Below are 72,089 nucleotides of genomic sequence, written 5' to 3'. Positions count from 1 at the left end.
TACTAGTCTCTTCATCTCCCCTGCATTAACCAAATAAATGTTTAGCTTTTTGAAATGGGATCTCACAATTTACTCCATCCCATTCTTGAGAAATAAGTATTTGTTCTCATGGCGATAAAATACTTCTTTCCTATCATACAAATAAGGACTACCCAAAATGATTCCTAATATGTCAAGTGGAACTAAATCTAACTCAACTTCATCAATGAACTTTTCAGTAATGGCGAACTTGAATAAGCACTTCCTTATAACTTGTAAATTTTCATTATTGACTCTCCAACCTAATGGATATGGCTTATGATGAGGTATAGTTTCAAGGTTAATCTTTTTGACCAAGTCTTCTAAAATTAAGTTTGATTGTGACCCACAATCAAATAATGCATCAATACTTGTATGTTTTGAAATTACCCTTACATGGAACAATTCTATTCTTGAGTCTTCATTTGGAGTGTTATTGTGACTATGTGAGGGACTAGTACTTGCAACACCTTCTTTTCCTTTTGTGACCATGGCTGAAATCTTGGTCTCATCACTAGAATCTGATCCAAGATCATGTTGTGTGGTAGCGGTCATCTTTTGTTTTTGCATATTGTTTTGTTTCTTAGGCCTTAGTTCGGGATGTAATTTCCAATAATGGGCTTCATCATGCCCAGCTTTGGAACAATGTTGGCATATGGTTTTCTCCCCTTATTTTTTCACACTTGCATTCTTCTTTCCCTTCCATTTTCCTCCCTTCTCTTTCTCCTTGCCCTTGAATGGCTTCTTCTTACTACCCTCTTCTTGAATGTTCTTTCCTCTTGCTTCAAGGTGCGTGGCTTGCACACATACCTCATCCAAATTGCTTGGATTGAACATAAGGATAGTATGTTTTAAATAGGAATGTAAACCCCCAATATATTTCAACAATGTATCTTTGGAATTCAAGTTTACTCGTAATAACAAAGCCCTCTTTTTAAACTCTCGAGTATAGTCTTGGACTGTTTTGCCCTTGAGCTGCCTAAAATTTTGCCAACTCATAATGGATTTTTGCATATAGGCTAATGGGTAAAACTGTCTTTTAATTGCAGAAACAAATTCATCCCAAGAAATGGATATCTTACCATGAATTCACATTTCCTCTTGAGTTTTTTCTTCCCACCAGACTAATGTTGCTCTTGCAAGCCTCAATGAAGCCAACTAGATCTTTATGTCATCTTCTTCAAGGTTCTGAATTCTGCAGTATACCTCCAATTGTTGAATCCAATTGTTTAACTTTTCTGCATTCACTTCACCATTTTACATTGGAAGTTCAAATTTAATGTCCAATTTGAGTAAGGGAGTTTTTCCTTTTGGGGTTTGGGAATGAGCATGAGCAGTGTTTGTGGTGGAAGTGGAAGATTTTTTGTTTCAAATGTTGAGGATGATGAATATGATGAGGAAGATGGTGAAGATGGTGGAGACGGAGTTGGCTTTCCTCCATTACCCTTTGAATCCTTCTTATCATCTTTTTTATCTCTTAAGCTTCCCTCTCCATGTGGAGACTTAGAACTCTCTCCATCCATTCTAGTGTTCCTCTCTTCATAGAGGACTCTAACCATGTCAGTCAAATCATAGAAATCTTTCTTAAATGCTTCCTCTTCTGAAAGACCTTCAGTCTCTCTTGCTCCAAACATGATGAATTTGGGTTCAAGCTCAGCTTCTGGCACTGCTTATACCTCCTCAATCTCAATTGAAGGTAAAACTTGAGGTGCTTCTAGTGCAACTGAAATTGGAACTTTGGGTGGATATGGTGGCCTTGTGGCTCTCCTTCTTTTGGGCATTACCTTAAGAGTTGCAACCAACAATTTCCCTTCTCCTCTCTGCAACTTTAATCTTGTAAGAATCACAATTTTGCAACCATTAAAGCTATACTTGCATAAAACTTAACAAATCAAGAAAATAAACATTTGCTTTGATACCAACATGATCTATTATTGAATGTTAGTTTTGTTGTGCTAATTTCAATTTCATATTTATAAACAAATGCTTTTCCATTGCTTCCTGTGCATAGGTTTCCTTAGGTTGTTTGTGAATGTAAACAGGTAAATTTTATCAAGTTTAATGTGACATTCATGAGCAAAATAGCATGAAAAACAAGTGTTGAACAACAACAATGAAAATTATAGCAAACCATCAACATGAACACTTAACACAATGTTTTGATGAAGGAGTTCACCCCTCCTGGGCTACATCTCCTTGGTCCAGCTTCCATGGCTTGGGCCTCTGTATTAGCTCAATATGGAAAAAAAAAAATGTTGTTTACAATGCTCTACTACTCTTGAAACCTACTTCAATGTGTTTAGAATGTCCAAATTAGCTAGGAACACCTTTTCTTGAGCTCCATTTGGTCGAATTTTGCTCCAGTTATGACCAAAATTGTTTTCTCCTATAAAACCTCCTCCAAAACTGGAGGAACATCAGGTAGCTCCGCTAAAATTGGTGGAACCTTAGAATTTATCAGATCTGCTAAAAATGTTGGCAACTTAATCTATAGTTAACTGGGGGGTTAATTAAATATAAGCTCGTTTAGTTGGAGGTTAATTATGGATTAGTGCACAAATACCATGCAGTTAGCTAACTATCGGCTTCCGGATGTGGGTACTGGTCACATAATGTGATAACCGTGAATGGTTATGTCTGTTGGCCATTTGAATACCCATAACCACCGGATATATGATATGTCACATATCATGGTGTATTAACTGTGAGGGTTATGTTGCCACTGGTTGGTATATGTTGTTCGCCGATTTGTATTAATCGTGACTTCTGAAGCATTCATATGGGAGGGATGGTTTGTATTAACCCATAACGGTTAAGAACCAATAGCGCGGCTCAATGGTAAGTCACGAAGTTTGCTTGGAGCAGGTCCTGGGTTCGAACCCCCGACCTGCCAAAAAATTTTGTCACACAGTCCGTCGAACTGACCTTTGGGGAGGGACACATGGCAACCTCCAGGCTTGCCACTTGTCCCCTCCTCATTGGTCTACCATTAACCAACTAAAACCTGCCACATCACCGCACTTATGAACCAATAAAAACATGCCACTTGGCGAAATGTGATTGAGCATTGACCACCGTTGACCTTGCATAGTCACCTGTCCCCTCAACAGTATGAACTGTTGACTGTGCAATTTTTTTTTTAATTTCTTCTGTTTGGCAAAGCAGAAAAAACTCAATATCTTCCTCATAAGAACTCATTTTTCAGTGAAACAAGTTGCATTTGGATCGTTTTTCCGAGACAAATGCGGTGGTTCAAGTTTCGAGCCATTATGGGAAATTTTATTTTTGAGCTAAATACTGAGCACTTGATCACCTAGAGATAGGTTGTGGAAAATGACTGCCACTTGGAGTTCTTGATCATTTTAGGAATGAATTTTTTCCTGCTCATTCTAACAAGTCTCCACCATCAAGAAAACACCTAGATTTGACAAAATTTATTTTCAATATAATATTTTTTGATAATTTTATTTCAATATAAAATTAATATATGTTAAATTCATAACTTATTAGTTAAAAAAAATTAAAAAATTCATATCAAAATATCCATATCTTACCTATAGATTATTGGATTGAACTAGATGTAAAATCAAACAAGAATCATATATACAAAATGTTAAAACAAGTGAAAACAAAAATTTGACTTAAAATTATTAGTTAATGAACCATTTCAAAACATACTAACATATTTCTCGCATTTCAAAATTTTATATACTATGGATATTTATTCAATAATGAATCAACTATTTAACAAATGTGTTATTTAACTCCTAGTGTTGGTGCTCATAAATCAACTATTTAACAAATGTGTTATTTAACTCTGTTATGAAACCAACTCAAGAAAAGATAGAAAAGATAGATCAATGCCTTAGAATTCAGCCTCTTCGAGGGGGAAACCTCCTTTACATTACATAAATGAACAATTCTTGGATGATACAAATGAAAAGACCTCCTTTCTATATATAGGTGTCTAAGGGGTCATAACATAATCAGAGCGCACATAACAATAATAATGTAAGGGCACAATAATAACAATAGTGGGCTTCTATGTGGCACAATAACAACAATATGGGCACTACATGGGTACATCAATATAATAAGTGGGTTGTACTAATAACAATAAGGGGTTACACTAGTAGTATAGGGGCCTAACATGCCCCTCTCCTTTAAAAAGTATTGCCCTCAACGCTTGAGTAGTTCTTGATGCTTCTGTATAAAATTCTTATCCTCCCATGTGGAATCTTCAGTGGGTAAGTTCTTCCACTTGATGAGATACTCTAAAATTGATCAATTTGTAGCTGTCGGGTTCTTGTTTCTATGACTGCTTCAAGTTCCAATATGATTTTTCCTTCCTCTTCAATCTCTGGCAATATTGTTTGAATTGGGATCTTTTGCAACTTTTGAATAAGTGGCCACACTTCTTCATCCTTCTTCCATTCATCCCTTGCTTTGTTTATCCAATCTAGTTGGATAATAGAAATAGCACAAAACGTTGCTTCCACAGCCTCATCCTTGAAGAGTCTTCCCATTCGGTAAGGTCGCCATTTTTTAAGTGCATGTAATATTTTCAGCATTTCCTTCTCATAATTAGCTTGCTTGAGATGTAGCAGTAAAAATACCCAATCACCTACATCAAAACATTTTTCACTATGATGTTGATCTACCTGTTGTTTCATTTGATTTTGCACTAAAGTGGCATTATCCTTTAAATGTTGGAGAACTTGTTGTTGATGCTCGATGTGATCTTTCTCTGCTTGAACCTTTTTCTTCTTGATATATCCTTCTATCTCTAGAGTTTGAGGAGTGGTAATTTCTTCCAATCCTTTACAAGATATGGTCAGATTCATTTCTTGATGCTCGATGTGATCTTTCACTTCTTGAACATTTTTCTTCTTGATATGTCCTTCTATCTTGATAGTTTGAGAAGTGGTAATTTCGACCAATGAATTACAAGATATGGTTGGATTCATTTCTTCTTTCTCGATGTGATCTTTCACTTCTTGCACCTTTTTCTTCTTGATATGTCTTTCTATCTTGAGAGTTTGAGGAGTGGTAATTCTTGCCAATGCTTTACAAGATATGGTCTAATTCATTTCTTCTTTCTCTGGGGTGGGGTCCTGGCGTATATCATCTTCTTTTGATGTTTCTTGATCCTTTTCTTCCTCCTCTTCATACTCTATGTAAAATAATTTCTTCTCAGCACACTTATGACCTTTAGTGCATTTGTTGTCACAATTGTAACAAAGCCCTTTTTCTCTTTTTTCTTCTAATTGTTGTGGTGTAACCCTTGTAGGTTGTGGAAGGCTAGGAGAAACAACACGTCCATCTTTAAAGTTGTGAGGGGTAGACTTCCTTGTTGCCATAATTTTACTTTCAAATATGTCACAAAGCCCTTTTACTCTTTCCAATTGTTGTGGTGTTGCTCTAAAGAAGGTGTTGCTCTTTGTATCCTCATAATGTGCTATCATTTCCTCTGTGAGAATTGACCACGTAACAAGTTGTTTACGAGAACAAAGCCCTTTATACCATAAAAATTGATCTGGTTCTAAATATGAAGATGCAATACATACCTTTTGTAACAGTGGTACACCATGTAGATCAAAATATTTCTCCATCTGAAGTATCCAATTTACCGGATCCTTACCATCAAACTTCCTCATCTTGCTTTTTCTTGATTTTAGGACCTCGATCTTGAAACGACTATAACTCTGTACTTGTGGATATTTAAGTTTTGAAATTGCTACCTGTAGTAGCCCTCTGTGTCCTCTTTCCAATGCCACCAGTCTGATCCAAATTGGATTCTCCAAAAAATAGTTATGCACAATCTCCCAAGATGACCTGATTATAGACCTTTCCAGAAGAGCGAACTTGTATGAAGTGTCGCGTGTCAATTTTTTGACCTTTGGCTCTGAAAAAGATATACAAGAAACTACATTTCGTCCTCGTTTTCTACCTTCTTACGAAATTTCAATCCAATACTCAGAGAGAAAGTTATGAATATTTTCCCCAGGTCACCTGTTTGGAATGTAATTCAGGAGTCTGCAAAAAGACCAACTTCCTTAGATCATATCTCCACAAATATAGCGCGAAAAGCTCAGAAATTTGGACCTGAGGTTCAGCGCGATTTCTTCTCAAATGGGTTTTTTTTTCAACTTCTGAAACATCGTAGAAAAAAAAGGTATAGTGAAAATTCCACGATGACCTGTTTGGAGCAGTGAAACCCTAGAATCCAAAGCTCTGATACCAAATGTTATGAAACTAGCTCAAGAAAAGATAGAAAAGATAGATCAATGCCTTAGAATTCAGCCTCTTCGAGGGGGCAACCTCCTTTACATTACATAAATGAAAAATTCTTGGATGATACAAATTAAAATACCTCCTTTCTATATATAGGTGTCTAAGGGGTCATAACATAATCAGAGCCGACATAACAATAATAATGTAAGGGCATAATAATAACATTAGTGGGCTTCTATGTGGAACAATAACAACAATATGGGCACTACATGGGTACATCAATATAATAAGTGGGTTGTACTAATAACAATAAGGGGTTACACTAGTAGTATAGGGGCCTAACAAACTCCTAGTGTTGGTGCTCATAAATGGGAGTACAACAAGTGATTAAGTTAGGTAATAGTTGAGGGAGGCGGGTATCTATGATAAACATACATGGCAATTGTATATAAAAATCGTTCATGTACATGTAGTAAGGTTTATTTTTTCACTATGTTTTGTCTTGATGATGTGTTTGATGGCCTCTCCCATCGTGAATCGTCATTATTCAAGCAAGTAACATAACATATCTCTCATGGCAAGGAAAACGGTGTGAGTATGGATAACTGGCATTATCCAAAGGATTTTGGTTAGGAAACTATTTGTATTTAGGCACAATTTCTCTTTTAGCACTCACTTTTCCTAGGTTTTATGTGCCTAGAGAATTTTAAATTCGTTGAAAACAAATATCTTGAACAAATATCTTCCTAGCTGGAGGAATATTTTTGGCATTGGGAGCTTGTATTGCAGTGTTTGGTCTCATGGCAGTTTGTTATTTTTAGTGCTCATTAAGGAGGCTTGTGTTCCCTTGTGGTATTTGGTTACAATCTCAATTTTTGGTGACTAGCAATATGATTCACGTGGAAAATTGGTCAAATAATTCCCTTATTCTACACTCAGGTTCAACTCATTGTGGAGCATGAGATGCACATTATTATTTCAAGTCTATGACTAGTAACTTTATTTTTCTAAAGGTCTACTTGTTTTCTAGCATGTGGCCCTATTATTGCCACTTTATGCCTTTGTTACAATGCTTAGGTTTGTTGTTGTATCATATTACTTTAACCATTTTCCACAAGGTGTGGGACCTTTGGTAGGATTTGGCTTTTAGTTTGATTTCAAAAGGAAAGGTGTGGGTTTTACTCCATTTTTGGCAGAATTTCTCACCACCTTCTCCATTTGGCTTGGAGTTCAAGGTTGTCCTTAGTTCTCTCTCTTGGCTTGAATTATTCTCTAGGTGTCATTGTGGTTCTACTGTGTTTCTCCCTATAGTGATACTACCTTAGTCTTTTTAGGTTTTAGTCTCCTTAGCTCTTTCATATTTCGTGTCACTATGCCACTTGCTATTGGTTTGGAGGGTCACCATGTGAGGAGTTCTTAGCACCCTCCAAGTTCAAGGGCACAATAAATAGTTGAATGTTCTATAACAATATTTGTGCAATCCAACACCTTGATGTCAAAAGAGAAATTCAAAATGCGGAAAGAGAGGAAAGCATAGAAATATGATTGATATTAGATGCTCAAGCCAAGAAAGGGGTAGGAAGTTGGGTTCTAGAAATAGCAAAACCTGGCAAATGAATTATATGTAGACTATTGACCTATATCAGTAGCTAAAAAAAATAATAGAAAGTGTGTTCGCTAACTACTCAGAAACCTAGTAGGAAATTTTACTATGCATTGAATAAATGCAAAAGAAGATGAGGAAGCTCAATGATAGGGTATCAATATTCTATTTTTCATTGCTCAAGTTAACATTGAAATATTGACATTAGTAATGTAGATATACCCATGTTATAAACAATTACAAAGACATCAATTTTTGGCTTTATGCCAAGTCAAATTTAGTATATCGACGTCAATTATGAGATAAGCATCTAATGTAGTATCTTTTTAATTATTTTTTTAAAGTTAGGTCTAACGTCAATATAACGAAGTCGGAAATATAAATATATATCTACATTATTGATGTGATTAAACTAGAATAACAATGTATTTGTGGCTTGAATGTATTGGTTATACATAAATATATCTACATTATTGCTATAAAAATAATTAGAATAATACTATATTTATGGATTGAATGTATGGGTTAATATTGTTACATAATGCAAGTCAAAATTGTAATTCTTATAAAGTTGAAAGATTGAAAAACAAGAACTAGCATATATTTATTTTAACTTTTATATTTATCAAGTGTAAGGTGAGATCAAATTATTTGAGGTGCAAATATTATTTCAAGTTTATCATTTTAAAACATATTTAAATCTCTAAAAATTTGATCTTTTTTGGATGCTTGATAAATATGGAATTAAGATAGATCTATGAGGGTCTCTTATATATAAGTGAACTTCATAGTAAACATAGAAAGAATTACACATCTCATTCCTTCAACATGGAATTAAGATAGATCTATGAGGATCTCTTTTTTTTCCAAAGGAAAAAACGAAACTTTTTATTAAGGATATAAAAAGTTTACATTGCATATGCCGTGGCATCACTGCTCATACTGAGCTCTGTCAAAACTGAGTTCAAAAATTCTGCCTTTATATCTGTGTACAATTCCTTTCAGGAGCTATCACTATTCCTGGTGTGTGCTGTTCGGTGGCTTTTATCAGTCAAAAAACACATAGCTGTAACTGTGTTCTGATCAAGATGTAAATACAGAAACAAAAATACAAAACCAAAATTCGGGTCTCCTCGTGAGTGAGGAAAACAACCCATTGTTGTACATCATATGGCCGCTTTAATATAGCTGTAATATTTTATGCAGAGCAAATTTTGAGCATTTTGAAAGTAAACAGAATGAACAGAAAATCAGAGAGGATGGAGGAAGGGAGGCTGGTCTGATCTTCTGATGAGGCCTTGTTCATCTTCTTCTATTTTCCAGCTTCCCAAATCCTGTAGAAGACCATCTTTAGATAGCTGATCTGCCGAGGTGTTTCATTCTCTGAAAATGTGACAGATAGAAAAACTGTTAAACATTGTTTTCAGCCTTTGAACTTCTCCCAAAATTTGTTTTAAAGCCTGATTCCTGCAAGTACTGAGACCATTAACCCATCTGATCACGTTTTGAGAGTCCCCAAAGATTTGAATAGTGAGGATGTGCCTATGGATGAGCCAGCATAGTAGGAGTTTAAGGGCATTCAATTCTGCATAATTGTTTGAGCCTGATCCTAACCCCATAGAAGCTTTCAGATTGTGAGATGGGGATAAATGAATGATAAGTCCTGCTCCTGCTATGTTGTTTTGGGATGCACCGTCGAAGAAAGCCCAAGGGATTCCTTCCGCAATCTGTAACTCTGGAACAATTCTTTGGGAAGATGAATCCTTAGGTTCAGGAAGGCTTGAATATATGGCTGCACCCTGTATGGCAGTGAGCGCTACAGGAGTCTCTTTATCTTGAAAGATGCTCTTGTTTCTAGCTATCCAGATCCCCCAGCTGATGATGAGGGGCAAATTTCAAAGATTCCCTGATGCATGCTCATTCCACCACTTCTGCCAGACTTCTTGTATATTGAAACCTTCCCAGACTAACTTTATGTTCAGAATGTTTCCAATCTCACACCATACCTTAAGAGATTCTGGGCATTTGAGAAAAAGGTGGTTAACCATTTCTGCTTCTGCTTTGCATAAGGTACATCTTCCGGGCCCTTGCAAGAATCTAGACTGCAGATTATCCCAGGTTGGGATTTTTCCCCTTAAGATGCACCAGAAGAGGATTTTTGATTTTGGAGGGCATTTGAGTTTCCACAGTTGCTTCACCCACCACTCCGGTTCTCCCCATCCTTTCCTTGTCATAAGGAAATTATACCCATACTTTGGTGCGTATTCCCCTGATTCTGCATGGGCCCATAGGAGCTCATCTTTCCTGTCACTCAGTCTTACATTTGACCTGAGAAGTTCCTGAGTGAAAACGTTCCATTCATTCCACCATCTTTGCTCCACATCCAATTCTTCTCCATTCTTCCATGCTTGCCCCCATATAGTGGAGAAACCCGGTTTCTCTACTTGACTGAGGAAACGAAGATCCTTTCCTTCCAACTACAAGATCAGATTGGGGGAGAGGGCATAGTTTCCGTTGCATCCGACCCAGGGGTCCTTCCCGATCCTTACCTTTTCACCATTCCCGATCTTCCAGGCTAATCCTTGCTCAATCACTTTAAAAGACTCCAATGTGGCTTTCCAGATGGCAGATACATTCTTTTGAGTCTTTGAAGGGGCCCTGATCCATTCTTCCAGGGGGGTAGGGTCAATGTATTTTCTTTTTACCATCCTTGTCCAAATATTTTCCATCTTTATAAGGCGCCAACCCGATTTAGAAGCTAATGAAAATCTGAAATCTGGGAGGCTTTTGATTCCCCAGCCACCCCACTCCTTTGGCCTCGCCACTTTCTCCCAAGCAACCCAAGGGAGTACCGAGGATTCCTTAGTCCCTGCCCAAAGGAATCTGCTGCATATTCTCCGAATTTTCTCCAGTACACCTTTTGGAACCCAAGTCAGGGCAGCCCAGTACACTGGGATGGCTAGAAGCACAGATTTTATTAAGATCAGCCTCCCTGCTCTGGATAGCCATTTGAAGCTCCAGTGATTTATTCTAGCTTCAATCTTTGCGATTAGCCAGGCCCAATCCTCCTTTCTATAAGCGTTTGGCTTCAACCAGAACCCCAGATATTTGAATGGAGCGCCCATGCTGCTTATTTCATATGGAAAGAAAGATCTGAACTACTCCCTTTCATGTCTACTTAGCCCTTCCTGTATGATTTGAGATTTCCTGGGATTGATCTGCATACCAGTTGCTTTCATAAAGAGATCAAAAATGGATTTTAACTCCTTCAGTTCAGCAAGGGATCCATTAGAAAAAATCAGGATATCATCTACAAAAAGGAGGTGGGTTATGAACAAGTTTATTGCAGCCTCAATGCCAAATACCTTGCCTTCCCTCTTGCTTTTATGGATCAACTGGCTCAGTCCCTCTGCCACTAGCAGGAAAAGCAGGGGAGAAAGAGGGCAGCCTTGCCTCAGCCCTCTCTGTCCTTTGAAAAACGAAGTGGCAGCACCATTGATGAGAATTGCATAGCTAACATCTGTTATGCACCCCATGATCCATCTGATGAAATCCACTTTGAAACCAAGGTGCGTAAGGAGCATACGGATGTAAGTCCAGTTTATCCTGTCATAGGCCTTTGAGAGATCAATTTTAATCACTGATCCCTTCTTATTTTTCAACTTAACACTGTGGAGGACCTCCTGAGCCACCCCAATAGCCTCATGGATTTGTCTTCCTTCCAAGAATCCGAATTGTTCAGGGGATATATGCCTCGATAGAATTGGTTTGATCCTGAGGGCTATGATTTTTGCAATTATCTTGTAAATGCTATTGCATAAGGAAATAGGTCTGAAATCTTCAAAGGATTCTGGAGCTTCCTTTTTTGGGATAAGGGCAATGAAGGTTGAGTTGAAGGGACTGTATATTTCTCCCTTCAATCTAGACTCCTCTACCACTTCTGTGATTTCTTCCTCAATCTGCTCAAAAAAGTGAAGGAAAAGTTCTACTGACCAACCATCCGGTCCAGGACTTTTCTCTTTTGCCATAGACTTTATGACACTTTCCACCTCCTCCTTGGTGACAGGATTCATAAGTTGGTCCGCTTCTTCCTCTTCCACATACCTGTGGAAACACTGCGCTGTTTGGATGACTTCTGCAATGGTGATCTCACCAGGGTCTTTGAAGAGGGATTGGAAATGATTTACTCCAAGGGATGAGAGTGCTTCAAAAGTCTTGGCCTCCCTACCATCTTCAGATTTAAGGCTCCAGATGGTATTGGCGCTCTTCCTCCCTTTAGCATAGTTATGAAAAAAACTTGTATTTTCATCCCCTGCTTTGAGCCATAATGATCTGCTTTTAAGATGCCATTCTTCCTCCTTAGCCAGCAGAATTTGGTTCTTAGCCTTCTCCAGGCCTACAAGTCTCTCCTTAGATTCTTGGGTCGCATAGCTATCCGCCTCAAAACTTTCAAGCCTTTGGAGTTCCTCGGTAATCCTGGATAAAGCCTCATCCTGTTGTTGTTTTCTGGCCTTTGCCCAAGAGATTGTTGCCTTTTTCAGTCTTTTGAGGTTTTCCATGAATAAAAAACCTTTCTGCTCTTGGGATCCTCGTTCCGGGTGAATCCAAGTTTCATTGAACAGCTTGTTGGAGGACTCCTCTAGAAGCCAGGATGCGTTGAATTTGAAAGGAGCAGGAGGCTTCGAGGGACCATTGGAGAGCTCAATGAAAAAAAGAAAGTGATCCGAGGGGCCTCCTTCCTCTACCCATTGTCTGAAAAGAGGGATAGCAGCCGCCAAATCCTCATTGATTAAGAAGCGGTCTAATCGCTTAGCCACCCTCGCTTCCCCTACTCTTTTATTCCACCAAGTACGTTTCAATTTGATGAGATTTTCTTCTATTAGATTGTTTGAGGCTAAGAGATTCATAAAGAACTCCGACTGCGGATCCTCTCTAGCATTTGGCCCCCAAGTCTCAGCTCTTCCTAAAGAGAAATTTAGATCTCCTCCTATCACCACAAAATTGTTTTTACGAGCGAGCTTTCCACCAATCTATTCCAGAAAGGAATCCTTCCCTGGCATGGCCCATAAATGTTTATAATAGTGAAAGAGAAAGCAAACTCCGTAGATTGACACTCAATCCCCATCACCTGCTTCATTCCCCATTGGTTCTGAACCTTGATTCTTCCTTCTCTGATCCCTACCGCCAAGCCACCAGAGTGGCCCTCAGCGTCCAGGGCTGAGAAAACCCAGCCTGGTAAGAGACCTTTGAGCATTGATACAACGTCCTCCCCTTTTCCCAAGGTTTCCTGAAGGAGTATAACATCAGCTTTTGAATTCAAGACTAACTCCCTCAGGGCCAGTTTTTTGGGTTTACTGGCTAAACCCCTGCAATTCCAAGAGGATATAATCATTTAATAACAGGCCCGGGGCTTTGCACTGCTCTAAGTGCCCCTGTGATAGATTTCTGCTTTCCGTCTGCTACATCAAAAATGGCCTGGGCCTTGGCTGCAGAGAGTTTTGACTTCCTACCCCTTTTTTTCCCGGCCTGGCACAGGGAAAGGGAAGGATCGATGCCCCCCAAGGAAGGCATCGGGCTGGGTTTGGATCCCTGAGAGCGGAGGTTATAAGGGCAATGGGGGAGCTGGCTCTGGGAGGCAGGGACACATCCATCATTGTTCAAATCCAGGGAGGGGATAGCGGCCGATAGAGATTCAATACAGGTTTCAAAACATGTTTCCAAGGGACCCTCGATTGTGTTTGTGATTTTGCCAGTAGATTCAGAAGGTGCCAAAATAATGATTGGATCAAAAACAGAACGATCAACCAGGACATCGTCATTAAGATCATTTAGAGAGGAGAGGGGAGCATTCAATATCGTACCCTTTTGGTCCGCTGCAGGACTTATGGCTGGGCTTGGGGGCTCCTCGTCCGCGAGCTTCGCAGCTTCCACGGGTTGCGCTCCGTCTTCCTGCATCTCCTTCGGCCTTTCCTGAGTGGCAGCTTCCTGGACCTGTCTTCCCCGAAGAGGGTCAATATCCATAAGATCCTCCTCCTGAATTACAGAAGGTTCCTTGGTGTTTTGATACTGAGAGCGCCGATAGCCCAGATCCGTGCGATGGAACCTCCTCCTCCGTCTACCCAAGGGGCATTCCTTGGCTAGGTTCCCATATTCGTGGCATCGATGGCAGCGGAACGGCAAGTATTCGTAATCCAGAACCTGTTCAAACACATAGTCCCTGTATTGAAGAATGATTTTTTCTGCTAAACCTCCGCTGGGGTTAAGTTTAACAAGGATTCTCGCCATGGCTCTGTTATTTGTTTCCAAATAAGACTTATCAGTCTCCAGATAAGTGTCAAGTCTGTCTCCAATAGATTTAAACACTGAGTCAGCCCAAAGAAACGATGGCAAACCCGGCGCCCTAACCCATACGGGAAAGGCCTCAACCCTTTCATGATCTGTGTCGAACAAGGGGCTCCAATTTTTAAATAGCACCGGAATGTGCCCAATAGACCAGTTTCTCTGCCTGACCCATTCCGCAGCCTCTTTAGAATCAAACCAAACTAAGAACTAGCCTTTTCCCAGAGTTAAAACCCTAAAATCACTGATAAGATCCGATTGCCAGTTCTGCTTCCCCCAGGACTTAATGAATTTCGAAGAAAAAAACCTCCCTCTTGCTCTACCGACCAGGGTACATTCAGCAACCTCCAGTTCTTCTTCAATATTGACATCCATCCCCAACACCAAGTTCTTTTCGACCCCTTGAGATTTTATCACTCTCGGCTTTTTCCTCTATCCTTCTGGGGGTTTTGGGCCACCGGGTAAGGTGCCTAGGGTTTCATTTGTCTGATGCCCTCTTTAGGCGCAAAGGCCATGCGGGAGGGAAGCGTTACCCTGCTCCTGAGTCGAGGAGGGAGAAAGAAAGTGGGAGTCAAGATGAGACTGAGGATTTACTTGCGGCCCCTGAATTTGTTGCCATTCGTCCCCTCTTGGGTTCTGTGACTCCACAGATCGCTGATCTGGCCCTCCTGACTCTTTTACACTATTCCAGTTGGCTGCAAGAGAAACCCTGGTAATGGGAGCTGAGCTGTGCGGCTTCCCGTCCGGGCTTTGCCCAATCTTCGACCCTAGGATGACTATGTCTTCCAATCCACCCGAAAGCACCGGACCTGTAGATCCAAGGGGCCCGATACCGTCAAAAGGAGGGATTGACTGCGAGAGCTTCTGGCTCAGATTTTGGGACGAGAAAAGGGGGTTTTCTTCCTAATTCACGATTGTCGTTTCACACCGGCCCTTAAGCGGAGAGGAAGATATTTGGAATTGTCTCTCAGACTTCGAACAGAACGGACGGGTGGCAAGACCTTTCACCGGACCAAAGTAATGTTCCACATTCTGGGGAGTTGGGTCTTTTCCCCAAACGGAGAGGATATCTTCCATGGAAGGGTTGAGATCGATTCCCTCTTCCGCGATAACCATGGTTACTTTCGGGCTAGCGATCACTGTCGGGCTGTCGGATGCTGCAAAGTCACGGACCGTAAAACAGAACCCGTTTTCCCCTAACAGTAAAACCACCTTCGCGCTTAGCTGAGATGCCCGCCAGGTGTCTGTACAGGTTAACCTCCACCTGCCGATACCCTCCAGCCTGACACCATGACGCGATCATCCGCCGAAACCCGCACACCGATCATCGATTCTGGGCCCTAGGCTCGGCCCTGCGGGCCTAGGGCTAGCTCTGCGCCAGCTTCAGACTTCGCCCTCATCCCTTCGATCCAAACATCACATTGCAATGTTGTTAATCTCGATCTATGAGGATCTCTTATATATAAGTGAACTTCATATTAAATATAGAAAGAATTACACATCTCATTCTTTCAACACTCCAATAAAATGTTTTATCCAGAAAAGAATTTTAATTTTCAATTGTTATATAATGCATACATAATTGACATTTAACATATTTTACTCAACATATGCATTGCAATATTTTATTTGTGATTCATATTGTTTATACTATTAGTATCTTTAATGCATTGAAAGAATTAAAATACCCTTAAATACAAAGCAATTATCAATAGAATAAGAAATACCTATTTAATGATATATATATCAACTATGCTTTAAGAATTGAATAAATTATACATGTTTTTCTAGTCAAAAAAAGTTGGAAGTATTTGAATATTGAAATATTTTATTTGTGATTATTATTATTATTATTTTTTAATGTTTCATTCTCATATATATATATATATATATATATATATATATATAGACCTTGGAGATCGGTGACCTACTTCCATAGAATATTTTTACTGAGTAGATCCACTTAAAGGGATCACTTCCTGCTACTTCCATAGAATATTTTTACTGGGTAGATCCACTTAAAGGGATCACTTCCTGCCAGTTCAACCACAGAGCATGACCCTTGGGTTTTGAGAGAACTAAACTAGTAACCTTTCACTAGAAAAAGTGTTTTAACGATAGAGACTCTACCGATTAAACTAATTTCTAAGACTATATATAAAATTTAAAATTAGTATATATAATCTAAAATTATATATATATATATAATTAAGCATCAAAATAAATTATTTATAATTAACCATTAAATATTTTTTTGTTATTAATAAAATATTTATAATTTATTTGTTATTGTTAATAAATATATACTTACAAATATTTTTATTTGTAATCAATTTATTATTTTTATTTTATTTTATATTTATATTAGAGAGAATTGAGTCAACCTTTTTAAGATTCAATCTCCCATTTAACTATCCACTAAAACATTTTCCCACGTTATGCTACATGGAAAACCTTTTTAATTAATAAAACTATTTTAATTAATGATATGTCAAATAAATATAATTAATAATAATTTATATTTATAAATATAATATTTATTATTATATTTATTTTAATTACCGGTCTTGAAATTCCAATGAAATTTGTATGCATTTTTTATCTTTTTAAAAAGTCATTGTTTTAGGGTGGCCACTGGCCATAGATGCCATAAATCTAAAAACATTTAAAAGGAGTGTACGGTGAAGGTCACTTCTAACAATTACTTATTACTTATTCAGTTCTTAATTATAACTATTTATATGAATAATTAAATGTTGATATTTATTACTTATTCAGTTCCTAATTATGACTATTTATATGAAAAATTAAATGTTGATATTTTTGTAAATGTTGATATTAAAAAAATTAATGAAATGGAAAATAATATATAATTAATAATTTATTTATAAAAAACAAATGATAATCTTAAATTATAAGAAAGAAAGTTTAAGAATATGTAAAAGTGTTTTTTATTTTTAAATTTGATAACTAGCATTTGCACCTTGTTGCAAAGGAAACGCCGTAAGGCATAGAGTGTAAGGCATAGAGTGGGGAAGAATAGCGACATGTGAATGGACATTGTTGAAAGCAAGGGTGGATGATAATGTGTATTCTGAAAATGGATATTTTGTTATGGTCAACCTAATGCATTCATTAATTAGATGACAACGAAAACGTTTCGGGCCTAGGCTAAACCAACACAAATCTTTTCTACAAGACTGAAATTGCCTAAATGATTCCTCAATCAATGGAAATAACCGTTTCACTCCTCGGATACATAAAATGCATTGTAGGAGACCAATGTTTCAAGTAACTTAATATAACTAGAAATTGCCCCAAAAGGTGCAAAGCGAGGCGGATAGAAATGTTAAATTGAAATAATTGTATTTTGGTTCAAAATAATAAATATTATAATAATTCAAACATTGAAACTAAACTTAGTCAATAAATTGCCCAAAATAAAATAAATCCTTAATCAAAATTATACAAATTATTATTCTTCGTTTCTCTCAATTATTTATATAATAAAATCCAATCAATCATTCAAAATTGAGCACATCAAGGCAGGCCAGTTCACTTTGCCCACAATAAAACTCACTGGGCTTTCAGACCCATAGGTTGAGATTGAGCCCCCCGCTCTGCCCACAATAAAACTCACTAGGCTTTCAGACCCATAGGTTGAGATTGTGCCCCAGCCTGTTGTTGTTGGTTTTGCTGGTAATTCAAAGGTCTTTGAATAACATGATGTGTGGCTCAAGACGTTGAATGACATAGTGCACCCATCCACGAGACTGCTGAACTGCAATGGCTCGCCATGCGTTCTAGACCAAAAAGAATATCAATTTGGTTAAAATTATTAATATGTTTATAATAATAAAAATAAAAAATAAAACAAAAAACAGATTATCGCATTAAAAATGGCATTTGAAAACAAATTAGGTGCTAATTACCACATTGGGAAGTTGGCAAAACAGATGCATTTGCATTAGAAATAGCATTTGAGAACAAAAATGTGGTGCTTACCTCATCGAAAAGTCGGTTCTTGGGAAGCAATTTGGCAGTTTCCGGAGGGAGAACCACATGTCTGGAGATGACACGTAACGCCCAATCATCAAAATAATCCATTTGGGTGAAATAAAACCCTAATTACAGATATTCAACTCACCACCTAGACAGCCAGCAATCAAGCATACCCACACTCAAAGATAAAACTATAAATATCTCAAAGAAACTTTGATATGCATCTTATTGTAATTGACCAAAAGCAGTTATCGGGCATTTATTTAATATATGTCCAAACTTCCAGGAAATGATTTGCAATGTAAGAACAACGTGGACACATCGTCTCCTTCTCTGCATTTATTTAATTACTTGGCATTCTAACTTTAAAGGGACCTACATAAATTCATGGAAAACCTTCAATATAGACATCAATAGGTTGTCTTGGGTGGAGGGCCATGATGATAGAGAATTTTGAATACATCTTATAAGGAGATTTTGAAGTTAACAGATATGATTGTGGGATTGGAATGGTCGTCGATCCTTCAGCTCGGCAAAAGCAAATTTCTTAATAAGTTCCAGATATCATGGGCAACGATTCCTTCAGTTTTATTAAGATATTTGACATTACATCCTTTTATATACTGACTGTGAGGTTCTTATTTTCACTTGACAAAAATCAAGCAGGTCTAAAACCAAAGGCTTGTCCAACAAAGAATGAAAAGCTCAAAATTGGATGCAGGGTCTGCCCCTAGCTTAAGGCCTATTCTACGACTAAGAATTCATGTTAATTCATGACAGGCATCACTAACACAATTTGAATACTTGAAATCTTGTGTTGCTTTTATCGCTTAAGTGTTTGGAGTAAGTTTGTTCTCTGTCGCATTTGTTTTACATTTTCTGTGCTAAAACATGATGCAGATTCCTTCATTTTATATATTTAATCAGGCTTTACGGGGATTACATTTGGGTTTATCGTTATTTTGTCTTAAATGCTAGTCTCTGTTATGTGGGTAAAAATATTGTATCGTTTAATTGCAATTTATGGATGGATTTGAATCATTGGCCCTTATTTCCTTTCTTTGGGTTCAGATCATTCAAGCCTTTAGTTCGCTCGACCAGGATGCCTCAAATTCAGTACTCAGAGAAATACACTGATGATACTTATGAATACAGGTTTGTAACTCAGAGCTTGCGCTATTTTTTTTGTTAAATAAAATATTTGTTTTGATTTTTGGCTGGATGGTGGACTTTCAGTAATCTGTTAGAGATTCCTCTGATGTTGGTGATATCGTTCGTCTTCTATGATTTGGGCAAAATGATAGTTTCATCTCTGAGATACCTAGTTTATATGGGGTTAGGTGCATTCTTCAAATATTGGAATACTTTTCATGTGTGGATTTATATGATGGGGTTAGGTTATGTTGCGCACATACAGAGGCTTGGTCATGTACTCACTTTCTGTCTTTTTCTATGGAATAGACGTATGCTTTGCCCACAATAAAACTCACTGGACTTTCAGACCCATAGGTTGAGATTGAGCCCCAGCCTGTTGCTGCTGGTTTTGTTGGTAATTCAAAGGTCTTCTGAATAACATGATGTGTGGCTCAGGACGATGAATGGCATAGTGCACCCATCCACGAGACTGCTGAACTCCAATGGCTCGCCATTCGTTCTGGACCAAAAAGAATATCACTTTGGTTAAAATTATTAAAATGGTTATAATAATAAAAATAAAAAATAAAACAAACAAATAGATTATCACATTAAAAATGGCATTTGAAAATAAATTAGGTGCTGATTACAGACAAGTTTTTTTATGTATGAAATGTTGAGAATTGAGGATCTCGGATTAGACTTTAGTTGGACTCCGTTGGTTTGGGAGATGTATCATGTGTTACCATTTGTGCATATTATGGGCATAAAGTTTGTTATATGATGGAGATTATTTTCAACCAGTTGTGCGTTGGCAACAACTTTTGTGAATGCCTTGGGTTAGATTCCATCTTCTGGATGATGGAAATTCCAGTGTCCATTTAGTCTATACTAGAGTACAATGATTGTTGGCAAAGTTAAAGAAACTGTCATCAATGTATAGAGCCAACGTAATTTGTAGTTATCATTTTTTATCCATACAGGGCTATGATTATAGGTACCAACCATTTGAGCAGGCAGCCGATGTATTTGCTAAATAGGGATCATGTTATCCTCGTGGAGTTATTGGTTGTGCTTAGAAAATATAAATTAGGATTGAGCATCGACTATCTGTCTGGATGGAATTTTTTATCAGTGCTAACCAATTTTATCTATTGCATAATCATCCAAAACATAGAGGCTAACCCAAGTGGATGCTTCAGTGGAAATTGTGTGGCCCTTGCATTATCTAGGTCCTATAGACTCTTTTCATGCATCTCAGGAGTGTTAAGTGTTTGGAATATTTTCAGAAGTTGCTTGATTGTGGTTATAATGAGCTTATTTTTCTTGTTATTGTCTTTGAATTTTATTTGGTTGGCTATGTGCTGTTATTTTGTGACTATTTAGTTAGTCATCGTTATAGAGGTGGACAAAATGAAACAGAATTATGTACAATTTGAAACTAGTGAATTTGCAGGATAAAATGGATGCTTGAAACTATTGGTTATTTATAAGTGATTTGTTTGCGTGTTGTAAAATCCTAGTGATTGTAACTATACCATGCTTATACAGACTTTCATTGCTTGGTATCTATGTTCTAAGTTTTTAATTGAGGTAGCTTTGTTAGTAACTTAGTGTTACATTTGCTCATAAAAATCTTGAAATGTACTAAGAGCTTTTGTCTTTCTGCAGGGTAATGATTGTGAATATCGGCACAGTGAAAGTGCCAGGATCAATCCCAGAGATTGTTGGTACTGGCTTGGGGGCAATTGTCTAAATCCTACCTGCGCTTTTAGACATCTTGTGAGTTTCTATTATTATTAAGAACTTTTTAATTAAGTCACATTAATGATAGATTTTCTAGAAAAGGTTGATCCTGAAGTTTCCATTGTAATATAGTCCATTAGCAATAAGACAGTTTGATGAAATCTCTGACAATCCCTTAAATGATCTTTATTCCGATCCTTTCTAGCATGATTGTTCATTGCACCTTCTTGGCCCTTCCAATTATTCTTCAACTCATATGGGATCCCTTGAGCCTATTTGTTAATATGGTAGATGTCCCTTTGTTGTGCGGTATTATTACCTCATCTGGTTTGTTTTTCTAGTTACAAAATTGTTAACTTAAAAGCCCCACAGGTCTTTCTTTTTGGACTGTATTCTTTATTGTTTGCGTTTTTTTTATGGGCATTAGTTTTCTTGTATTTGTCATGTTGTATTTTATGTGGTTGTGGATTCTTTTCACATTTTCCGTAGGAATTTTTGTGATATTCATACAGGTTTGTCAAGAATATTTTCCTCGTAGTGTATTATTATTATTATTATTATTATTATTATTATTATGTGTTGACGACTTTATACATTAATTTCTACATCAGTGTTTGTATATAGATCCAAGTAGTGCACTCAATTATAGGCGTTTTAATTTCTCTCCCATTATCTCTAATAAATAAACCTAATTGTAGTGTGTATTTCTGATAGGCTTGTAGGTTGCGACCTATTTTGGTTGTTTCTTGTTGTATGTCTATCTTTTGGTAATTTTGAAGACTGTAAATATTTCTTTGTATAATTTTTTTTAAATCTATTTATGACACTAACTTGTGTATTTGTGTTTCCGTTTCAGCCACTAGATGGCTTGTCAAGAGCACCAACACTAGCAACAGTGCCACCATCGTCCTCAGCATTGTTACCGGCATCTGGCACTAAAAACAAACCGAAAGTTCCCTGCTATTTTTTCCAGTAGGGATATTGTGTAAAGGGTGATAAGTGCCCTTTTGTGCATGGTCCGTTTTCAAGAGCTAATCTAACTTCTCAAAAGACAACAAAGCCAAGTCCAGTAGTTACAAAGCCTCAAGCAAGTGGGAAACAAGCAGTCAATGAAACTAAAAGCAACAAAGATGGAAAACATCCATCTGATTTAAGATTTCCCAAGGCAGTGCAATCAATTGATCCTAATGCAGTGTAGTCAAGCAACCCCATGACATTGATGTCAAACAACTTTCAGGTAGTGCAGTCAAGAAACCCTGTGGTAGCAAAGGCAAATGACTTCAAGGTGTCACAATCAAGTAACCCTGTTGCATTACAGTCCAATAACTTCCAAGTAGGGCATTTGGGCAATCCTTTAACACTGCAATCAAATAATGTCAAGGAAGCCCAGTTTCAACCAGAAGCTAGACATGTCTCTCAATCAAGATCTCAGCCTACCTATATAAAGGGAAGTCCACATGAAGTCGAACAATTTTTGCCAGAGATTGAACCTACAAGACAAAGGATACATGATGCTTCAAGAAACAGGTCTCGGATACGCCCGTCTCATCCTCCAGAAGAGAGACTACAAAATGGATTAGAATCAGAGGATTTGCTGGGTGGATCATCGCCAGGATTTGATGTACTTATGGATGATGGACATGACCAGCTAAGCCACCGGGAGGATGCTGATTACTATAAACATGATATGGAATCTGGAAGAGATGGAATCAATGGTCGAGAAATAAATATGCACAACACACGAGAGCTTGTCCGAACTGGCTACTATGATGCTGAATTTCAGTATGACCATGGAGCTTATGAACCATATAAAAACAGGGGATATGAGTGTGGTGGCCGAAAGCAGTCTAATGCTTTTGATGACAGGGTTCTGAAGAGACCAATTGTGCAAGAAAGGAGGTCCTTGTCTAGTGAAGATGATCCTAAACGGAACAATATGGAGGATCTCCGCCACTGGATTTCAAAACGTAGGAGGGCTGGTGAGGCTAAATTAGTGGATAGCCCCTCAAAGAGACAGCATGTGGATAGTCGACATGGTGAATTTCACCGTGGCTCTAGGCAACAAGATGATGACCATAGACAGCAAGATATATACAGGGATCAGTTAAGGCAAGGTATGAATCACAGTAGTAGGCAACTGCAAGGTAGGATTCAAGTAGAGGCTAGTTGCTTCAAAAGAGAGCCATTTGATAATATAGAAGTTGATCAAGAAGGCAAGTTAGAGAGGGCTTGGTCCAGAAGCTCACCAAGCAGACGAGGCTTAAATGATCATTTCAGAAGCAAGTATCGTGAAAAGGAGAGGGGCAGAATGCCTACAGATGGTTCTATATCATCAGAATCCAGGGTACCTAGAGGTAAAACTTTTACGAACACTAAAACAAGGACAAATGCCATAAATTTTGTTGGGCCTAAGACTCTTGCACAAATCAAACAAGAAAAGAATTATGAGAGTAGTGAAGAACCTTCTACTGCATAATCAACAGAGCATGGATACTTACAGAATCCCTCTATGAAGAGTCCAGACAAACACAGACAAAATATTGCTTGGGAAGAAAGGAAGATGAGATTAGGCAAAGTAATTAGTGATTCAAGGGGGGAACAAGACTTTCAGGCTCCAAAGCCATTAAGTGATATTCTGAAGAAAAAATGAAAAGTGACTCAAGAAAATGGTGACAATGAAGGAAATATACCTACAGAAGGGCGGGGTCAGGCCATTCAGGGTTTCAATTTGAGCAAGGGAAATGATGGCTTGCCACCACCTGAAAAATATGTTGAAGAGGGAGAACTTCCAGCTGGTGACAATTATACATCTGAACTACCCACTTTTACTCCTGGGGTGGATGAAACTGAGGCATCCAATGACGTGGATACTCTTGTAGAAGACAAACCATTAGCCTTTTCAAATGGAGCAAAGCATGTTGTCGTGGATGAACAGGAAGATGCAGTAATGAATGATCCCCGTAAAGCCTGATTAAATATATAAAATGAAGGAATCTGCATCACGTTTTAGCACAGGAAAAGTAAAACAAATGCGACGGAAAACAGACTTACTCCAAACACTTAAGCAATAAAAACAACACAAGATTTCAAGTATTTAAAGATAAAATGCATTAGATGTTTTTCACAAAATAAAACCCTAAAACCTATCGCTACAGACTGTAAAGGTCGAGAAGAATTAACTGCTAAATTGTTCTACCGTGATCAATTCAGAGCTTGCAATACAGAAATTTAAAAAGGCTTTTTGTAGATCCGAAAAATGTGGGTAAAGGTTTAGTTAATGCCAACCTGGCGAATAACGGACAGGTCAAATTCCGCCTTGAGAACTTGAAATGCCCTGCAACCAGCGGTGGAAAGCTCTGATAAAACCTTTGAACCGAAAATTAGTTTTGTGAGAACCTGAGATTTGGCGAATGAGACGGCGCGTAAAAGGTTGAAATGACGAACTTAACGAGGAATAAACTAAGCAGCTAGCAATGGCAGAAGGAATACAATCGGAGAATGACAGGAACACTGCTTTTAATCGTTCGGCTTCCAATTGAATTCGACACTGAGAACTCTGGTCCACTGCGATTTCCACAAGCAACTGAGATTTGAAAATGAGAACAATCTTTGAATCGCGGGAACCGAGAAGCACGGAACACGCTTCTTCATTAACTGTTTTCATAAATTATTTCAGTTTTGGATCAACGATCAAACTTCGTTCAATCATCTAACACCATAAATCCATGGTCAACAATAGGACACGACATCGGCTGGGGAAATTCATTTCAAAGGGAAACTCCTTACGGCATAATAAATATTATGGGAAATTACGAGCTTCATGTTATAATAGCAAAGTATAACATTTTCTGAATCTGATTAGATTATGAGATTCAAAGAAGAACACCATGGTGAAGTGAAAACTCTCTCGGCTACCTACAACTTGAGTCTAATTGATAAAGACTAAACCATGCATCTGAAAACTTCAACTTGGGTAGATGGGATGGCAAGCCACAATCCCAACCACTCTAGCTAAAAACCATTGGTCTGATAGACTTAATGTTATGAAAAGAACATATCACATTTGGAGCCTAATGATGAAGCCAAGAATATGTATTTAAATATTTTTATTTGAAGAATAGAGTATACTTATTTACTTTTTATGTGAAAATGTTTAGGGAAAACAAGAATATATACTCGTAATAATATATTTTTTACAATTTAATAATTAAAATATAAATATATATAATAAGTATTAACATTTTTTTCCACAATTATTTTAAATAGTTCGTGTGTATATATAATAAAATACTTCTTAACAACAAAATATATATCTCTCGTTCACATAATAATAAAATATATATTTTCTTATTTGACATTTTTAACTAATAAGATGGGAGTTGGTATAAGTGGATTGGATATATGTTAGAAAATGTGTATTTATTTTATGTTAAAAAAGGGATATTTAAAAAATGCAAAAACTAAAATTTAGATTATAATAAAATAAAATTATAAATTATAAAATAATATGAAAGGATAGTTATGATTAGGTGTCTCATGTAGAAAAAGAAGTAGTATAATTACAAGGAAGCTAAGAGGTTATGTTATCACATTTTTAATCTATAATTATAGCGCTAACAACGAGCAACACCAATTTGTAATAAACAGGGTTAAAGCACTAATAATGGCAGTGTTAGCGTTATCTTGTGTTTGAAAATAATAAAAAGAAATGCACTGACATTCAGGGTATCAATGCCAAAAGGAGAAATTATAATTTTTTCTGATAATGCGCTAATATATTACATGTTAGTAAAGGGAAAATCATTGATCAAACATGTGTTGATGATTGTATTGTGCGGTCACGTGATTTGTTGAGGGATACCGCCGCTGAGAGGTAATATGGGTTAAAGTTATGATTGTATGGTAAGGGCTTTTCAAATTAAATGTGAGTTATAATCGAATTCAAGCTTTTGTGATCCATAATTTAATTTGGAAACAATTTCAGAAGTAATCACATTGGTAGATTTAGGCCCATGCATTTCGAACCAAGCAGTGTGGTTGTCCTAGTGATGAACCACACTGGTTGGTTCAAAACGCGTCAGCCTAAATTTACCAATGTGATTTCTCCTGAAATTGTTTCCAAATTAAATTATGGATCAAAAAAGCTTCAATTCAATTAAATGTCAGTTCGTTATAATGATGAGCAACTTGATACATTCTGGAATAAGTTACCCCATTTAGTAATACATGTATAACCCATGATTGAGGTGTTGCTTTCTTATGCTAAATGAAGACGAATTGTTAAATGTTCCTGAGAGATCAAGTATAAAATCACGATCCTGTTTCTTGTGTTTTCATTGGCGGTGAGAAACATGGGAAAGAGTGGAAAATTGAATAGTAGTGAGCCTAATGCACCAAAGCTACTCAAAGTTTATCCTTAAATCCAACGGTGGTTTAGGGATGCCGGATGGGAGGCATTTTTCAATCGTTTTGCAAGTCACCATGATGAAGGTGCCAGAGCATTTGTTCAAGGTTTTGATGGTCAGCACATGATTTTTGGGAGAATTAATTTTCACGTGATAGAGGAATTGATTGTTGAAGTGACAGGTTTGCCTACAGATGGAGAGAGAGAATTTAGAAGTCATTTTTTAGATCGCGTTGTTGTTCCTTTTTTTCTAAAGGATGAATTTAAAGAAATGAATGGCATTCAAGGGTGTAGAGGTCCTAGTTAAAAGATGAATGGCATTGCCTCTTATGAATCACCTAGTCATATTTTACTTGTGAAGGACACTACAATCGATCCAATCTTTATCACTTCCAATTTTTGGCTCACACGGCAAGTCAGTTGAAAATCAATACCCCTTATTTTCTATTGGAAATCCTGAAACATATGTCGACTAGAGTTAGAGCAAGAACAAATGTGTTCTCCCACTTCATATATCATAAGGATCTAATAAAATTGTTAATTGAAAGCCAATTAAGAAAATATGGAAGGACCTGGGAGCAATTTTTGTTTTGTGGAGGGTTTGAACTTCATCCTGCAAAACTAAAAAGGATTAAGAAGAAGGGTAGTAAAAAGAAGGTTAAGTAGACACAAAATCATGAACATGGGACCTCATCTCAAAGGGCATTATCTGTACAGACAAGGTGTCAAAAAAAGGAAGAAATCGTCCCTCCTTTGGTTCCTAAATTACCCAAAGTTTATACCAAGAAAAGTGATAGGCTAAAGAAAATAAAGGATACCCCTCCTCCTACTAAAAACCTACCTACATAAATCAAGAAAACATAGAAAGCTAAGGGAAAAAGGATTGAGCCAAAAGCTGAGAAGACACCAATAGAGAAGGAACCCATGTTGTGAGAGATGTTTAAAGGTGTAACAAGACCCCACTTCAAGCCATGGAACAAAATGAGACTAAACATAAAGTTGAAATATAATATTGAGCTAGTAAAGGAGGTCATAGATGTAGACAAAACTCCTTAGAAGGACCTGATCATAAACCAAGATAAGTCTATGAGCTCAAAGAGACCAAATAAAGAGAAAAGCTCAAATAAAGGGGTTACTGACGAGGGTCAAAAGAGTAAGAGACAGAGGAGGACCAATGTGGATATCCTACTAGAAGCGGTTAGCACACTTAGCTAGTTGGTTTTTTACCATACAATTTTGATTGCTCCTTGTCAAGGTTAAATTTTGGGCTATAGACTCATAACCTGATTATCAACTATTTTGCACTAGTAAAAGGAAATGGATGTAACACCCTCCTCCCACATCTACCCAAGCAATCAGCCAACCGGGGTAAACATGTGACGAGAGGCCACTATGATATTATTCGACCTCCTAATTCACCTTAACGAAGTGGAACTGATGGAAACACACCATACAAACATCCAACATCATCAACAGAACCCTTAAAGGACAAGTGAGCCACTCAGACAGCCTGTCCTTGGATCCCACTGTTGTTTTAGGTCTCTTGGGCCATATTCTCTCTCATGTTATGGGCAAGGGAGCGACCAACAACCTAAAGTCGCTATGACAGGCCTACCTTCTAATGACTATGGACCAAAATTGCTAGTGTTGTTCCAGCGACCCTGAGATTTAAGCCTCTTTCTCAAGCTCAGAGCCGAGGACACTACCCAGAACTGATCCATGTCTTCAAATCAGTAAAGTAACATGGAAATGAAAGTACTAAATCAAATACTTGTATAGGACCTTGACTAGATCCCTACTAGCCATGACAAAAATTTCGTCAAACATATCCTAGACATGTAATCTATAGGTGTAAACAACATAATTAAGTGCAAGGATCTCATACTTATCTGAGAATTGCTATGAACCATTGTTCCCTCATGCCATTTGCTGCATTATCATCTATTAGGTCATAGGCACATTATCCATTCACATACAAGTAAAAACATGTTGACAGCCATATATAGTTGTTGTTATAAAATGTGCATATAACCACCATAATAGGAACAAAAATATAATAAACATATCAACCATCAGATCCATAAATACATTAATACCTTTACACATCAAAATCAAGGGAATGGACTTCTCATTAGTGAATGCAATGAATCAATCGGAGATGGGACTACCATGTTCCACCCAACCATATAATGGTTCAACCAAATCTCTCTTCATCCATTCACCCCCGTGCCATATTTCAAGCATGAATGTGGGATCTCACATAACACATCAATCAAAAGTCATCCAGGGCTTCCAGAGGCCATCCACCTCAACCCATCAAATAGTGATTCCACCTCATGGTCAGACATCACCAAAACCATAACCTAATCGGTCTTCATCTTAGCCATCAAAGGCTCCAATGTGTTTGTTCCAACCAAGGCTCCAGGAATAGTAACTCAACCCACAGGTGTCGACAGGCTCTAGAGTGTTTGTCCAACCAAGGCTGCATGACTAGTAACTCAACCCACCAAGGGATCCATAGCGTTTGTCCAACTAAGGCTCCAGGACTAGTAACTCAACCCAAGTTGTTACAGGGTTCAATAGCGTTTGTCCAACCAAGGCTCTAGGAACTAATAACTCAACCCAAGCTAAGGAAACATGAGAACCATAAAAAAAAAAACAATGAAATTAAACCCACAATCAACATGGATATCCATGAAATGGAAAGGCTAGGCAATCCACTATCAATCCAAGCAATCCCCCATGCCAATGACAGATCATGACCAAGAATCCACTTGCATATGTCATGCATGTCCAAACTGGTGAAGAAATCATACATGCAACTTGGCACCTACAAGAAACGTTGATGTAGCTACTGATGTCGATCCCTTCTTGGGCTTTCCTGCTCTTACTTTGCCTTGTTTCTCTAAGAATCAAGTATGCCACACCCTCCAAGAGTGCTCCAAGAAAACTCTAAGTATCCAAGAGTATGAGAGAGAGAAAGAGAAAATGAGAGAGCTCCAAAACTGAACTGACCAAGTCTTAACTCTGACCAAGATTGCCCACTGATCCTCAAAAGCAGTTTTATTAATGATGCCTCTATTTTCTTCATTTTCCATAATTTTCCATTATTTTCCTTCATTTTCCTCCTCACATGCAACTGTGACCTTTCACCTTCATTTTCTCCTAATTTCCATTATTTTCATAAATGAAATGCTAATAAATGCCTCATGCCTTTCCAAAGCCTTTGCCATTGCCTTTTCCAATTTCATTAGCCATAAACAACCAAATGAACACCCACTATGATGTTTTCCCCACCATTCAACTTAGAATAGGTGTCCCATTACCGTGGCCCTATATATTTTTACATGGAAATTTAGTAGGGATGTTACAGAACCCTCCCCCTTGGGGGAACACCATCCTCGGTGTTCAATGACACCTATAACCAGCAAGACCACTGAAAACAAACATACTGCCCATGGAGCTTTATAACACATCTTGTTGAAGTATTTACAATCACCATCTACTAAAACAAAACATCATTACAACATATTGCATAGGGGAGCTTTAGAACACAGCTCATTATGGTATTTACAATAACCACATATACACATACACATTTTCTTCAACCTGCAAATAACCATACTTTCTATGGAGCTTTGTAAATCCAACTCGATAAAGTATTTACAATAATATAAGCATAACACATTTTCTCAACCAACAAATAAAAGCTACAATGCATGCATCCGCAACAAGGGAATCCTGAGGCTCACACCTCCACCCTCAAAGTAATACCAAGATTAAACTCCTTCCTAGGAAGTCTAGAATCCACTGTCAAAGTCAAAGTTGCATCCAATTTCCAATGCTACAATCCAGCACCACTTATCCTCGTCATATCACCTACTACACTCAAGTACATATCTAATGTCTAATGACTATGAGTATAATGGCATGCTCTCACCTTGAGGTCCAATAATGCAACTTCACTTTGATGATTTGCATCTCCTGCTTTACCTCATTCAACACATTAGCATCATAACAACCAATAACATCATGATGACCTAAATTGCATATAATGACTTCACAAGGCATATTTGACCTATTATTCATGCATAACTATAACCAAGCCCATACATGTATAACAACTTCATATATACATATAACAAATAATTACAAAACCATATACACACTATTCTAGCTAGAGTCCAGTCATCAATGCATGACCATATGAACTTCACAAACGATGACCTCATGCGTGACCATATCAACTTCACAAACCATGAACTCATGCATGACAACAACAACAACCACCTCACATGCATTTGATAACATGTGAGCACTGACGTGCATAACAATGCATAATCAACCATACACACATGAATACATACTCCATGAGAACACCTTCAACCTTCAAATGGCGGCGTCACTACAACCAAGATCAACACCATGCAAATGCAACAAGTACATGGACTACATGCATAAGGAACACATATGCAACCAACATGAAAGCATGATCAACACACAACCCAAGGAGAGTGCAACAACGCTCTAATACCACTCTGTAATACCCTTCTCCCACATCTACCCAAGAAAGCAACCAACCGAGGTAAACATGCGACGAGAGGCCACTATGATATGATTTTACCTCCTAAGTTACCTTCAGGAAGCGGAACTGTTGGAAACACACCATATAGACATCCAACATCATCAACAGAACCATCACAGGGTAAGTTAACCACTTAGACGGCCTGTCTGTGGGTCCCACTATTGTTTTAGGTCTCTTGGGCCATAGTCGCTCTCATGCTATGGGAAAGGGAGTGCCCAAAAACCTAAATTCGCTCTCACATGCCTGCCTGCCAACGACTTTGGACCAAAATTTTCAATATTATGCCAACGACCCCGAGATTTAAGCCACTTTCTTAGGCTCAGAGCCCATGACACTACCCAAAACTTATCGATCTCTTCAAATCAGTAAAGTAACATGGAAGTTCAAGTGCTAAAGAAAATACTTGGTCAAGACCTTGACTAGATCCCTGCTAGCCATGACAATCATTTCGCCAAACATATCCTCAACACATAATCTACATGTGTAAACAACATAATTAAGTGTAGGGATCTCATACTTATCTAAGAATCACTATGAACCATTGTTCCCTCATGCCATTTGCTGCATTATCATCTATTAGGTCATAGGCACATTATCCATTCACATATAAGTAAAAACATGTTGAGATCCATACATAAATGTTGTCATAAAATGTGCATATAACCAGCATAATAGGAACAAAAATACAATAAACATATTATCCATAAAATCCATAAATACATTAGTACCTTTACACATGAAAATCAAGGGAATGGATTTCTCATTAATGAATGCAATGAACCAACCGGAGATGGGACTACCACATTCCACCCGACCATAGAATGGCTGAGCCAAATATCTCTTCAACCATTCACCCCAGTGCCATATTCCAAGTATGGATATGGGATCTCATAGAACACATCAATCAAAACTCATCTAGGGCTTCCAGAGGCCATCCACCTCAACCCATCAAACAGTGATTGCAACTCACGGTCAAACATCACCAAAACCCTCACCAGATTGGTCTCCATCCTAGCCATCCAAAGTGTTTGTTCCAACTAAGTCTCCAGGACTAGTAAATCAACCCACAGTTTCCGCCAGGCTCCAGAACGTTTGACCAACCAAGGCTCTAGGACTAGTAACTCAACCCACCAAGGGCTCCAAAGTGTTTGTCCAACCAAGGGTCTAGGACTAGTAACTCAACCCAATCTATTACAGGGCTCTAGACCATTTGTCCAACCAAGGCTCCAGGAACTAATAACTCAACCCAAGTTAAGGAAACATGAGAACCAACCAAAAGAAAAAATGAAATTAAACCCACAATCACGATGGCTATCCAAGAAATGGCAAGGCTAGGCAATCCACTGCCAATCTAGGCAATCCTCCATGCCAATGACAAATCATGACCAAGAATCCATGTGCATATTGTTAGGCCTCGAATATGCCCATTTTTCCATCGCACAATACCATTATTTCATAACCTAAATTTCGACATTTTTAACTCATTTCATACCGTAATTTCACAACTTGCCACCAATTCATGTCTTAAACTTTGTGGTTAATTATCACTAGTTTTCTTGAATTTTCAATGATTAAATATTATTTTGCCATGATTTTCTAATGACGATTTTTCTAAGTTCATTTATCACAAGGTTCCATTGCCGAAATTCCCCACAAGTCAATTAAACTAGCTACTACAAGTTAAGTACATAATGTAGAATTCATGTAGGTGAAAATATCAAATTTGTGATAAAATGGGAAAGAATCTCGAAATTCTGAGACTTGGAGCTTGTTCAAAATACCCTCATTCATGTAACCCAGAAACAGTTTGTCAAAATTCATCACCAACAAGAAGTTATGTTCAAAACAATTTTAAGTACATAATTAGTGTCTGTGTAAGTAGAGAATCGCTGAACGGTTTTGGTTCTGGATGGTTTTGGGTCCATGTGGAGGAAAACGATTTGATTAATTTCTTTATGCTAAACATGGAAATTGTTCCTCCATCCATGCAATGATCAAGATGAACCTAACCATCACCCATTTGAAGGATCTCCAGAAGATTGCATGCGACCTCCTTTAGCCTACTATTGTATTTTCTTTTTATAGTCAAATAGTTATGCTTTTTTCTAATTGACAACTCTATATAAAATTGAAGTTCTCTGCATGAACGCTGGTGGCAACGGGCTGTAGCAATCAGAAGGATTGTATGTAATATTGTTTACGTTATGAATACAATGGAATCTTTGTTGAAGTTTGTTTAAATGTATGATTGTTGAACCATAACACAAAACTCTAATTCTGCACTCAATCTATTGTAAGTATTAATGTGTTCCTGCTTTTTAAAAGAGTATTGCGTTAATTAAAACTTGTTTCGAGAGTGGGAAGGGACCAACACACCCTGGGAACAAGTTCTACAGTTAATATAGATAATAGGAATTACATTTGATCAATAGTTATAAGTGTGAAGGTTGCTTAAGAAAGTTACTACTTAGACCTCAGAATCATTATCTTTATTTTGTACTTAAAACATCTACTCTGTTTCGTAGATCTAAACCAAAGGTGATAGATCACATTCTTCAATCATCAAAAGACGAGAAAGGATTGTATTGAGTGATGCTTTCTAATGCATGAATGGTTTCATATCGTAGAATGTTTGAGAATATCCTTAATCTAGAAACATACAAGGGTTAATTACCATATCATAATATTAACATCGAAATTGGTTTTGTGCTATGCTGTTTTCTATTCAAGACCGAGTTTTGTAACATTATGCCTATGTGAGGAATGCTCAAGAGTAGTGAAATAAATATCGGTTGTATTTGAGTTCGATGGTTCTAGAACTTAGCATGATTAGAACAAGATTGAATTGAAGTCGAAGTGTAATTCTTTTTGTGAAAGGTTTCATGAGTTTCGTTATAATAGCTTTCATTTAGCACACGGTTTGGATTTTGAATTGAAAACGTAACACAGTCAGCATGGAGAATTGAATGAGGGTTGTGTGCTTAGATCTTTTATAATGCTTGCATAGTAGACTGTTTATTGATTGATTTCATATGACCTGGGATTTAGGCTAGATCTAAACGTAGGGATTTTATTTTGAAAGCGTCTCTTAATTAGATCTCATAATTCTAATTTTGTACTAAAGGATGTAATTTGTTTTCTTGAAATTAAATAGACATATCATCTCCAACTCGTGCAAGCTAATGAATGGCGTTGATCAATGTTTTTTTTGCATGAATAATCCCTTTGTTACAGGTTTACGATTGGAATACTTAAAGGTGCTTCTTAATTGGATAAACAAGAGATCGATAACTCTATTTCTTTTAGATATGAATTGAAATCGACTCCAAACTTATTGATTCACTATTATTTCTTGTAACATTTTGTTTGGAAATCAAGTATTTGAAAACAATTCAATGAGACCATTAAATCATTGTTTGGAGTTGTAGTTTAGTTTTGAAATTCATTGTAATTGTAATTAGTTATTGGTAGAACCATTAGTCAATGTGCTTATGTTTGAATGATTTATTGAGTTTGACTAAAGTAATCTAAGGATAAAGTAGTTTCTTATTTTTCAGTCTTTTAGATATGAAAGCATATCAATTAGAATCTTGGTTTACTTAGTTTCCTTTGAAGAGTGATGCCATAGAAGTTAGTTTGAATGTTTATTTGATTTGTTTTATGCATCCTGGGAATTAGATTAGTTGAAGTCTTGTTTGTCCATTTTCTTAGTTTAAGATCGTTTGAATGAGAGTGAATTTTGTTGGAATTATGATTTAGCATAAGTTTGGTATAATTTTAAATTAATGTTGATTGATTTAAGATTCATGTACTTATATTAAATAGATCTTATTATTTAGCTTGAGAGTTCCGTTTAGATTAAAATCATTTGAATAGTAATTTGTATTGCTTGGTTTATGATTAATTAGAGTTAGTTTTGTTTAAACAATGATTGGTATTGCTTGAGCATGTTTTTATCAATGGATTAGTTTCAAATTAGGAATGGGAATTCTGTATTTAATTTAGGAATAGATTTCAGATTTCATGATGTTAGTTTAGATTTGGCACTCTGATCCTGCATTACATGCGCTTGTGCCTCGACGCTTACAAGTCCCGGATTGATGATTTAATGTTGGAATTATAACACATATCTATCTCCACAACACATATGCCATGCATGTCCAAACTAGTGAAGAAATCATACATGCAACTTGGTACCTGCAAGAAAATCTGATGTAGTTGTTAATGTCGATGTCTTCTTTCGCTTTCCTACTCTTCCTTTGCCTTCTTGCTCCAAGAATCTAAGTATGCCACACCCTCCAAAAGTGCTCCAAGAAAACTCTATGTATCCCAGAGTATGAGAGAGAGAAAGAAAAAATGAGAAAGCTCCAACATTGAACTAACCAAGACTTAACACTAACCAAGCTTTCCCACTGATCCTCAAAAACTTTTTTATTAATGATGCATCTATTTTCTTCATTTTCTATAATTTTCCATTATTTTCCTTCATTTTCCTCCTCACATGCAACCTATGACCTTTCACCTTCCTTTTCTCCTAATTTCCATTATTTTCATAAATAAAATGCTAATAAATGCCTAATGCCTTTCCATTGGGGTGTCACTTTATCTAGCTCAACTCACATTTCTCGACAAATGGTTCTACCCTAAGAAGGGTCTCAACTTTTCTTTAAAATTTTAGAGTGTGTAGTGTTGTTCATCCTTAATGCGGCATCTTTGGTTTACATACCAAAAAACAACTTTGTCCACATTATCGTCAATCGTCCTCAATCTCAACATTTTCTCCAATTTAGGTTGCATTTTTTATGTGGTGTCTTTGACTTAGGCTAGTAATATTTCATTCATGTTAGATTTTATGGCTTGGACATTGAACCAAATAGCTTGCAACAACATCATTGATTATATTTTTACAAAATCATACCAAGAAACATCCTTTCTCATTTGTAATTTCATGAATATAATAGATGATCCATCAATTTTCTTCCATTGCATCATGTTTGAAAACCTCTATAACTCTAAAACATACTCCACATACAATGCATTCAATTCTTCATACTAATACAATCATTTCCTTGTAAAATTTTCAATGAATCATTTCTTTATACAAATCTACCTCTTTAATTAATTTTTCAGAAAATAAATTACATTGCAACTACATTGTCAAAATATAGAACGAAATTAATAAATTACATTATAACTATAATGTCAATTTTCTCCAAACTTGTTAGTCATCTCATTTAAGTTACAATCAAAAGCATCAAAAGACAAAACACACACACATATATATTATTTCAATTGTAACATACATCAAAAGAATTATAGGAGAAGCACACGCGCACCCACACACATATATAATCCTCGAAAACATCTATGAAGGTTTATCCTTGAAGATTGACTGAAAAACATATATGATGTTTATCCTCGAAAAGTGGGTGATTAAAATACCCTATTGACATACAGGAAAGGACTTGGAAACGAAGTTGTTTTTAGTGCGACTTTTTGGACTTTCCCGTGTTGGAATCTGGCGGAGAAATTTGAGGTGAAATCTTGATTTGTGTTATTTAAACTGGTTTTTTGACTGTATATATGGATTGAGCACCCTTAAAAACCCTTAGGGCAGATCAATTGTGCAGGGGTTACCCATTAAACTTGTGATTTCGATAAATTCCTGCCAGATTTTAGAGAAATTAGATGGGGAAACCTAGTGGAAAAGCTTCCAAAAAATCTCACTAAAGACTACTCGCTTGGGAACCACTTTGGCTTTAAATACGAATAAAGGTTCTCTTGGCTAATTGAGAATAGAAGTTTACCCTTTATTATTAAGTCGTTAAGTTTATTGTATGAGTTAGTTTTTAAAATATGATTTAATTTTAAAAAAATGTATTTTTTTTTAATAATATGATTTTTTAATAATTTAAAATGTGATTATTTTTTTAAATAATATATATATATATATATATATATATATATATTATTTTAAAATAAAATTATTTATTTAGCAAATTATTTAAATTGATTATAATTTAAATTATTATTATTATGTATTATATTTAGAAGCGCATTTCAACTAAGTATAGATTAGATGTTGTAATATCATGTCTTGTAAATATTTTGACTTGGTCATAAAAATAAAATTAAAATAAAATAAAATAATAAAAAAGGCAAATCAATGCATAATTAAAAGTATAAAAATAAAAAAATAAAATTAATAATTATAATTTTAACACAAAATTTATAATGTTAAAAATTTTATGGCTTTTCTCGTAGTATTCTTCTTTGATGTAGCTTTTTAAAAGCATACAAATCTAATAATTTTTCTAGTGAGAATAATTAGTGGATTTTAGACATATGTGGTTTATATCTTTTGAGTTAGTTGACCCGAGAACCCACAATAATAACCATATTCTATCAACTTTTCAAATCACAACATGGATTCATCATCAGGACTATTTGTGATGAATAATTAGTGTCTTTAAAATTCTTCTAAATGTAATAATTTTCTTTATTTTTTTTTTTAAATCCAATATATTGATTTCGTTTACATTATAAAATTATTATAAAATTTTATAATTTTAAAATGATATTGTTTATCTATTTTTTTTCCACGCTATTATATTTGTTGTCTATTATATTTTTCCATACTATTATATTTGTTGTCTATTATATCAGTGGTTACGGTAGAGATGACATTTTTCTATGGAGTGTGCTAAGATCTCATGAAAATCAAATTGTTTTATATTGCAAATTCTCTTTCTTGTAAGACAAACTTGATCTGTATAAATGGAAACCTCTTTGAACTCAAGAAAAAAGTCATTCGCCATGTTAACAGAGTTTCCTAAAACTCTTATCATATTATTTCCATTAACGTTTGCTCATATTATTTTACAAGCTGCCCTCTACAAACATTTGTATTGTAAGGTGAGGAGCATTAATGACCATTTGTTGAATCAAAATTTGGTAAAAGAAAATTGTTTTAGTTTTGTGATAAATTTTTAAGGTAATTATGTTGAGTGTTTCATAGTCTAATATGGATAAGATATTGTAGTGGTCAATATTAAATATAAAAAATTAATAAATTAATATCAATTTATCATGGGGAGATATTATTATGAAATATTAAATATAATGTTAGTTAAATTATAAAAGTTAAATAGAGAGCTAAATAGGTTGGTTGTAAGCTTTCAAAATCAAGTTTGATTATGGTTCAAGACCTTTGGCATATCTAAAAGTAGTGTGAATATTTCTCCTATGAGTATTATCATTATCACAGTTTATAAATAGAACAAATAATACAAGTTAAAAGCCCCACATAAAAGATGCATTAAAGCCTACTATCCATATGCAGTTTTTTTTCTAATAAGGATGAAAACAAATATTTTTTGATCAATTTTTGTAGTAATATTATCTATATAGCTTTTGCTGAAAATTCTAAGGTAAAGTAGGAAAAAGGTATTAAGAAGAAGCATGATAGCTCAAAGTACAAGCACTCAAAACTTTATCTTGAAATAGGCTTAAGGGTGTATATGCATAATGTAAATTTGAATCATGTTATAAATGAATGAAAATTAAGGTTCTAAGAAGAAAAAAAAGAAGAAAAATTAAAATAAGCTAATAATAATAATAATAAAAGAGAGCTAAATTTAATTTGTTATATTTGTTTTTATTAATAAAATTACATTTTTTTTAAATAAATGAATAAAGAATTTAATCATAATATGCATATTAGATTGAAAACAATTTAATAATAATTTTCAAAACTTTATTTTTAAATTTAATTAATAACCATATACAAATTTAGTACTTTTTTCTCACACACACATATATATAATTTAATGTTATGTATATTAAGAAGTTAAATTCTTAACAAAATTTATTTTGTATGATTAAGAGGCCCAAGACCTGCTAGTATTTAGTTGGAGTGAGAGGTTACCCCTTTAGGGACCATTAACTTGTCATTCAAGGTGAATTTAAAATTATAAATAATAATAATTAGTCTAGATCCATTTTAACTTTTGATCTACTAAATGCTAAGAAAGATCAAATCTATTGAGATGCAAATCTCTTTTGAAATGAAAAGATATTTGATTTAGATTTGATTCCTCTATACATTTACAGATTTAAAAATAACATCAAAATGAACTACTAACTAAAAATATAATAACAAATTTAAAAAAAATCATTAAAATGTTATGGGCTGAATTTTGGCATGTAATATCCAATGACTTTGTGAACATAGAAATACATCATCCTAATATCCAATGGCTTTTGTGAACATTAAAGTATGTCCACATACCACAAATACATAATGACAAGATAGGTCAAATGGGTGTGACTGTCTTCTTTTTCCAGGAAAATGAAACCACTTTCTTTACAACTTGTGACCACTGTGGCATCCAAAAACGTGAAGCTATCATTACATTAAGGGAGCGACATGAAAATTACTAAGAAATTCGACTTAATGGTTAGGTCTAATCAATGTAATACATGGGGGCTGGTGGTGGCAGGATTTGAAAATGCACTGACTAAGAAATTGCCTAACAAATTCTGCTAAATGCTTTGTTTAATCACAATGCATCAATGTTCAGAAATGTAATGACCACGAAATTTCCTAAAATATTTCTATTTAATGCCTTATGCTATTTAATGCCTTATGTCTAATCAATGCGATACCTGGCAGTGACAGGATTTGAAACTGCATTGACTAAGAAATTGCCCATGAAATTTGCTCAATGCTTTATGTTTAATCACAATGCATCCTTATCTGGTTGGTGGCAAGATTCGTAGATATCTGGGCGGTGGCATTCTCAAAAATTTATTTAATTATTTAAAAATGCCCCACAACTTGGACTAAATGCTTTATATCTAATCAATGCGTCATACCTGGTAGTGGGAAGATTTGAAAATGCATTGGGGAACAAGTTGCCTAAGAATTTCTGCTAAATGCTTTATGTTTAATCAATGTGTCACATCCAAGACACGAAAAAGCAGTGACCAGGAAATTGCCAAGGACTCCTCGCTGCCCCGTTCAAACTAATGTATTATTACTTCCTTCCTTCCATCCATTAAACAAAAAAAAGGGTATTAATAGTAAGAGAAAAGGCCTCACGACTCAGTTTCTTCAAGAAAACAAGAAGTTCAGAAATCAAGCAGATCTCAGTGCTTAATTTTTCAATAGATTGGCTGAATATTGGCCGAATATTGAGAGTGGTTAAGGCGCATAATACTGGTTACTCTGAAATAGTGAGACCATACAGGCGAGGAGAACGACAACAGTATTGAGGTTAAGTGCGCATTTCCCGGCTCTGCAACGCATCTTCAATCTTTACTTCTTTGTTATTCATTTCTATATCCCATGGCTTCCTCCTCTACATCCACCTCGCATACCGTCAACAACGACTATGTATTTGATATTTTTCTTAATCATAGGGGTCCCGACGTCAAAAAAATCTTTGCCACCCCTCTGTACAAACGCCTTTCCGATCATGGCTTGAAGGTATTTCTAGATGAGAATGAATTGCGCGTGGGAGAGAATATTACCCCTCAAATTGAAAGTGCCATTAGAACATCCTCTGTGAATATAGCAATTTTCTCTCCGAAATATGCATATTCAACATGGTGCCTTGATGAGCTTGTACGGATGGTTGAGTGTATGTCAGACTCTAAGTCCACCATTATCCCGGTCTTCTACGATGTCAAGCCTACAGAGCTACGATGGGTGAAAGAGGGAAAAGGAGTCTACGCTCAAGCCCTACGCGAATTTCAAAAGAAAAGAAATCTGGATGGTCAACAACGATACCGCTCTGAAGAACTTGAGAAATGGAAGACGGCTCTGTCTGCAGTATCATATATAACAGGTTTTGACGGAGAGAAGTATAACAGGTGAGAACAGCAGCCGTCCATGTACATCTTAGCATTTAATTCGTTGAATTATTAGATAGATAACACGATGTGTAGCCATTTATTATTATTGGTTTGTATTTCATTTTGAAAAGGGTCCATGTACATCTTAGCATTTAATTCGTTGAATTATTAGATAGAGAACACCATGTGTAACGATTTATTATTATTGCTTTGTATTTCATTTTGAAAAGGAAACGAGAGCGGTGAAGATGATTTTCGTTTACGTGGTGGCAATAAGCACTTCTATAATAAGATCAATAAAATCTCTTTTCTCTTAGAGCAGTTGAAGTACAATGGTAGCGAAAGTATGGTAGGATACTGATAACCTGAAAGGCCAAAATTGCATAGCTTCTGGCTCAATTAGTTACTAGTCTTCTATGCCCTACTGTGGAACAAAAGCTTTATGAAGGGAAAGGAAATCGGGAGAGTTCGTGATTAAGACTTTTAAGGGTTGCAGATGGCCCATGGATATATGGGCCTCATTTATTTCTAATTAGGGTTAATGACGTTAATTCAACAGTTTATAAATTTTTCTTTCCGTTCATGCCTCCCTTGGTTTTCACAGTGCTTGCATTTTCTTTTTTTAGATTTTTAGCGCTGCCCTTTTGGTTGAATGTGACTATCCTTTGCTAAATCACTGTTTATATTTGGTTTCTTTTATTGTTTAAGTGGGAAGACAGGTGTCTTGCAGTGCCTTAAGGCGGTCTTTGAGCTCTGCAACCTTCCCTTCGTATTCAAAGAAGAACTGCTCCTCGAAGACGTCGTGGAAGCAGTGCTGGAAAAAGTTAAAATAACGCTGCATGTGTTAGTATCCAATAGGCTTGCAAGAAAAATTAAAAGATTTTGAAACCACAATGCCATTACAGCAGGACGTTGGGAAGGTTATAGTTACCAGAATTGTGGGCCTTGGAGGGGTTGGCAAAACCACCGTAGCGAATATTCAGAGATCAAAATACAAGCGATTTTGCATTTTAAAAGATATCAGAGACAATCCTTTAACTACCTTGCAGAAATACCTTCTGAAGGACTTAACCCAGAAGAAGGACGAGGAAATACGCAGCATTAATGAAGGTAAAGGAAAGCTCCGAAGGCTTCTCCCATCTTCTGATTGTCTCATTATTTTAGATGATGTAGATAATATTGAGCAGCCGCAGGCATTACTTTAGCTGGCAGTAGCTTAATTTTAGTGACATCTCGCAATAAGGATGTTCTCACAAGCTCAGACATCCAGAATCATCCATATACATTCTGAAAGGCCTCAGTCCACGGCACTCCAAAGAGCTCTTTTGCTCGCATGCATTCGGCCAGCATCATCCTACTGCGGGATTTGACATAGTAGTTAACAAGTTTTTGGATTCCTCCCTTGGATTACCATTATCTATTAAAGTGCTTGCCTCGCTTCTTTGTGGAAAAAATGATTTAAACAAGGATGGCTGCGAAGCAGCTAGTCCCTGCACATAGTTCTATCTAGCCGCCTTTGAATTCGTATAGCAGCACTATATGCCGACAGTTTCCGAACTAGATCAGGAGATTCAGAAGCAAAATGCAGCTTCTGTATACCAGAAGTTTTGTGCAATCAGTGGGGCAGGTGGCCAAAGGGCAATGTTCCCCACTTGCTCCTCACCAGTTTATGGATGTGTTGTTCAGACCCAAAGCAAAGTATAGCAGTATAATAGCATAAGACAAGCTACGATACAATAAGGGATAAGCAATGGTACTACTAAGATGAAACCGGACCCTGGATGTGACTGGAAATGCTGAGATTAAACATTAAAGCCAAACAAATAGAGCAGATCTCGTAGCAAACAATGCTTTTATCAGTTCACCAAATTGCTCAAGAACTAAAAGCTAAACAAGTATAGGTTTTAGCACTGTAGTTTATACTTGTTTAAACCTGTAGTTTAGACCAGTATAAACTACAGTGCTAAAACCTAACATCAGTTATTTTGACACAAAAAGAATAAACTCCTCAAAAAAAGCCAAAACACAGGGAGAATCAGCTCCTCAAAAAAATTAAACTTTTCTTCCAGTTATCTGATAAATAAAAATCTAACTTTTCTTCCAGTTATCTTAATGGCCGAGCTTGAAGTCTGACAAGAAAGAAACTGCCTGGCTCAGCATCTCTAAGTCTTTGGAAACACAAAACTTATGATAGATTGGGCAAATCAACAGTGAAGCACTGGGAATCTGGACCTAATTGCTGTTATGAAACAAGTGAACGAGGTAAAGGCCACTTTTGAGTTTATCCCATTTACTCATGTTTATTTTGAATTCAATACACGAGCAGATATGAAAAAAGCTATTATGCAAGAGGGTACTCTACTTTTATGCAAGAGGGTACTCTACTTGTACATGAGTACAGAGAAGGTTCTCTCATTTCAAAATCTGAGAAATCCTTGTACAAATGTTTTGATGATATTAGCACTATGGAGGACAAATTTATGAATGTATGTAAGGTACTGAAAGTTAGTATAAGCTTCCAGGATAAGCTGTAATGCTTTTTGACTTTTGGAGGAAGACTGTAATAAGTACATTTAGCATCTCTTTTGCTCATATATGAACAGGTGGTCATGATAAGTAACCGATCCAAGAAGGAATGTTCAATGTATATTTGATTTCTATCTTGGAAACATTAATATAAAGATTTGTTTTTCTATGGAAATAAAAAAGGAGACTTAAGCATCGAAAGAAGCATTGATATCATAAAAAGATTATAACCCAAAGTGCTTTGCAAAGGCACGGATAAGCAAGAGTGAGTGCCAATGCCCCAAAAAAAAATTGACGAGTTAATGAATCCATATTAATTAGCAGTTTCTGTTGGTAATAATAAGTGCTCACGCTATATTAATATAGCATTGCAACAATGAAGGGGAAAAATGTGCAGTAAGAATATTCAATGATCAATCTTATCATTAGTAATGGATGCATCAAATGAAGCTCAAAAGATAAATTAGCTCAATACAGAATTCACTCCAGCTTGTTAGAATTTCCATATCTCAATACTTGATTCAAGGCATGCAAGTAACAAAGCCGTAACAAATTTTGATCTGAAAAATTGAAGCATTGATAATCCACTAAGTCATGTAACCAGCAATGTGCATGAAGGGGATACAAAATTAAATGCTTCCCTTTTCATTTAAAGGAATGTTTTGACAATATTTTATAGTAGCGGTGATGATACTTATGGGAAGAGTGAAAAATGAAGCGAGAGCACAGGCAAAAAGTAACCCCCACCATTGTAATTGTACGTCTTTCTTGTAAACCTCGCAGAGTGCAAAGGCAACAGCAACAGTCCCAAACAAGAGAGTGTAGAACCACCATTGTGGGATGTCAGGGTATTTGCGCATCAATTTAGTATGGATATCAGGCCGATTGTTTTTGGATGCTGCTACAGCACGCTGCCATATTTCCCTGCACCATAACAACGCATGTCATTTAAACTAACATCCATAATTGATGATCTTGCAAGAAAGCAGTAATGGAAATCAAGTCAATACAAAAATCAGAACTTACTTCCCATAGAATAGAGCGACATGGGTAATTGTAGAAGCAATGGTTGCAAATCCAAACCCATAAGTCAGAGCAAAAAACAAGCTCATATGTATTTGACCATTCTGATTGTAAGCAGCGAGATCCAGCTCAAATTTATTGTTCACAATCTGTGAAATATTATAGTTTTGACCTTGGGCTGTGAACAAATCGGAGCTGAAAATAGGAAAAGCCTTTGCATTCTACATGTTAGTGCCCCAATAAGCAAGAGGGACTGCAAAGTATACTACGAAGACATAACCAACCATGACATTCATAATGGCAAAGAATGGAGAAATAAGAGGACTGAACAAGAAGTCTGCGATGGTGCTCCAATCGAAACCAAAGGCACCTAGTCCGAGGCCATTCATGCCGGAGCCAATCTGCTGTATAGAAAGCTAGGAACAAGCTATTACTATAAGAAAACCACTAGACAAAATCAAATAGTATCCCCGGAGATCAAATTGACACTTAGACCTCATACCATTACCATCACTTCTGAGCCTCTTTATATCCATCCATATTGGTACTACAGAGTGCCTTATTCACTTTACCTTTATCGTAACTGGTACTACACTCACAACAGAAGGAATCAATCACTCAGTAGACACCATGAGCAGAGGAAAACACAAGCAACAGGGAAGATCTTACTCTCTTAATTACAACAAATCCTAGAACAAATGCCATGTTATGAATCAAACCACTAGATTTATAGCCCTCAAAACTGAGCTTAGGTACTAACCCTTTGCTTAGACTGAAACACGCCTTGACTGGGCTTTTTCTTACCAAAACCAACCTTACCTATATATACATATATAGACACTAGATCTTCAGGAAATGGATTTCGTTTAGGAATGTGGTATAACCAGAACATATGAATATATATATATATATATATATATATATATATATATATATATATATATATATATATATATATAATTCCTTCTACAAAATAATCAATAAAATCAATGTGCTTACCTGATTAGTAGTAGCGGTGATGATACTTATGGGAAGAGTGAAAAATGAAGCGAGAGCACAGGCAAAAAGTAACCCCCACCATTGTAATTGTACCTCTTTCTTGTAAACCTCGCAGAGTGCAAAGGCAACAGCAACAGTCCCAAACAAGAGAGTGTAGAACCACCATTGTGGGATGTCAGGGTATTTGCGCATCAATTTAGTATGGATATCAGGCCGATTGTTTTTGGATGCTGCTACAGCACGCTGCCATATTTCCCTGCACCATAACAACGCATGTCATTTAAACTAGCCAATCTGCTGTGCTGTGATTGTTTTTGGATGCTGCTACAGCACGCTGCCATATTTCCCTGCACCATAACAACGCATGTCATTTAAACTAGCCAATCTGCTGTGCTGTGACAGAGTGAGGCCAAATCCAGCACACCCACGATACACTGGTCAGGGTTGAGAATAGATAACCAGGGAATACATAGTAGCAAAAGCTGCAGGTCATGGCCATGAAGAAGAAGGTGTTACGAGACAACCCCTTTCATTTTTATTATACCGGAACAGGGTCACCTGGACCAGTGTGCTTGGCCACCACATGTGTGCAGGTTCTACAACATACTTACGGAGCAGTCCAGCCCATCCGTATCCTCATCTTGCAAAAAGAATGCTGGAAGATGCAACCATACCATGTAGCTCCCAGACCCATAACCTGAAAGCTAGAAAGCCAGCCAGCTACATAGCAGCCAGCTACATAGCATAAGGGATAGGTAGCATAAGTACCATAAACTGTCTTTTAACTGTAACTGTTTGAGCATTGTGTTTTGTATGTTAAATCGGTAAGTTTGGTCATTGCATACTTTCTGTGAATCTAGGAGATTGGTCCCCCATCGCCAGGGCTTCACGAAATAATTCATGCTACTGCTGCCGTTAATGCCTCACCAGAGCTAGTTGTGGAGGGATCTTGCGAATACAGGCACTGAAGATGATTTGTCCCATGATAGCTAACCTGCAACAAGTTTATTAATAAATTAACTACGAATGTTGAAAACAATACAGCCAAGTACTCATATTTGCGTCAAAGATACCAATCAGTTTAAATTAACTCTTCTGAGTGCAAAAATTGACAAATTAAACATGGGACAACAAAAGCTAAACTCTCAATTTGAAGAATGAGACAAAGTTCAAACAAAAATAATACTATTCAAATACCTCCTCGCCTGGCTGACCAACTGGCCTTGATCTTTTCAAGAGATGTTCAGAATCTGCAGACTGGTAATCTACTGGTGGGGTGTTGACTGGAGGGGTCCTCGGACGCTTCACCATAGCAGCTAAAAAATGATTTTTACAAGAGTTTTACTAAGGTTCTATGGTCAAGAATGAAATATGTCTACAGACTATTTAATCACTACATATCAAAGTATTTGCAAAACTCTGAGCAAAAAGACTAAAAAACATATATCACTATCTATACAAACATGCCATTGCTATAAAATCGAAGAAATGAGATTGCATCCCAGCCAGAGGCAGAGACAACTTACCTGGACTTGTTGCCGAACTAAGCCCTACAGGGCCTGCAGAAAGTGAAGTATGAGGCACAGGGGCAGGATTAGCGATCCAACCCTGCAGACTCGTCAACAAGAAACATGCCAGTTTATGTTGCAGAAACTATGTGTTGAAGTATAGCTACGATGCAGCAAGTCCCTACCAATAGAGCAGAACAGGGACAAAAGCTGCAAATGGAACAAAGAAATTCACTGTCGTGATGCTAAAAGGCTCAACATGTTTTCCTTTGCAGAGATGGAATTCTCCTCCAAACATGGCTCATTCACCTACAGGAAGAGAGAAAGATTAACGAAGCAAATGAAATAATGGAATGAAGGAACTGATTAATCAAAATTTATTTTTTTAAAGAGACGGTGAGGTAGACACGTCTCATGCATGCAGGGCTATGAGATTCTTTAAATTAAAAATAAAAATTTGAATGAAAATTAAAAAATAAATACAATAACCAAAAATATAACTAAATAAAATAAAAAATTGAAGTTAACTGCCAAGTGGGCCTATTTGTTTCTAACTCTAGCTAATGAAGAGGCAGAAAGAAAAGGAGGAGCGCTTGGGCTGGGTCAAGAGGCAAGCAAGTTCAAGAAGACACGTGGGAGCGACTGAAGCCTCGACGTGTGTAGCCAAACAGCCAGCTGTGGCAGTGCATGATCTCCCCATTTCTTGTTTGATTGAGTGGCCAACACATATCGTCATCCTCCAACCTACTCTACTCTCGTGATAGAGTCCGTCAAAAGGAGTGCACCCCACTTGCATCACGCCCATTCACGTTCTTTTCATATCTAAATATTCCAATAGAGATGCAACGAACCTGGCGATTCGCGCCCATTCACGTTCCTTTCATATTTAATTATTCCAATACAGATGCAAGAAACCCGGCGATACAATTCTTTCGCCCAAGAATAGGAAGGAGCTCGTTATCTTTTGGGGGTGGAGCTCACAACATCTCAGAGCCGAACTGCTCCTGGTAAGGCTATTTATTGTTTCAATTTTGCAATATTTACAGAATATGCAATTTAGTTGAGCATGCAAACGAGTTAAGGATATGAATGGATAACTACATTTACAAAAACTCATTTATTTAAATTTATTTGTTTCTGTATTATTATAGATCCATGAACTAAGTTCATTGATATGTTTATTTCATAGATACCAGATCTTTGGCAAGCCTTGGCAATGGCAGAAGAGAAAAGGGCAGTTGAATTAGCTTTGCAAATGGACAAATCGGGCCGACCTCCAGGGAATGACAAGCATGACAGTCCATCAATAAATGATAATTTCCGTTCGTGGTCAACAGCCCAAAATACCAGGCGGTTTGAAAACCATGCCTTTCATAATAGGTAAAATCGGTAACTGCATTTAATCTCAAATAATTAGCTCTAGGGTTTGATAGTTGAGGGGCGGCCCGATACCCAGACAGAATGGGCGTGCAAGCGAACATGATGGTTTACCTGATTACCAAATACAACATGAAGAAAGTGGCAGCTACCAGTATGTTGAATGTCTGGTCTGGAACGATGGGCCTCGCAACTCTGCCCGGCGCCTTTCTGGCAGATTCCTACATCGGCCGATTTGGAATGATAACCATCGGTTGTTTTTCATATGTTCTGGTCTGTATCTTATCGATCAGCCTTCATTTGAATGCATCAACGTTTTTTCTTAATCAACCTGATCCGGAAAAGTATTGCCCTTGGTTTATTATAATTCAATCTGCAGGCAATGTTTATTCTGACGCTCACGGCTGTAATCCCGGGATTCTTGCCGTCTTCCTGCAGCGCCACGGACAAGAAGCTGAACAAATGCGAGAGTGCATCTGCGGGGCAATTCGCGCTTCTGGTTTTGTTTTTCATATTCATGGGGTTTAGTGCTCCCAAGAAGCAGATAAGGAAGATTCCTGCAAAGGGATCCAAAAAAGGATGCATGAAAGGCAAAGGAGGCCCTGAAAATGGGCTCTGCAATTACAGAGGAGTTAGGCAGAGGACATGGGGTAAATGGGTTGCTGAAATTCGCGAGCCTAACAGAGGCGCTCGCCTCTGGCTCGGCACCTTCGCCACTGCAGAGGAGGCTGCTCTTGCCTACGATAAAGCTGCCAGGGCGCTCTATGGTTCCTCTCGACCTTCTTATTCTCATGAACGAGCTCGGGAAAAGTATGGGAAGAACATTAGATTTATATAAATCGCATGCGGTCGGATCAGTTTCAGAATGGGATGATTAATTCGTCGATGAAGGAGTCACAGAAAGAGAAACCTGATAAGGCTGTCAGCAATGGCTCCGGGGAGGAAACGGCCACGATGCCCAAAAGAATCGTATCCGTGCGGACAAGATCTGAGGCATCCCTGGTAATAATCGAATTCTTACTTCTTTACTATGCACCTACTTTACTTTTACATACACTTGCCTGATTTTTTAATAAGCAACGTTATTAGGCTGCTGAGTCTCTGAACAGAGTCAAATGTAAACATTAATAAGTTCCTGTTTAACTTCCTTACCTATGAGTTTCTGATTTGGAAAAGGGCATACCTTGTTTACAGAACGAAAGCTCCAGACGCACAAAACGAAAGCTCCTGCGTCTTCGACTTCACCGAACGACGATCGGCCCACTTTGCTTGGTCACCACCCAGCGGCCCTGAGACGCAAAGAGATCTACGGAAGGCGCCGATACCCTCAATCTTTACATCCAAAGGTGCCTGCCTTCGGCCTACACCAGCAGGAATTTCTGTAAATCTCAAAGCCATTAGACTCAATACAGAAGCAATATATTAATTATATTAACGCTTGAATATGGATCTGGCTTCAACGCAGGTGGTTCTAATTGTGTGTATTGTTCCAGTCTCTGTTCAAAACAACTGCACTGCGTATAATAAAAAACAAGAGGGGAGCAATGAAAGAAAAGAATGTTTCAGGAGAGAACCGCAGAGATTGTGCGAGCCTCAGAGAAAAGACGAAAGCTCCAGATGCACAAAAGAATACAAGCTCAGCTATGCAGCAAGGGAAAGTGGGCGGGGAATGTATCACAGCAAAGAGGCAAGAAAGACAGCATCTGTTGTGCATGCAGAGTGACACATTGCAACAACGATATGAACCGGTTCAGCCTCCTCAGATACCTCAAATGTAATAAGAACATAAAATGCCTCAGATTTAATGCTGGCATTAGTCTGACGGTTAGCGAGAATGCAGCAGGCTTAAATTGGTTTTAAGCTATGGTCGGGCCTCTTCCGCCTCGGGAAGAGGCCAAATAAGATGGCAAAGGTTCCGGGCGCAATAGAACTTTGGCTATGTAGGCACATCACCTCACAGCACATTTCCAAACTTTAGACTAATGACCGAATAACCCTCGCCAGCGACTAAGAAGTAATGCTAAGTCCCTGCCGATCGATTACAATAGTCCCTGCCGAATGCCAGATGGCAGGGACTAATAATTGGGAAGCACAATTTAGCAAAATCTCCAACATGCTATTTCCGGCACATTTATTTATAAGCTCCTGTAATCCCTTCACACCTTTGCTATTGTAAAGTAGCTTCATGCAGGTTTCTAGAAAGTTCGTAAGTATAGAAGGGTCCATTTCCTCATGAGGCTTATCCTTATTCCATGAGGTGGAGGCTTCAACGAAGCTCTTCTTTGCTTCCATAAACGTTTCATGTGCGTGCTCCAAATAAAATTCAGCCTCATTTGGTAGAGCTTTGCAAACCCATGTGTTGTCTTTGGGTTGTTTCCCCTTATCATAGCCGGTTGCAATTCTACTTCGGAGCACTATATTCACATTCAGATCCTCCTCGTGATGCTCAGCCTTCATCATCTACAAGTTCTGAGTCGGTTGAGGTGATAGCACCCCTTTGTCACGTAGGACAGTCCTTTGTCTCATGATTAAACTGAGTACAATATTTACACGATAGTCACGTTGGGTTAGTGCATTCACGGGCATAATGTCTTGGTCCTCCAAAGTTGTAACAAATCAGCTGTCCCCGACCTCTGCTAGGTCCTCCTCCGCCTGGGCCTCGTCCGTGACCCTAAAATCTTGTTCGTGTCATCCCAGCGTTCTCGTGAGGGGGCCGAATTTATGCCTAAACCCTATAGGCAGGTGTTTTATCCATTATCAATTCATAAATTCTGTAGTTGCGCTCATCATGCCCAAATGACCTACAGAAGTTGCAGAATAGTTGTTGTGGTGTTTGTACAAACTTTTGCAGCAAATGACAGTTATCCATCGCATGTTTTCCTACTATCTGATATACAACGCACCACAACGTAGGCCCCGCGCTTGGTCTTGCTTGGGCTTCCAGCCTCAAAGGCATCGGTCGTCCTCCTGCAATATAGTTTGCAAAGACTAGGTAGTGGTCTTTGTCGTGCCCCTGAATTTTACATTTCAGGCACCATACCTCTTTGCGTACCTCCGGTCGAACTGTTATGTCCTGCTTCCAACTTTTCATTTCAAGGAAAATATTTTGCAACAATGCATGGATCTACTGAACCCCCAAATTCAGATCTTGCATTGATGTTTCATGCAGTCTCATTGCAATCTCCAAGGCCTCTGCCTGAGTCATAATATTTTGTTGTGATATTGCAACCCTTAAGTGTGGCAGGAGCAAAGCCACAAACCATCTGCGGTGTTGTCCATTTGCTAAGTTCATATTGGCTTCATGGATTTTGCACTTCAACCGTTGATCCAATTCCCAAGGTGTTTTGCCTCGTTTCATCGCGATTTCCTTGAACCCCACAATCGACTGTGCCTCAGATTTAGGCCTACTGAATTCTTTATTCAACGCAGTCTGGATGTCTCCCACTCCAGCGTTTGGGTTATCATTAGAGTACTTGATGTACCAAGTTAGCGCGTGATCCTGCAAAGCACTAACCAATGTTTCCTTCTTCATGAGATCATCTGTGACACCTTGAGCTTCCCATACAACTTTCACGACGAACCAAAACTGACATGGGTTCTCATTTCCCAAGCCTTTAAACAAAGGAAACTTCACTGAATTTTCCATGTTGAACTGCGGTGGAAGTGGTGGTGGTATGGGTGAAGTCGCAAGTGATGGTGGAGAAGATGGAGGTGGCATGGGTGGAGGTTGCAGTGGCAGGAATCCCTGTCTTATTCACTAAATTGCACTTCGCGGAGAAGCCTGCGTTACTCCTTCTTCGTCACCTAATGGAGGTGAAATCAGTGGGCTATACTCAAGACCCTTTCTTCCTTCATTTCTGTAAGTCTTTCCACTTCGTGTAGCTCTGAACATCAAGGTACCTGCATAACTCATTTTTCGCACAATAACATCTTAATCCAAGTATTCAACGACTTCAAGTACTTACCTCGCAAACCTTTGAAAAAACGTCACCCTGCCTCGCTGTAACCAATTGAGGTATCGACCACAAATTCAGTCACAAATCCTCCTATGATGTGATCGAGCCAATGATCAAGAGCATGGGAGGTCTTATCCTCAGAGGCTTCCAGTCTCTGTACCAACTACGGGGTCCAAACAATATGACCGTCAAGCCTCCACCTCCCTTGGCTATCCGCTAGCTTCGCGATCCACTCGTATAACTCAACTTGAAAGTAACAGAAAAAGATCTCATGAATTTATGTATATAGGTATCTATGCAACCACTGTTCCTTTGCCAGCCATGGATTTCTATTCTCTTGCATTGCAAATTCATGGATCTTCCTGTCCAACCAGTCTTTGATTTTTTTCTTATTTGGGTTCTAGTGATACGACATCACACATATCTTATGCAGATTCCGGTCCCGGTAACGGAACCATTTGTTGGCTATGTGGGGCATAACCCAGGTTGAGCGTTAGTTAGCCAAAAAAATCCCTACACTAATGGCCCTTTTGGCATCAGCCCGTGGAGCACGGACCGAAGTCTCACCCGAAGCAGTATGGGGAGATGTTGGAACCAAGTTTCTGCACCCTGAGATGGTCGTGATATCAGGTTATACCCTCTATTCCTACTTTTGTGCAGGTCACTAAGCTTTAGGTCTATGCCAGTCTAGCCCTTTATTTCGTCTTTCAGTACCCCCGCGAAGGTGTATGATTGACCTTCGTGCAACCTTAACATGTAGTCCATGTACTTTCATGCTGCTATGACAACGTATTGTACAAGTTCCCAAGTTATCTTATGTTTTTTATTTATCTTACTAAACAGTCACAGTTAGCGCCGCGTAAACTGATATTCTTACTTGCATTCAATTAACTAATATAATCACATACATTCGCGCATCACATAAACATTGTAAATGAAACCCAAAATGCAATATAACGAGATGCATTAACAAGAAATAAATACAAAGAATTTGCAAAATACTTCTCTTTATTGATATCTTCAGATTATTATAGATTCTATTTGCCTTGTGCACACAGCTGTAGGGGTCCACACACTCAGCTGTAGACTTCCACCCTAGCCCTCTGTGCACTTAGCTACAAAGCCTCTACCTACGCTAAGACCTGAACACTTAGACTTCTCTACCAAGACTTTTCACTTCGTTCTTGAAACTACAACTAAAATACTTAGAGCTTACTTAGATCCTTTTTATACCATCCCATGGTCCGCGGGCCATGGGTGGATCTTTACAGCCGACTTTACACTTTACAACATAAGGGAAGACAACCCTTTATGACTCTTGACACCTTCGTGCTCCGCGACCACAAAATGCAGAGACTTTACAACTTTATTACACAATTGACCCAAAACATGAGATTTTAGACCCAAAACTGTCCTTAGGGGGTCCCGTTCCCAACAACATGATATACATTTATAGTACATGGGTTGACCCTTGGATTCATATTCCAAACGGTCTCTTGGACTCCCTTTGGCCGTTCAACTTCCACACAACCCTTAGAGGATTAGGTGTCCAATAACAACAAAAATCAACGTTGATGCATAAAAAACAATGCCTAGAACATCAAATGATTTCAATACATAATAAAACAAATGGATAGAAATAAGAAATAATGGGTTAATAATACAACAAAAATTAGCATTTCTGCTTTAAAAAAAAGCCTAGAACATGGAATGATTTCAAGACAAAAACAAATGGGTAGAAAGAAGCTATAACACTAACAAGTAAAAAATAACATTGAAAAACTACACGATCAATCACATTTAAAATTCAATTAAGTTCAAGGGATGAAACAATGTCCATATAAAAGTTCTAAGTTAAAATATAATAATTTAAGATAACACATGTAAAAATCTTATAAGAAGTATAAGAGTTGTGCTTTATCCAAATTATTTTAATTGATGCCAACTTCATACATGGGCTCTCTTTTTTTCTTCGATTGTATAATAATATCCATTTCACAATCAAGATGACTTGATGACTTAGTTCTCCTTTTTGAAGATCATGAAGATTCTTAAAGGGAATAACAACTTTAACCTGTGTTTATACTGAAATAACTCTATTAATTGACATCCATACCACCAAGCAAACCATCTAGAAGTTCTTGTAGCATCATCTATGTAACTTTTCCCAGTACTAGTTTAAGTGGTTGTCGCGACATTCTCTTATTTCATAGAACTATGCAACAATCTAATTGGGTTGAGTTGATTTTATGTGTATGTTGTTTTTTTTAGGGTGTCACTTTATCTAGCTCAACTCACATTTATCGACAAATGTTTCTACCCTAACAAGGGTCTCAACTTTTCTTTAAATTTTTAGAGTGAGTAGTGTTGTTCCTCCTTAATGCGTCATCTTTGGTTTACATATCAAACAACAACTTTTCCTTATCGTCAATTCTCCTCAATCTCAACATTTGCTCCAATTTAGGTTGCATTTTTTATGTGGTGTCTTTGACTTATGCTAGTAATATTTCATTCATGTTAGATTTTATGGCCTGGACATTGAACCAACTAGCTTGCAACAACATCATTGATTATATTTTTACAAAGTCATACCAAGAAACATCCATCCTCACTTATAATTTCATGAATATAATAGATGATCCATCAATTTCCTTCCATTTGATCATGTTTGAAAACCTCTATAACTCCTAAACATACTCCGCATACAATGCATTCAATTCTTCATACTAATACAATCATTTCCTTGTAAAATTTCAATGCATCATTTCTTTATACAAATCTACCTCTTTAATTAATTTTTAAGAAAATTAATTACATTACCACTGCATTGTCAAAATATAAAACAAAATTAATAAATTTTTCATACTAATACAATAATTTCCTTGTAAAATTTCAATGCATCATTTCTTTATACAAATCTACCTCTTTAATTAATTTTTAAGAAAATTAATTACATTACCACTGCGTTGTCAAAATATAAAACGAAATTAATAAATTACTTTATAACTACAATGTCAATTTTCTCCCAACTTGTTAGTCATCTCATTTACAAAAGGTTAATGACCAAACCTATATATGAAACACCACCATAAATTTCAATTGTAACATACATAGAGGCATCATAATTGTAATGTACATGAAAACATATATGAAGTTTATCTTCGAAAATTGGGTGAAAAACATAGATGATGTTTATCTTCTAAAAGTGGGTGATTAAAATACTAGCTTGATATACAGGAAAGGACTTGGAAATGAAGTTGTTTTTAGTGTGACTTTTTGGACTTTCTAGTGTTGGAATCTTGCGGAAAGTTTTGAGGTGAAATCTTGATTTCTGTTATTTAAACTGGTTTTTTGATTGTATATATGGATTCAGCACCCTAAAAAACCATAGGGCACTTAGATTGTGCAGTTGTTACCCATCAAACTTGTGATTTTTTTATTTGTGTTAATTAAAATGGTTTTTTGACTATATAAATGGATTCAACACCCTAAAAAACCTTTAAGACACTTAGATTGTGAAGTTGTTATCCATCAAGCTTGTGATTTCAATAAATTCGTGCCGAATTTTAGAGAAATTAGACGTGAAAAAACTAGTGGAAAAGCTTCCAAAAAGTCTCACCAAAGGCAATTGGTTTGGGAACCACTTTGACTTTAAATAGGAATAAAGGTTCTCTTGGTTAATTGAGAATATAAGTTTACACTTTATTAGTAAAGTCATTAAGTTTATTGTATGAGTTAGTTTTTAAAATATAGTTTAATTTAAAAACATGTATTTTTTTAATAATTTAAAATGTGCTTTTTTTTTAATTTTATATATATATATTATATTTTATTTTAAAATAAAATTATTTATTTAACAAATTATTTAAATTGATTATAATTTTAAATTATTATTATTATGTCATATATCTAGAAGCATATTTCAACTTAGTATAGATTAGATGTTGTAATATAGTCTTGTAAATATTTGACTTGGTCAAATTGTAGACAATAATAATAATAATAATAATAATAAAAAACTCAAATCAATGTATAATTAGAAGTATACACATAAAAAAATAAAAAAAATAATTATAATTTTAACACATAAAATTTATAATATTAAATTAAACTATTGGATTCTATGAAAATTTATGGTTTTTCCCATAGTACTCTTCTTTAATGTATCCTATTTAAAAGCATAAAAGTACAACAAATTTTCCAATAAAAATAATTAGTGCCTTTAAAATTCCTCAAAATACAAAGATTTTTTTTAAATCCTATATATAATTTCGTTTACCTTATGAAATTATTATAAAATTTTATAATTTTGAAATGATATTGTTTATCTATTTTTTCCACACTATCATATTTGTTGTTTATTATATCAATAAGATCTCCTAAACTAGATTATTCAAACATAAAGCTCAAAAATCATCCGAAAAACAATAAGGAAATCAAATTATTTTATACTACAAATTTTCTTTAAATATTTTGTGAGACAAACTTGATCTATGTAAATGGAAACCTCTTCAAACTCAAGAAAAAAGCCATGTGCCATGTTAACCCAGTTTCCTATAACTCTTACCAAATTCTTTCTATTAACATTGACGGATATTATTTTACAAGCTGCCCTCTACCAACATTTGCATTGTAAGGTGAGAAGCATTAATCACGATTTGTTGAACCAAAATTTGGTAAAATAAATTAAATTGTTTTAGATTTGGGATAAATTTTTAAAGTAATGATGTTAAGTGTTTCACAGTTTTCAAAATAAAGTTTGATTATGGATCAAGACTTTCGCATATCTAGTAGTGTGAATATTCCTTCTATGAGTACTATCATTATCACAGTTTATACATAAAACAAATAAACTAGGCTAAAAGGTCTTATTTTTTGTATAAACACTTCACATAAAAGATGCATTGAATCTTACCATCCATATGCATTTTTTTCAAATAAGGGTTGAAAAATTTATTTTTATCAATTTTTGTAGTAATATTATTTACATAGCTTTTTCTGAAATTTCTAAAATAAAGAAAAATGTATTAAGAAGAAGCATGCTAGCTCAAACTACAGGAACTCAATACTTTTTCTTGAAATAGGCTTAAAGGTGTATATGCATAATGTAATTTTGAATCGTTTTATAAATGAATCAAAATTAGGGTTTTAAGAAGAAAAAAAAATAAAAATTAAGAAGCTAAAAATATTAATAAAAAATTAGAACTAAATTTAATTTGTTATATTTGTTTTTATTAATAAAGTTACATTTTTTTTAATAAATAAATAAAGAATCTAATCATAATATGCATATTAGATTGAAAATAATTTAAATAATAATTTTCAACACTTTATTTTTAGATTTAATTAATAACCATCTATATATATATATATATATATAATTTAATGTTTTGTATGTTAAGTTTTTAAATTTTTAGCAAAATTCTTAGTCCCAAGAAAATATTTAGTTGGAGTGAGAGGTTGCCTCTTTGGGACCACTAGCTTGTTACTCAAAATGAATTTAAAATTATAAATAATAATAACTGAGGTAGATCCATCTTAACTTTTGATCTACTAAGTGCTAAGAATGATCAAATCTATTAAAGTATAAATATCTTTTAAAATGAAAAGAAATTTGATTTAGATTTGATTCCTCTTTATATTTACGGGTTTAAAATTAACATTGAATGTAAACAGACAACTAAAAGTATAATAACAACTTTAAAAATATCATTAAAATTCTATTTGCTAAATTTGGGCATCGTAATATCCCATGACTTTGTAAACATGAGAATACACGGCTTTTGTGAACATTGATGTCCAAATGGCACAAATACATGATGCCAAGATAGCACAAATCGGTGTGACTGTCTTCTTTTTCCAGGAAAATGAAACCACTTTCTTTCTTTCCAACTTGTGACCATTGTGGCATCCAAGAAATTGACTTAGAAATTGCCCGGGAAATTCGCTAAACGCTTTATGTTTAATAACAATGCATCCATATATGGTTGGTGGCAACCTTCGTAGATATCTGGGCGGTGGCATTATTAAAAAACTAGTTAATTATTTAAAAATTACCCACAACTTGGACTAGATGCTTTATATCTAATCAATGCGTCACAACTTGGACTCAATGTTTTATATCTAATCAATGCGTCACAACTTGGACTCAATGCTTTATATCTAATCAATGCGTCATACCTGGTAGTGGGAAGAATTGAAAATGCATTCAGGAAGAAGTTGCCTAAGAATTTATGCTAAATGCTTTATGTTTAATCAGTATATGTGCTTTGTAAAGATTTGAAAATAAATGAGAAATTGCCCGGAACTTCTGCTAAATGCTTTACGTTTCATCAACGCGTTACATCCCAGACTCGAAAAAGCAGTGGCCAGGAAATTGCCAAGGACTCCTGGCTGCCCCAGTTCAGACTAATGTATTATTACTTCCTCCCTTCCTTCCATCCATTAAACAAAAAAGGATATTAATAGTAAGAGAAAAGGCCTCACGACTCAGTTTCTTCAAGAAAATAAGAAGTTCAGAATTCAACCAGATCTCAGTGCTGACTTTTTCAATAGATTGGCTGAATATTGAAATAGTGAGACCATAAAGGCGAGGAGGACGACAACAACATTGAGGTTAAGTGCGCATTTCCTCCTCAACATCAACATGCACCTCCACCTCACATAGCGTCAACAAACATGACTTGAGGGTATTTTTAGATGAGAAGGAATTGCGCGCGGGAGATATTGTAAGCCCTCAACTTCAAACCGCCGTTATAACATCCTCTGTGAATATAGCGATTTTTTCGGAAAATTATGCGTATTCAAAATGGTGCCTCGATGAACTGGTAAATATGGTAGACTCTATGTCAAAGTACTAGTCCACCATCATCCCAGTCTTAACGATGAATTTCGTTTGCGTGGTAGCAATAAGCACTCCTATAAAAAAAAAATCAATAAAATCTCTTTGGAAAAATAATGAACAAATAAACAAATATCCTAGATCAAAAGCAAATTAAATTCATAAAAATTTCATAGTTAAATGTGATTAAAACTTCCGATGCATGTATATAGGCAGCTTTATTTGTTTCTAATTATGATTAATGATAAAGATGAAACCAAATCTAGATTAAATATCACTCAAAATAAATTCTTCTTTCCTGTCTATTATTCTTTTGAGATCTTTAGTTCTGCCCTTGTACTTCATAGCGAGTGTCTGATGTTCAACCACTGTTCATGTTTGGTTTCTTTCACTGTTTTAGTATGGAGCAGCTCCTAGAAGATGTGGTGGAAGGAGTGCTGAAAAATGTGAAAAGAAGGTTGTATGTGTCAGAATATCCAAAAGGCTTGGACGGAAAATTAAGAGATTTTGAAACCACAATGTCATTGCAGCAGGAAGATGGAAAGGTTAGAATTATAGGAATTGTGGGCCTTGGAGGGGTTGGCAAAACCACCCTAGCGAAAGAGTTCTTTAATATTCGGGGATCAAAATACAAGCGATGTTGCTTTGTATTTGATGTAAGAGACAAAGCTTTAACTACCTTGCAGAAATACCTTCTAAAGGACTTAACCCAGAGGGACGAGGAAATACGCAGCACTGATGAAGGCAAAGGAAAGCTCCGAAGTTATCTTCCATCTTCTGATTGTCTCATTATTTTAGATGATGTAGATAATATTGAGCAGCTGGAGGCATTACTTTATCCAGCGAAGTATGCCCTTAAAAGCAGTAGCTTAATTTTAGTGACATCTCGCAATAAGGATGTTCTCACAAGCTCAGACATCCCAGAATCATCCATATACATTCTGAAAGGCCTCAGTGGACGGCACTCCAAAGAGCTCTTTTGCTCGCATGCATTCGGGCAGCATCATCCTACTGCGGGATTTGACATAGTGGTTAACAAGTTTTTGGATTCCTGCCTTGGATTACCATTATCTATTAAAGTGCTTGCCTCGCTTCTTCGTGGAAAAAATGATTTAAATCATTGGGAAGCACTATTTCGCAAAATCTCAAACATGCTTCCTGATGATATACAAGGCAGGCTAAGAATTAGCTACGACGGTCTTGATGAGGAGGAGAAAAAGATATTCTTAGACATTGCCTGCTTCTTCAGAGGAGAAAAAAGAGAGAGAGTCATTAGAATATTGAATAGAACCGGCTGGGAAGGAACGCTGGGCCTTTGGAAGCTGGAAAACAGATGTTTGGTGGAAATGGACAGTGAAAACCGTCTGAGAATGCATGACCATGTCAGAGACATGGGCAGATATCTGGCGGAGAAGGAACCTCCTGATGGTAAGCTTCGGCTTTGGAACCCAACTGCCAACCTTTTTCATAAGCTTTCGGGCCAATTACCTGTAAGTATTTTGAAGTGTTTTCGACAGATTTCCAATTAGCGTCCTGCTATCTTAAAACTTGTCTGGTTAGTTTTGAATTCTTAAAACTTTGCAAGAATGAATCTTGTTTCTAACAGCTCTGAGTGAACAATTCAGGTGCAGGTGCGTGGAATTAGCCTGGTAGAACAATCTTTCGAAAACCTTGCGGAGCCTGCTCGCACTCGTTTATTGAGTAATATGAGCGGGTTGCAGTTGCTTAAGGCTGAAGGTTATTTTCCTAAATGCCTATTGAATGCTTGCCACCATTTACCAAACCTAATATATTTAGAGTGGCTGAGCTGTCCCGAGTCCTCCTTCCCTTCCTGGATCCCAACCAAGAATTTAAGAGTTTTACATATAAACGGAAAATCTTTGAAAACACTCTGGCAACACGAATATCAGGTATTCTTCTTAAATTTCTATTTCTTGTTTTTTCTTCAAATTGTAAATATTTACTGCATTTAAGAATTGTCTTCCTCTAACACACTGCCTGTGACATTTACAGTCTTAGACGTACTTTAATAATGTATGTAAACAATGCAGGCACCTCTACAGCTGAACCTAGCATGCCTCCAACATCTGGACTTGAGTGGCTGCTCCGCTCTGCAGACGCTTCCGGACTCGGTTGGGAACCTAGCAGGCCTCCAACATCTCAACTTGGGCTGGTGCTCCGCTCTGCAGACGCTTCCTGACTCGGTTGGGAACCTAGCACGCCTCCAACATCTGGACTTGAGCAGCTGCTCCGCTCTGCAGAGGCTTCCGGACTCGGTTGGGAACCTAAAAGGCCTCCAACATCTGGACTTGACCAGCTGCTCCGCTCTGCAGACGCTTCCGGACTCGGTTGGGAACCTAGCAGGCCTCCAACATCTCAACTTGAGCTGGTGCTCCGCTCTGCAGACGCTTCCGGACTCGGTTGGGAACCTAGCAGGCCTCCAACATCTCAACTTGGGCGGGTGCTCCGCTCTGCAGACGCTTCCGGACTCGGTTGGGAACCTAGTAGGCCTCCAACATCTGGACTTGACCGGCTGCTTCGCTCTGCAGACGCTTCCGGACTTGGTTGGGAACCTAGCGCGCCTCCAACATCTGGACTTGAGTTGGTGCTACGCTCTGCAGACGCTTCCGGACTCGGTTGGGAACCTAAAAGGCCTCCAACATCTGGACTTGACCAGCTGCTCCGCTCTGCAGACGCTTCCGGACTCGGTTGGGAACCTAGCAGGCCTCCAATATCTCAACTTGCGCTGGTGCTCCGCTCTGCAGACGCTTCCGGACTCGGTTGGGAACCTAGCAGGCCTCCAACATTTCGAAGTCCTGCCTGAGTGAGCCAAGGCTCTCAGAGCAATCGAGCATTTGGTTGAAGGTTTAATTGGGGGATGGTGATGGAGAAGGTGTCGAAAGCCGAGAAATAGATTTCGATGAAGAAATAGATTTCGGAGAAATAGATGTCGGAGATCTGGTGGCTATCAAAGAAATTTATTAAGGTTTATATATGTGGAGACCGAAGTTTTTGATTAAGATTATTATCGAGGACGAATTACGTATTTGGATAACTAAACCTTTTTTAAAGGTTTAAAGATATAAAGTGATATTATAAAATTTCTTGAGTTTTATATTAAATTGATGTAAATTCATTTAACACAAATTTATTTACATTTTTACATTAAATTTATGTAAATTCATTTAATAGAAATTTATGTTAAAATTTATTAAAGATAATTAAAAATACAGAAGAAGAAATTAATTTACTTTTAACTTTTTGGAAGTGTTTAAAATATTTTTTTAATATAAAATTAAAATATTTTTTTATATGGTTGATTTTTTTTATGATTAAATTTTATTTAAAAAATTTACAAAAATTTATTAAAATTATATATTTACTAAATTAATTTAAAAACAAAAACTATTCAAAAATTATATAAAAGCAATCAAATTTTATTATATTAAAATATATAAAAAAAATTAATAATTTAAAATTTTCCATCTTTAAAATTTTTAATTATACACTTACTAAAATATTATATAAAAATAATAAAATTCTATTATATTAAAATATTAAAAAAATTAATAATTTGAAATTCCAAATCTTTAAAATTTTTAATTATACACTTACTAAAATATTATATAAAAATAATAAAATTCTATTATATTAAAATATTAAAAAAAATTAATAATTTGAAATTCTGAAAATTCTTAATCATATTCTAAGTGCTTATCATTTTAAAATTTAAACTTTATTGTGTACATTTTTCAAATATAAAAAAATAAAATCTAAAGCATTTTAGGCTTCAATATGTTTTTATAAAATGTGTTTTATTTAAAAATTAATTTATTTTCATTTTGCAAATATAAAAGTCTATAATTGAAAGTTATATATCTATCTATCAATAAAGTTTTTTTATGATTGATTTGTATATTTTTATTTTTATTTTATTTATTTATTTTTCTATTTATTTATTAATATAAATTTTTTCTATTTTTTTAACTTTATATTCTATACATTTATAAATAACATCTTTAACTTACATAAATCAATATACTTCTAGGCATTTACAACCCTCATCAAAGCATCTACATACAAATAACCATTAACCAACTAAATAATAATATTGCTATAAAGTAACCCTTCATTGCTTGTCATTTATACCTATTTTTATAAATAAGGAGAAACAAATTAGAGAGTGGGTATGCAAAATACTAAGGAAACTTTTTATTTTATATGCAATTTCTCACAAGTGGGAGTCATATTTGTTGATAGTCAGTGAGAGCTGAATATTCTATAAATTCTAGTATTTTCAATTTTTTTATAAAAATATTGATGACAATAAATTTAATTAAATTTTTATTTTTATTTAATTAAACTCCATTTTTGTCCATGGGGCTTTGGATTGACCGTGAATGGGTGTCTTGTTAAGGCACTCCTTGCGATAGGTCACCTGTTCAAATCCCCCTTGGGTGCTTAGGTAGTATTATATATAAAAGAAAAAATTAAACTCCATTTTTATATAAATATGTAGAGAAACAAATTCATAAAATATTATATATAATTTAATATTTATTCATAAAATATTTAATAAAAATAGATTGTATAATAAAAAAATTATATTTAATTTCTCAATATATCTTTCATTTTGTAAGTTTAATCTAATTAATTTTCAAAATTAAATTAATCATATATATATATATATATATATATATATATATATATATATATATATATATATATATGCGGTTAAAAATTGTGTTTACGTTGCACCTAGGGTTTCTTTTGTTGTCATGCTATTTTAGTCTAGTGAAGTTGTGAGTTGTGTTTGTAAATTATTAATTTCTTCATCCCAATTTCATGAATGGATCTTTGAGCAATTTTGTCAACATCAGACTCCCATATATTATTGTGTGTTTACTTATGCCTTTCATTTCTCTAGGCTTGCACTTCATATTTGTTGAGTTTTTTTTGTTGGTGTGTTGTTAAACAATCTCAATGGTTGGGCCTTCCACATCAAATGTGGAAGCCCTTGGTTCAACAAGTGAGAAGAAATGCAAAATTGTCAAAAGGGCGAGTTCCAACTCCACTCTAGATATGAAACACTCTATGGAAAAATCGAACATCAAAAATTCGATGCAGAAAGGATTAATTAATGATTTCACTAGCCTTTGGTCTAGCCCCAATATTGTTCAAGAATGGACCCCTAAGAATTGCATCAATCAAAACTTTATTTCTATTATTACTGCAAAAAAAACATTTATATATATTTTTTATCTATAAAATGCAGTGGATATTCCATTGAATAGTTCGTCTCAACATATTTGATAAAATATATTAAAATTCGAAAATGTATACTATGAGGTTTTATTTTTCTTAGATTTCTAAATTTATTAATTTAATAAATCTAGAACAACGAAAAATACGGAAAATAGAGGACAGTGAAAAGTAAACATCAACAAACCACAATGAACATAAGATATGCTTTGGGAAATCCTTTTAGGAGAAAAATTAGTTGGAAGGTGAGGTTGCTTTGCTCTCTCTTCCTCTAAATGGAAATGGTGCAAATACAAAGTAGTGAGACCTATGGCCAGTGGGCTGCTACAAAACAAAACCCTCTGTTATGCTCTCTCTCTCTATCCACTCTTAGCAACTCTTTTCAACTATGGAACATAATGCACTTGAATAGAATGGAACCCTGTTTCCTCCTAGTGGCATGGTTATAACATAGCTTGGTAGCCAACTAGTGGTTAAGTTTGAGTCCTTTGAACTCTTAAGTAAAGTTACAATATCGACCCTTCTAGATTCCTCTTCATCATGTTCACGTGTCTAGTGCCTTTTCTATGAATAATAGGGCTTGGTGTGGCATCCTCTCAAATTATGGTGGTTCATCACGATAGGTGAACTTTGGGAGGCATAACTCTTGCATGCAAACTCTAATTAACGACTTTTGTAGATAGTTGGAAACTTCTATGTTGTATAATAACACTAGTGGATGGAGTGCTTAAGGGGAAAAGTTTTACTCCACAAAAAACATCATTAAAGGCCTCACACTGGCCCTAGAAGGTTCAAGGCCCCAATTCTCCAAATTGGGCCTTACCGTTAAAACTGCTCATGTAAGTTGATTTCTCTAATTTTCCACTCTATAAGCATTGAGATTGATAAAAACCAATGTAACGATCCAATCCACATCGATTTTTATTTGAAAATATAGAATAAAGGGACTCTATCTTTAGAACTCGTTCCTATTCTATGGGTTGCAGGGGAATAGGGGAATGTATTTATTTCAATGGACTTTAGACTTTAACCCAGATATAGAAATCACATTTGCTCCTATTTGGATCAAACTCCCACACCTCCCTATTATCTTTGGGACCTTGATTCCTTCAAATTATTGGAGACAAGTTGGGGTGTTACATAATTTACATTGAACCTAAGGGAAATTTTTTTACATGTGCTAGAATTTGTGTGGAAATGGACTTTCAACCGAGAGTGTCTGAGGCAATTTAACTGAATTTGGATGACCAGAGTTATCTACAGGCCCTAATTATGAGCAAGTTATTTTTAAATGTAACATGAGTGTGGACATTTTTTAAAATGTTACTTAAAATCCCAAGAAATTCAACCATCCTCGAAGTAGAGTTCAAAGAAAATTTCAACCTCTCAAAATAATATTGAGCAAGGTGCACTCAAACAAGTAAGAAGAAAGCATAAGTGACAATAGCCTTGGCGGGACTCAACTTGATAACCAATCTCATCTACACTTATCCAATCCCTCCAATAATATATTTGGATCTCTGACAATGAAGAAGAGGTTGAGAAAGATCATTCAAAGAATAACTTAGAGCCTAGCTTAGGGTGTCTTTCAAAGGAACAAAAGATTTAAAAACATGTAGCTTCTAATGATACCCATATTGAGCAGTGTGCACCTTCTTAGGTGAAGGGATCTATTCCATAAATAGAGAGTATGGCTCCACTTGTGAAGGATAATATAGTTATCAACTTAATGAGAATTTTTATCTCAAAATGAGAACACTAAGTCAACAAATCTAGATTAAAAAATCAAAATTGACTCTAAAATTGGCACTTGAAATTTATTTACTAATTTTTTTATAAATTTACTGAAAAAATAAGTTAATAAAATAGAAAAAAAATGATCTGATATTTCCTTATTCATCACAATGTATTTTCTGGTTGACGTTTCGAGCTAGCAACTGTGGCTCATCATCAAGACAAAGATAAGAAATATGATCTAGTTTAGAAAGATAAATAGGAGAGAGATGCAAGGTCAAAGAGTGGAAAATAGACGTTAGGTTAGATACATGTTAGAGGTAAATTTAATTCATTAATAAAATTGTAAGAACATGATTCAAACGATCATATTTATTAAAATATATAAAGGAAATTAACATGTGTGTGTGTGTGTGTGTATATATATATGGATTATATCAACAAATTGTAATCAAAAGTATATAATAATTAATAGAAGGATATATATATATATATATATATATATATATATATATATAATCAATTCTTACATTATAAAAGAAAGAAATAAAGATATTAAGTTCAGAAGAAAATTAGTAACACTAAGGAATTCTTATTAGAATAATGAGGGTTACAAAAATAATAGGTAATATATATATATATATATATAAGGAAAAAGGCGCAATTTTCATTGTTAAGAAAATTACATGTTGGATAATGTTTCATGTATAAGATGCATTCACTGAAGAGCAACTCAGAAGAGTTAGGGAAAAACTGTATACAAATTTACATCATAGTAGTCGAGGTAGTTATATCCGCCATAATAAACAAAAATACTGAGTCACTGTCCCAAAATTAATAATAGAAACTGTAGCAAAAAAACATAGAACCAAAAAACCGAAAAAAAAAGAATGATATGTGAGATCACTCTAAGAGATGCCCATTGATCTGAATGATCGACCGGTGGAAAAAATGGTAGAAAATGCCCTCCCTATATTCCTGAATTTTCCATTGTCCCATGTTCAGTTGCGCGACCGCTTTGGAAAGACGATTAGCAATCTCATTCCTTTCCCTGTATATATGTGAGCATACAATAAAATCAAATTGTGATTTTAATGTAAATATATCATCCAACATCTCTCTGAGTGTGTGAAAGTGACAGTGATATACATCGTTTATCTAATTTATAACAAGCCGTGAATCCCCGTATATCGAAATCTTTTGGCAATTTAGTTCTCTCGCAAATAGGAGAAGGTGTTTTAGTCTGTTTAGTTCTACATAATTATTGGTGCCCTTGCCTAGGTCGACTTGGATTTTGTAGGACACAAGATTGTTGATGTGTAATATTGCCCCCCCATAGCCCTCGACTTGGGCCGAGCCATCAAAACATATATATATATATATATATATATATTTCAAATGTAAGAAAATATTTGACCAAGCTAAAAAGAAGGGGGTTAGAAGAAAAATACAGTAAGAAGAATCAAGGGGAAGATTTTGATGATCAACATAAATATGTTAGAAATTAAATAACAAAGCAATGGAACACATAAAATGTTGCAGAAACACCAACACTAAAAAAAATTATAAAACAAGAGAGACACATATATACATGGTTCAACCAATTTGGGCTACATCCACAGAGAAACAACCAGTCATTCCTTTTTATATTATCTAGCAAAATGAAGGGATACAACCTATAGAAAATTCCTTGTAACTTCCTTTTATCTCTCACACAGTTTCCGATGTTTTTCTGTCACGGAATAATACACAATCGCAATACAATTCCATCATATAAATTAATGGTTGTCTTCTAAGGAAAAAACATTAAATTAACATAACTTCTATTGTTAAATCTTTCGCCTCATAGACAACCGAGATTGACTACGAAATTACAATATTTTACAAGGCAAATTTTCTCTAATGTTTTATTCAAGGGCGCTACCCCTGAACCCCTGCCAAGCCCCCCCTCCCTCCCCCGATGACACTAGTGGGAAGGGGGGGGGGGTAAGCCCCTTCACACCCCCCGTAAGAGACTCACATCCAAATGCAGTTGAAACAATACCTCTAAATCAATAAAATAATCAAGCTTGACACCCAACAAAAGAGAGAATAAAGGGGAAGATAAAAATGAAGAAGACAAAATTTCAAATGAGACAAGAAAATGAAAGTAGAAGGGAAAAGGAAAAGGATTTGCTTCAGCATGAAGAAAAAACAGGAACTATAAACTCAAAATGGGAACTCTAGCCAAAAAACCCCGAAAAGACATAAAAAACAGGGCTAAAAATGAAAAATGTGTATACTAGAACGATGGTTTTTATAGGGTCAATTTTGAACATGTTTTAAAAATGGAAGTGAAAACAATTTTTTCGTGCAAAAATTGTGCAAAAAACACCCTGAAAATGAAAAATGTTGATACTAGAACAATGGTTTTTTTTAGGGTCAATTTTCAAATTTTTAAAAAATTCCAGTAAAACCGAATTTTTATGTGCAAAAAAAAAGCTGTTTTTGAGGAAAAAAACACACTAATGTTTTTGGTAGAATAACATTTTTCTTTCCTAAGTAAAATTTCAACATGTTTTAGTAATGACAATAAATTTATATTAATGGGATCTAAAACACATTAAAATTCTATTAGTTTTCATCGATATTGTTAAACATATAATATCATCACACTAAAGATCGCTAAAATTCTAATTGTTTTCAACCATAACATTAAAGATACAAACAAAATTGGAAAAATTTCAACCACAAAATTAAAAAACCATGACATTATGAACAAATTACATGACTAAATTAATCAAAATGTCATTATTTGTAGATTGAATGAAACATACATTATATCTTTAATTTATTGTTGCATTGTAGATATTCTAAACAATAAAAATAATCATAATTAAAACATATAAATCAACAACATAAAAATGACTCATAACTTTTGATTTAACACTATATGGAAATCAAAATTTTTATTTCAAGTTACAATGCAAACATCAATTATATAAACTGTCTTAGACAACTATTCAAAATCACTCATATTTTCTTACACACCATCAGAATTCACATCTTCATATGAATGACTAGATGCAAACGAAGATGTTCCATATTCTTCTCTTTCATTAACTAGTACCCCAACTGAGTCCACTTGCATGCCCACCATTTCAGGTTTCAAAATTCTTTTGGATCTATGACTGGTTTCAACACACTCCCAGCTCAACACTGTTCCTTCTGGTAACAACCTTTTCAGAATCTCTATCGTCTTGAAGCGAAGAGTTCCTCTCTTTGTTAAATTGAAGTCATAAACAAGTATGCCAACATCCTCCAACCTCAAGAGGTCTGTGCGGCGACGATTTATATTTGTACCCTTTCTTTTTCTCTTTCCGCAATTTTTTTTATTAGCTACCATCAATATCGTCATGAGTGTGCCCAACAAGAAGGAAACCAACCTTTACCTTCTGAAAAATTGTCAATTCAACAAGCATGTTTAGATATCCAAAAACAACTTGATTTTTGTTTTCACGGCAAGTGTTGTTCAATTGTAGATACAAAAATTTAGGAAGATGACCAGACCAATGAGAAAGAACATCATGAATTATGGTTATTGTCAGAGTTGCATCATTATGAATATTTGGAGTTGTGAAGTACACCCTTGGCAACATTTTCCCATTGAAGACCATACAAACAACCAAGTGATATTGAATAAAATTTTCCTCCTGTAAATTTTTGGGTGTGCGAACAAAATGTGGTAAAAGTGTTTTCTTCTGGTCCATACCACCAATTATCAAACCCAAATATTTATTCAGATTATCATAACACTTATTTCAATGCTTGTACAACTTTTTCCTTTCACTTGTTTGTTGTTCGCGATGCTCCTAAAGTTCTTTGACAATGGAATCTACACAACATAAAAGAAAGTCATTAGGAAATAAGTTTTCATAGTTGATGACTATACAATTTTAAAAGTTAAAGTTATGAATGCTTACCTCTTTCTGACCCTTCACATTTATCCCTTCTTTACTTAAGAGAAGCACATGTACTGTAAATTCCCATCCTTGTCTTCTTAGGAATAAAGACATTGTTGAATTCTTTATTCCATACCTTCACAAAATATTGATATGTAATAAATCGACCATGTCCCTCAGAACCTTCTGCATATTCTTTGTATAAGTTATAGATTTATTGTCTTGAAAATGATCTGGAATATGTATTGTCTCTCTATTTGGCATACACTCTCCATGCTTTGAAAAGAAATCGTTCATCCATGACATTGCAGTATTTGATAATGGCCCAAACTGTTGTTTATGACGTACTCCTGAATAAAATGTGGGATCCTTTTTCAAATTTTCTTGGATTTTTGAGAGACGAAAATTACCCATTGAATGAAACATTTTGAAAGCCTTTCTACAGATAAATAAAGACCCAATATGATAATCATAACCTGACAATGTTGATTGCATGCACCCAACTAAATATGATTTTTTAATGCTTTTATTCATTGACAAATATCTCTTCCTTTTCTCTAATGAAAACTTGAAATCCATATATTTCAAACAATATTTTTGACAACATTCACTTGAAATGAGAGGGTCGATAGAACTTCTTCTCGTCAAATATTCTGCTCTACCCCTTATATAACTAGAACATCTTGGATTGATACGAAAAGGTCTGCTCCTACTCCTTGATACAATATTTCCTGGGAACATCTCCATCATTGGATCATCATTTGTATAAGCATGTTCATCATCATTTTGAGGAATGTTATCCTCACTATGATCAGCTGTGCTTTTGAAATACTAAATTGGAGGATATTCTTCATCTTCCCCTTCTTCAATGCTACTGTCATAGTCCTTAGAATTAGGACTAAATGGAAAATTTGACTCGATGTTTATTGGATATTCTTCCTCATGTTCATTTCCAGTGCTGCTATCATAGTCCATAGAAAATGTGACTGTTTACTTACTGAAAATTCTACATCCTGTCCTTTGTCATTGCTACTCTCATAGTCCTTAGGATTAGTTCTAAGTGCTTCATCCCGTCCTTAGTCACTATTGCTCTCATAATCCTTAGGATTAGGACTAAGTGGAAACTGTGACTCTTTATTTATTTGAAAATCTTCATCATGTTCTTCATCACTGCTACTCTCATAGTCCATAGGATTAGGACTAAGTGGTCACCGTGACACTCTATTCATTTGAAATTCTTCATCATGTTGTTCATCACCGTTGCTTTCATAGTCCATAGGATTAGGACTAAGTGGACACTGTGACACTCTGTTCATTTTAAATTCTTCATCACGCTCTTCATCACTGCTGCTCTCATAGTCCACGGGATTAGGACTAAGTGGACATTGTGACACTTCATTCTTTGAAATTCTTCATCATGTTCTTCATCACTGCTTCTTTCATAGTCCATAGGATTAGGACTAAGTGGATATTGTGACACTCTATTAGTTGAAATTCTTCATCATGCTCATCACTAATGCTCTCATAGTCCATAGGATTAGGACTAAGTGGACACCATGACACTCCATTCTTTTGAAATTCTTCATCATGCTCTTCATCACTACTACTGTCATATTCCATAGGATTAGGACTAAATGGACATTGTGACACTCCATTCTTTTGAAATTCATCATCATGCTCTTCATCATTGTTTCTCTCATAGTCCATAGGATTAGGACTAAGTGGACACCGTGAAACTCCATTATTTTGAAATTCATCATCATGCTCTTCATCACTACTGCTCTCATAGTCCATAGGATTATGACTATGTGGACACCGTGACACGCCATTATTTTGAAATTCTTCATCATGCTCTTCATTGTTGTTGCTCTCATAATCCATAGGATTAGGACTAAGTGGAAACCATAACTCTTTATTTATTTGAAATTCTTCATCCCGTCTTTCATCAGTGTTGCTCTCATAGTCCTTAGGATTAGGACTAGTGGAATAATTGACACTC

At 36.0% G+C, this 72,089-nt stretch overlaps 2 protein-coding genes and 3 long non-coding RNA genes across 6 annotated transcripts; 3 read left to right on the top strand and 2 right to left on the bottom strand.

Moving 5' to 3' along the window:
• The first annotated feature begins 39,705 nt into the window (after positions 1-39,705).
• On the top strand, positions 39,706-62,183 carry LOC149236522 (TMV resistance protein N-like). The gene is made up of 4 exons (XM_089372415.1): positions 39,706-40,941; positions 59,554-60,643; positions 60,779-61,063; positions 61,205-62,183. The coding sequence occupies exons 1-4, from the start codon at positions 40,415-40,417 to the stop codon at positions 61,979-61,981; spliced, it is 2,679 nt and encodes an 892-aa protein (XP_089228541.1). The 5' UTR covers positions 39,706-40,414; the 3' UTR covers positions 61,982-62,183.
• Positions 44,051-44,996, bottom strand: LOC149236526 (oligopeptide transporter 4-like). Its single transcript, XM_089372416.1, has 2 exons — positions 44,476-44,996; positions 44,051-44,373 (listed from the first exon to the last, which is right to left on the bottom strand). Exons 1-2 carry the CDS (start codon positions 44,559-44,561, stop codon positions 44,079-44,081), a joined length of 381 nt encoding a protein of 126 aa, XP_089228542.1. The 5' UTR covers positions 44,562-44,996; the 3' UTR covers positions 44,051-44,078.
• Positions 46,418-47,230, bottom strand: LOC149236525 (uncharacterized). The gene is made up of 3 exons (XR_016246230.1): positions 46,998-47,230; positions 46,669-46,787; positions 46,418-46,465 (listed from the first exon to the last, which is right to left on the bottom strand). It is a non-coding gene; the product is annotated as an uncharacterized LOC149236525 (long non-coding RNA).
• On the top strand, positions 47,807-48,356 carry LOC149236524 (uncharacterized). Its single transcript, XR_016246229.1, has 2 exons — positions 47,807-47,986; positions 48,169-48,356. It is a non-coding gene; the product is annotated as an uncharacterized LOC149236524 (long non-coding RNA).
• LOC149236523 (uncharacterized) lies at positions 49,190-50,395 on the top strand. Of its 2 annotated transcripts, none has more exons than XR_016246227.1 (3): positions 49,190-49,358; positions 49,551-49,702; positions 49,822-50,395. It is a non-coding gene; the product is annotated as an uncharacterized LOC149236523 (long non-coding RNA). The 2 variants fall into 2 exon arrangements; XR_016246228.1 differs by having other exon boundaries at positions 49,551-49,737; positions 49,850-50,395.
• Positions 62,184-72,089: the final 9,906 nt, after the last annotated feature.

This window comes from Pinus tabuliformis, chromosome 8 (assembly GCF_031772625.1).
Source record: "Pinus tabuliformis cultivar Carrire ecotype Pingquan chromosome 8, CPIR1, whole genome shotgun sequence".
Classification (NCBI taxonomy): Eukaryota; Viridiplantae; Streptophyta; class Pinopsida; order Pinales; family Pinaceae; genus Pinus; species Pinus tabuliformis.
This window is presented reverse-complemented; position numbering and strand designations above follow the sequence as displayed.

Coding starts and splice junctions, on each gene's coding strand:
- LOC149236526 (XM_089372416.1), bottom strand. CDS start 44,561: ATGAGCTTGTTTTTTGCTCTGACTTATGGGTTTGGATTTGCAACCATT. Junction 44,374..44,475: donor GTCGCTCTATTCTATGGGAA/GTAAGTTCTGAT, acceptor GTTATGGTGCAG/GGAAATATGGCAGCGTGCTG.
- LOC149236522 (XM_089372415.1), top strand. CDS start 40,415: ATGGCTTCCTCCTCTACATCCACCTCGCATACCGTCAACAACGACTAT. Junction 60,644..60,778: donor AGCTTTCGGGCCAATTACCT/GTAAGTATTTTG, acceptor TGAACAATTCAG/GTGCAGGTGCGTGGAATTAG. Junction 61,064..61,204: donor TCTGGCAACACGAATATCAG/GTATTCTTCTTA, acceptor TAAACAATGCAG/GCACCTCTACAGCTGAACCT.